This window comes from Ctenopharyngodon idella, chromosome 2 (genome assembly GCF_019924925.1).
Source record: "Ctenopharyngodon idella isolate HZGC_01 chromosome 2, HZGC01, whole genome shotgun sequence".
NCBI lineage: Eukaryota > Metazoa > Chordata > Actinopteri > Cypriniformes > Xenocyprididae > Ctenopharyngodon > Ctenopharyngodon idella.
This window is the reverse complement of record NC_067221.1, coordinates 33,458,801-33,530,889: the sequence shown is the minus strand read 5'-3', so window position 1 is coordinate 33,530,889 and position 72,089 is coordinate 33,458,801. Positions and strand designations below refer to the sequence as shown.

General features: G+C 37.8%; 3 protein-coding genes across 8 annotated transcripts in view; 1 reads left to right on the top strand and 2 right to left on the bottom strand.

The window, feature by feature from the left end:
• Positions 1 to 17,998, top strand: part of adcy8 (adenylate cyclase 8 (brain)) — a 61,437-nt gene extending 43,439 nt beyond the window's left edge. Inside the window, exons 13-19 of one of the 5 annotated variants that reach the window (XM_051861984.1) lie at positions 310 to 391; positions 8,837 to 8,995; positions 11,649 to 11,693; positions 11,882 to 12,028; positions 14,414 to 14,506; positions 14,662 to 14,776; positions 16,342 to 17,998. In XM_051861984.1, coding sequence (XP_051717944.1) covers positions 310 to 391; positions 8,837 to 8,995; positions 11,649 to 11,693; positions 11,882 to 12,028; positions 14,414 to 14,506; positions 14,662 to 14,776; positions 16,342 to 16,829 — 1,129 coding nt within the window. In that variant the 3' untranslated portion in view covers positions 16,830 to 17,998. The remainder of the gene's footprint in view (positions 1 to 309; positions 392 to 8,836; positions 8,996 to 11,648; positions 11,694 to 11,881; positions 12,029 to 14,413; positions 14,507 to 14,661; positions 14,777 to 16,341) is intronic. The other 4 variants (XM_051862001.1, XM_051861993.1, XM_051862009.1 and 1 more) reach the window with 4 other exon arrangements.
• A 15,519-nt stretch (positions 17,999 to 33,517) lies between these two features.
• basp1 (brain abundant, membrane attached signal protein 1) lies at positions 33,518 to 54,333 on the bottom strand. Its single transcript, XM_051861971.1, has 2 exons — positions 54,159 to 54,333; positions 33,518 to 35,831 (listed from the first exon to the last, which is right to left on the bottom strand). The coding sequence occupies exon 2, from the start codon at positions 35,817 to 35,819 to the stop codon at positions 35,217 to 35,219; it is 603 nt and encodes a 200-aa protein (XP_051717931.1). The 5' UTR covers positions 35,820 to 35,831; positions 54,159 to 54,333; the 3' UTR covers positions 33,518 to 35,216.
• Positions 54,334 to 66,661: 12,328 nt separating this feature from the next.
• Positions 66,662 to 70,874, bottom strand: LOC127495183 (tripartite motif-containing protein 16-like). Of its 2 annotated transcripts, none has more exons than XM_051861863.1 (6): positions 70,382 to 70,620; positions 69,892 to 69,987; positions 69,474 to 69,707; positions 69,199 to 69,358; positions 69,035 to 69,094; positions 66,662 to 67,539 (listed from the first exon to the last, which is right to left on the bottom strand). In XM_051861863.1, exons 1-6 carry the CDS (start codon positions 70,397 to 70,399, stop codon positions 66,983 to 66,985), a joined length of 1,125 nt encoding a protein of 374 aa, XP_051717823.1. In that variant the 5' UTR covers positions 70,400 to 70,620; the 3' UTR covers positions 66,662 to 66,982. The 2 variants fall into 2 exon arrangements, with proteins under 2 accessions (XP_051717823.1, XP_051717814.1); XM_051861854.1 differs by having other exon boundaries at positions 66,663 to 67,539; positions 70,200 to 70,874.
• Between the last annotated feature and the right edge of the window lie 1,215 nt (positions 70,875 to 72,089).

Here is a 72,089-nt window from a genome sequence, read left to right as displayed (position 1 = left end):
TTTAGATAAAACCATCTGCCAAACTACAAATTACCCCTAAACAAGAGCTAAACCTCAAACTTTAAATCAAGTCCTGAAAAATGTTAGTACAACCTCAAGCAGACTTTATATTTCACTTTCTTAAAAATAAACTTTTTTTTTTTCATAACGGATATCATAAGTGTTTAACAAACAGTGAATATTGTTATTATATTATCAAAGCTTTTTATGACATTTATGACAGATGTTTGTCTTAACTAACTGCACTCTGGACATTATAAACGTGCTGCAGAGCTCATGAGACTTTCTGTCTTGTTACCCTGGTTACAGCAAAAGCTTCCTGGGAACCAAGGAAACATCTCTGCTTCTCATGGCGATGTTCCTTTTAGCTGTGTTCTACCACGGCCAACAGGTAACACACACACACACACACACACACACACACACACTAACCTGACAGTGGATCAGGGGCCATTCAGTTCCTATTTTATAATGTCACGTTTCTAAGAAACGGAGGCAAGTTATTGGCTGCTTCATAAGGTTTCACAGTCAATATATAAAAGCCCTGCTCTCTCTGACGCACAGTGTGTGCAAAGCTTTTTAAGTTCACTCTACTGATTGTTGTCTTTGATGCCGTAGATCAGGGAAAAGAGTCGGTACGAGTGGTGATGAGCGAGAGAGAAAGAGAAATGAGCGCTGGGTTTGTGTGTGTGTGTGTGTGTGTGGTGTTGACGCTGCTCTGATTAAGGCGTATGGAGTCTCACATATGACCGAAATGCTTTGTGCTTGTGCCATGTGTTTGTGTCCAGCTATAAACTGCCTGTCCATATTTACCCCCCTCCCCTTGTATCCATGGCAACAGTGTGTCATTTAGGCAGGTGGTGCCACTGGCACTGCTTGGCCTATGGATTGGGACTTGGCTTGTGTTTCTTGGACAGTGATTTGATCATTTCTTATTTATGCTCATCTTGGTGTGTGTGTGTGTGTGTGTGTGTGTGTGTGTGTGTGTGTGTGTGTCGGATGAATGAACAAGCACTCTGTCACTGCAAGTCAGTGTCTATGAGGGATTACTCTTCATACAGAAGTCTGAGGCCACAATGAAAATTTGGGTTTCAAAATCTAATTTTAAACCTTGAAAGTTCAAGTTTTAAAAATATCTAGGAAATTATTAGGATCTATTATAAAATGAGTAAGAAACATTTGAAATTTGAAATATAAAGTTTGTGTTTACATATGTGTGTATACTGTGTATAATTATGTATATATATACATACACCCACATGCATGTATTTACGAAAAATATGTTATATTTATATATAAAATATTTATATATATAATATAAATTATATATATATATATATGCAAATATTTCTTAAATATATACATGTATGTGTGTGTATTTATATATATATAATTATACACAGTATGCACACATATGTACTGTAAACACACTGTATAGACACTGTAAAACCCGATAAGTTCAGAATACTAAATTTTTGTAGACACCGATTACCTTAGAAAATAAAGAAAATAAAGCACCTCAAATTTTTTAAGTAAACAATAATTATAAATAACAATTAAGTGAAACTGAAAAGTTTAAGTTTGCTTTTATTTAATGTTTAAGTGCACTGTACTTAAAACTATTGTTTACCATACATAATGTTTATCATTTTTCAATTATTTTGAGGCAGTGGTTGTAAAACCTGATAAGTTCAGTATACTCAAAACATTTAGTAAACAACTCAAAGCTTATTTTAGTAGAACTTAAAAAAATTATTTTGTACTATACAAACTTGCTAATTACAATTTAATTGAAATATTGAAAAACTAACACCTAATCTTTATGGTTAAGTGTTAGTTAGCAACAGCACACCAGCATGTGCTAATCTAACCATCAAAGAGACTATCACCATTTACTTGAATGAACTGTTAATCAACAGCCTTGAAGTTTCGCAGCCCATTCTCGACCTAACTAAACTCCTCGTTCAGAAAATGTAATTTTTTTAAGTTGCGTCAATGATTTAACAGACTTTAATTGCAGTGTACTCAATCTTTATAAGTTAGTAGTACTGTTCGGATTTACAGTGTACACACACATAAATTATATAAACACAAACTTTTATTTTGGATGCGATCGTTTGATCGTTTGACAGCCCTAATTAAAATATTTTGCTCTCTAGTCTTCTCAGACTTTAAACCCTACTGTATGTTTGTTTATTTGCAGTTGTTCTTTAACATCATGTAATTGTTTAATTGCTTCTACTGCAAATTTTTCTTGATATTTTTAAAACATTCTTAAGAATAAAGAATTGAGTAAGAATAAAAACATTCTTGGTATTTTTATCTTGTTTTCCAGTTAAAATATCTAAAAATGTATAAAACAAGGTAAATTTACTAATAAGTTATTTTTGCATTGTAGGCAGCACTGAGATTAAAAGGAGAACGGATGGCTTTAGTTTTTTGCTTTAGTGTGTCTGTTTAGTTCTTCTAAGGGATTTTATGAGAAACATCTAGGACAAAGTAAATACTTTCTATAAACTGAAAACTCCACTGGGTCTACTGTGCTCTGAAAGGGCAATAAAATGATCCTCTGGGGTAAATTCAGCACATGTTCCCCTTGATTAACCTGTGAATACAGGTACGTGCCTTACTCAAGGGAATAAGGCATGAGGGGATATATAACTGTTGTATTATCTGCTGAGTGAGAGCCTTGAGAACCAGCATGTCACCTCCAAAGAGCTCAGCACATCACTTTATCATGGATAAAACAATACATTCATTTTGGTCTCCATTGAAACAGCTGCCAGACTTCAGCTGTCTAAATTGCTTTTTTGACAGAGATAAAGTCCTGAAACCTCCAGACAGTGCTGAGATTCAAAACCGGGCCTCCCAAGACACCTAAAACTTTGGAAACTCATTTGTATTAAACCCTTTTCATACACTTTGTCAAAAGTAATTTGGTTGATATGCACTGCTGTAATTGTCTCCTGTCTGAGTGTGTGTGTCCGTCTCTACATCTGTGTGCATGTGTTTTAGAGGTTAATGGAGGTCAGTCTTGTTGATGTGTTTTTAATAATCATTCGGACAGTCGTACACCCCTGTCTGCCCCACTTGCATAATTACTCCTCATAAAATCATCTTTCACTCCATATTCAGCCTGAGAGCATACACAAATAAATGCATACACACACATGCGTTTTACACTCATACAGATGCACAAACACTTACATCATGCCCTGACTGTTAGTAAATTAATTTTTCAATCTGGACGCTTTTGTGAAACAGTTTCAATTAAAGCTGGATATTAATGCATGCAGATGAGCGTGTGTTACTGCTTAATTAGGCGGGACCTTGTTGGAGCTCTTCGTTTAGAAGAGAGCTGATGGAAGCAGGGGGAACAGAGATATCAGAAAAGCAGCACGGCTCACTTCCTGTTAAAGTCGAGACGTACCGCAAAGGGTTATGGCAGTGCCAAAGCTTTCAGGGTACTTTCTGAGTGCAGTGTATGAAAGAAATAAAATGGTGATGTTATTATCTACTCATGTAAAGTAGATTTTTTCCCTAGTGGAAGACAAAAGGAGATGTTTAGCTTTTCAGAATATCTAGGCTGCTCTTTTTCATGCAGTAGAAGTAGATGGATGCAAGAAGTGTCTGTGAAGCTTTGTCTGTAAAAAACAAACAAAAAAACAAACAAAAAAAAACACAAAAATAGTTCAAAAATTCCAGATTTTTTTAAAAGAAATTAATACTTTTATTCAACAAGGACACATTCAGTTGATCAAAAGTATCAGTAAATACTTTGTATTTTAAATAAATGATGTTCTTTTGAACTTTCTATTCATCAAGGAATCCTAAAAAGCAAATTATCCTTGTTTCAACAAAAATATCAAGTAGCATAACTGTTTTCAGCATTGATCATAATAAGAAATGTTTCTTTAGCAGCAAATCAGCAAATTAGAATAATTTCTGAAGGAAAAGCTTTGAAATCTGAAAGCTTTGCCATCACAGAAATACATTTTTTTATATTTTATTTATTTTAATTAATTTTAAAATATATTAAAATGAAAAATATTTCACCATATTATTGTTTTTACTGTATTTTGATCAAAAATTTTTTTTAAACAGTAGTGTATTGTCCTTTTTAGAGAGTAAAAGGGGAGAAGTCTTAAACCCTCATTAAACTGTCTGTGACATTTTATTTCAAAGCACTGAAACTTAATTTAATGTGATGTTTTATATTGATCTGATAGTCTCAAATGAAGGATCACAATTCATCTTGTGAAGTTGAAGGACAGCTGTGAATGTAGACTGAGTGTTCCAAGGAAGTTAAATGGAGTAAAGCAAATGCAGATTGCCAAATTGGGCAGAGAGCACAGGGCTCTACCAGGAAATAGAAGTGACCCAGATGCTGGCTGTCCCGCATATGACTGGGCTCAAAATTAACTTTTTTACTTGATAGCACCAGCAAAACTTTAGGAGCACCCACTGAAAATTAAGCATGCATTAGCATGCATCACAACTACAATATATATGTATACATATATATGTATGTGTGTATATATATATATATATATATATATATATATACATATATATTGTAGTTGTGATGCTTAATTCATGCTTAATGATTCTAACCAAATTAGAATAATTTCTGAAGGAAAAGCTTTGAAATCTGAAACAGCATGTGCAACAGCAAAGAGCTTGTTTACATTTTAGACAAGTCAAATTGCGATACTGAACAGGACCACATGGAGATGCCAAAAAAAACTAAAAACCAACCGCCTTGACCTGCATATATACTAAAGTACACAGCAACATACACAGGACAAATCCAAACATTATCCTGAATGTTTGTGAAAACAACGTGAATGTACTGAAATGCGTCTGTGCATAAATACAATGTGTGATCAGTGCGTCGAGAGCGCTCATATTGTTTACACATCAATATAACAGACTCACGCATGCTTAATGTAGGACTCCTGTACGTCACCGCAGTCGTCTGTACTTTGATTGCAATCCTCATCCATCAAAACTTTCATAGCGAGACGCTGGTTTGCTTTATCCAGCCAAGAAACATAGTTTTCAAATCATCTGGTCATACAGTGGTGGGATGTTTCGACGTTCCGTTCAGACAGGAACAGCGCGATGCGGGAGGAGGGCTCGCGCTCTTCAGATACAATGACAGAATATGACAGAGAGTTTGTGTTTTAAAGCGAAACAGACACTAGAATGAATAATTCTCTGTGCCATCTCTGATATAATCAGCATGGACTTTTAAGATCATCTAACTGCGTGACGTAAATTACGTTAATGACGCGATTTCACATGCTTCAGTAATTTTTTTGCGTTAAATGCGTTAAATTATTTTAACGCGTTAAGGATTTTGAATTAATCGCATGTGTTAACGTGTTAACGTTGACAGCCCTAATATATATATATATATATATATATATATATATATATATACAGAGTCCGATCGAAATAAAACTAAAAACTGATTGCAGTTAAAAAACAGACCAGAAATTAAGATTCATTTCAGATGATCTAATCACAAGTGGTCCAAAACACTGTAATCCAATCACTGAAAACACATACTGTACAGAGGTAGTCAGAAGCGCATGTTATTTGTAGTGTAAACACTAATCTGTCCTGATACATCCTAGAGATCCTTTTTGCACTTTGTCAACATGCAGTAACACAAACATAGAGAGTGATGTGTTTATTCATGAAATCAGAGACCCTCCACTGAAATCTGAACACAAGTGGTCACAGGAGACACATTTGAGACACTTGTGCAGATATAAACCACAAAATGTCTTGGCTGACCACTTGTGATCATATCACCTGAGATAAATCTTAATGCCAGGTGTAAATAGGGTCAACTTAAGTGAAGTGACATGACCTGAGGGCCAAGTATGGTAACCCATACTCAGAATTTGTCCTCTGCATTTAACCCATCCAAGTTAGTGCACACATATTAGGAGTAGTGAGTAGTGAACACACAAACACTGCAAACCGTGGACACACACACCCAGAGCAGTGGAGCAATTGGGGGTTAGGTGCCTTGCTCAAGGGCTCCTCAGTCATTTCCTGCTGGTAATAATGCATTCATCCATAAAAAACAATAATCCATACAACTCCGGTGGATTAATGAAGGCCTTCTAGTGATGCATTTTTGTAAGAAAAATATCCATATTCAAAACTTTATAAATTCAAATAACTAGCTTCCGGCGGACGACCGTACACAGAATGCGCAAGTCGATTTGCGGCGAAAGAGTATCCTTTGATCTGACGCACAACGTAATGACGAACACAGAGGTGCAGAGGATAGAGCAAAACAAATCACCGGTCACGGATTATAAGTCTAAAACTACCATTTTTAAAGACAAATTTCGGAGGATTTCGATATAAGAGGAGCTTAAATTTGTTGCACAGCCCTATTTGTTTGAACCGTGAGAGGCATCTAAGCTTACAATACTCCTTCATCCTGAGTCATACATCACGTCAGAGGATTACTCATTGGCGCAAGTCAACTTGCGCATTCTGTGTATGGTCGTTCACCGGAAGCTAGTTATTTGAATTTATGAAGTTGTAAATATGGATATTTTTCTTAAAAAAATGCATTGCATCGCTTCAGAAGGCCTTTATTAACCCCCTGGAGTCGTATGAATTACTCTTTTTTTTTTTATGGATGGATGCATTATTTTTGACTTCAAAACGCAGCCCCACCATTTAATTATTACATTTAATTAAGAATATTTTTGAACCTATATAAGGGTGTTTGCAATCAATGTTTTAAATTATTTCTACATACTTTTCTGATTTCTGATTCTGAAGTTATTTTCCACATTTAAGAAGAACATGCACCTCTCTGCATCTTTCCTGTCGTTGATTGCCTACAGATGCTTTCCTCCTCTAGTTGCTAGGATTTTTGTGTGCCTTTTTTCCAGTGACTGGATTGTGTTTGCTGAGTGTGTATTTGCTATTCATCTGCCTAGTATTGCTGACAGTTATTAGATATACCTACTCTTTTCTCTCTCTCTCTTCTTAGAGACTTAAAGCCTTTTTCCTTTTCTATTTGATAGAAATGAATAGAAATGTTTTATATATATATATATATATATATATATATTTATAAAATGGTTAGTTCCTGTCCTTGATTCTGATTGGTCAATAGCTGTGTTTTATTCACGATAAAACACGGCTATGACCGCTTCACTTAACGGTTCTGTGTATCACTACACAACACCCTTAGCAACCACTCTTAGCAATGTAAACCGTTTGTTCTCAATTGATATTGTCCATTGAAGCTTACTGTATTATGTAGAAGAGTATTGTGAGAAAGAGATCGAGTGAGCGAGTTTATTACCTGCATTCGGATTTAGCATTTTCCTTCAGGTCAGTCCTATGTTCATAATAAAAAATCTGTTTAAATGTCCAATGTATTGTCCTGTCCTTTTAACAGTTAAGGGGTTTTCCCGTGACTGACAGCACTAGTCAAAGCATTTGTCAGTTGCGTCTTGTTCCGTGTTCACAACAATTCAGTCTTTTCAATGTAAAAGTCTTTGCTACTGACTGACACACTCATAAAGACAGTCTTTGCCGCCATCTAATGGTGTAATAATGTAACTTCTGTTGCTGTTCAAGGTCAGGGACTATTTTTTTCCGGTGGAATGAAGGCTTTTAGTAAGAGTTTACTTGATGAAAGCTGCGTTGATACGTATTTCTGGCTTTAATATTTGTATTGTGTGGTAACCGTTTTATAAAAGCAAAAAGGTACTCGAGGCTAGTACTGTATCGTGAATAAGTCACGGCTGAAGGGGTTGCAGGCACTCCACTTCGCGTCATTCCTAAAAACGCCGTTAAGCCGTGACTTATTCACTCATTCCTTATTGTTTATATATATGTGTGTGTGTGTATATATATATATATATATATATATATTTATTTATTAGGGGTGTAATGGTACGCGTATTCGTACTGAACCATTTCGGTACAGGGCTTTCGGTACGGTGCACGTGTGTACCGAATGCATTACGCTCAATCAAGTGTTTCAATGGCGGAAAGATGTAAATAAAACAGCTTGTAAACAGTCATGTATCATTTACCTCAGAAAAGCCAGTGTGCATAGCTTGTTAGTTTGCCAGAGAAATGAACTCTTTCACTTAATATATGCACTGTATTAGCCTATATATTCATTATATTTTATTTAACCTGTTAGTGATGTCTTGATTATTTAATGTATGTTTAAATAAATCTGTCGTGAAAATGAAAGCCACTGTGTGTAAATGATTATATTTCAAAAACGAATTGGAGTAAAAACCTAATTTTATAATTAGATTTAGAAGTTAATGCAAACACTGCCTTATGTACAGGTTACATGTTTGCATACAACTTGTTATTTGAGTGTTTATTATACTAAAAATAAATAGCAACTGAATTTAGGCTAGTTTGGGCTTTGTTGTTAACCTTTAATATAGTAATGTGCAAGTAAGGGCTCCATACATAGTTTAGAGCATTAGCGTACCGAACTGTGAGTTTTGTATACCGTTACACCCCAATATATATATATATATATAGTTTAATTGATCAGAAGTGTTAGTAAAGGCATTTATAGTTTTACAAAAGATTTCCATTTCAATTACATTGATGTTTTTTTAAACTTTCTTTTCATCAAAAAATCCTGAAAATTTGTTGTCCACATAAATATTAAGCAGCACAACTGTTTTCAACATTGATAATAATAAGAGATGTTTCTTGATCAGTCCTGTGTTTTTGCTTGCTTTTGATGATTTAATGTATCTTGTGATACTTTTTATTCTTTGTTGTCTGACTAGCTTCATTCTCTGTCTCTCAGCTGGAGTACACTGCTCGTCTGGACTTCCTATGGCGTGTACAGGCGAAGGAAGAGATAAATGAGATGCGAGAGCTGCGTGAACACAATGAGAACATGCTCCGGAACATTCTCCCCAGCCATGTCGCACGCCACTTCCTGGAGAAAGACAGAGACAATGAGGTAGAGAGACAGAATGGATCTGGGTGTCTCACTTCTTTAGTCTGACAGGAAAAACATGGCAGCACTTTGACAGCAAGAACATGTGAGGAGGGGATGAATCATAGCCACTGTCTTTGTTCTCTATTGTGCTTTATTGGCATGACAATCAACTTTTTGTAAGCATTTGCAGCTGTGGAAGTCAAAACCAATTAAGAAATTGACACAAATCAATAATAAATATAGATGACAGAACTAAGAAAAGTACAAATGAAAAAAATATAGGACAGGTAAAGTCTGTAGCTCTCTTCCAAAACCTAGTAAGCTGCCTAAATAGAAAATAAAGTAAAACTTTTATTCAGCAAGAACGCATTAAATTGATCAAAAGTAACAGTAAAAACATTTATAATCTTACAAAAGATTTATATTTCAAATAAATGCTATATTAGAATGATTTCTGAAGGATCATGTGACACTGAAGACTGTAATGATGCTGAAAAAAATCAGCTTTGCCATGACAGGAATTTACTTTTAAAATGTACATTTAAAAGTAAATGTTTCTCAAAATTACTGTTTTTACTGTATTTTTGATCAGATAATTGCAGCATAAGAGACTTCTTGCAGGAAGTCAATTTTTTTTTTTTAAATTACACAGAACTCGGATTTGTTTTTTCACTGAGCTTGTACAAATACTTTCTGAGATAGCCTTCTCCATGCAGTGTTGCCTTTAGAATTTAGCTAAAATAAGGTATCTTAGTAGGCAGCTTAATTCAATTTGTCTCCCATTTGGAAAAGCTTCTGGTTCTGGTTAATTTTGTTGTGCTTACAACATAGATTGTTTATCTTGTGGCAGCCATGTTTTTATGTGCCTGCATATCTTTTTTTGCTAGTTTCTGTTTTTTCTTATTCCTTTGCCCTTTCCTTTGAGTTTGTAAAGCCAGTCTGTGTGTGTGTGTTTGTGTGCTCTCTTGTCCTGATGTGACTCCTCTGTTTATTTCTGGAATCTTCCGTTGTCAGTCAATCAGACAATAGGGAGGCTAAATAATGGAGCTGTATAACTCACGGATAAAAAATGCATCCATTAAGCCTGTGTGTGTGGGTGAGTGTATTGAGTTGCTTTAATTATCCCATTCATTTATAATCAGGTGGAGTATTGAGGCATGATTTAACTGGTGACGCTAAAAGTGTGTGTGTGTCTGAGTGTGTGAACCATAATTTACGCCACTCTCTGCTATTATTAAGATGAGAAAATGATCCCTCTCCCTCACACATGCACACATACCGCGGTCTTGCTCGCAAAACCTGCCACTCTTGAAGGGCACTGCAGTAATTTGGTTCAGTGACTAACACTTATTAAGTGTATTATTACCTGTTTTCTACACTTGTCTTTAACAGTCACTGACTTTTTACACATATAATCGCTCAGCAGTACTGGCATGCAGTGATGACATCATGCGTCAGCGGGGCGTATCAGTGCGATGCTGAATGTTTAGGGTGTATGGAGAGAGTTTAACCTCATGCCATTGACCACAGCTCCCTCTTTAAACAGCAAAGTAGTTAGACCTGTGGCCTTGAGGTTTGCACACATTAGACGTCAATTAGTACGTAATTAGTCTGAATAACTCTGCACACTTTATTTTAAAAGTGTGGTAGATGTGACATATTATGTAGTGCGTATGAGGTCTGTTCATAACCATGTGTATATGGGAAGTGTGTATAAGCCGTGATTTTTCAGGGCCCTTTAGGCACCATTCACACAGGACCCATTCTGTTTTATAATTATTGTACACATGCAGAGAAACGTTGTTTGTCATTGCAACACTTTTTTGTTTTTAATATAATTAATTCTATATAAAAAAGTATTTATATTATATTATATTATATTATATTATTGCATGCTATAATAAATAACATTAGCCTATAATAATATATTATATGTAAAAAAAAATATATATATAATTTTTTAATTTTGTATTTGTTGTTTTTGAATTCTATATAAAATATCAGCTTGTCAGCGGTGTTATTTTAGTATAATTGAGACTTTTTAATTAATATTTTGAAATAATTTTTTATATTTTCCATTTTTATTTTAATTATAGTAATTTTGTTGTGTGTTTTTGTCATTTTTATGATTTTTTTTGTAAATATGTCTATATAGTTATTATTAATTTTTATTTCAGTTTTAGTTTATTTTAGTACAAGTTAAACTAAATGAAAATGAGAAATGTTGCCTTGGCAACTAGCTGAAATTTACATTTTTTATATTTTATTTTGTCTCAGTTAACTTTTATTTTATTTCAGGTAACAGAAATGTTTTTTATGCTTTTAGTTTTAGTTAAATATAATGACCCTGCTTGTCAGATGCATTATGAACCAAGTGTGTTTGTTATAGTTTTGTACACATGCAGAAAAACATTGTTTGCCATTGCAACCTTTTTTTTTTCGTTGTTGTTGTTGCTACACTTGTTTGTTTTTTAAGGTGATTAATTATATATAAAAATGTATTCATTTATATATTTATTCTTACACATTATTTTGTTATAAATAAAATATAACATTGTTAATATATAATATATTAACATATTGTATTGCATACTATAATTAATAACATTATATTATATATTATATGTAAACCATGTTTTTTGTATGTTGTATGTGTTGTATTGGCATTTATCAGATATCAGCCTTATCAGATGCATCTGTTCTGACTCCCACTTATGAGGTAATCAAGTGTTAGTTATAAAGCAACACTGCCCTCTAGTGGTCAACACATTATGCATATATTGTTGTTCTGAACTTCATTGGACCCACATTTCTGTATGTATTTACATGTGTCATACTGAACCGTAGTTATCTGAAGTTGACTTGAAGCCAGTGAGGAGGTTTCTAATGTGTGGTCTCCATCCATAGGAGCTCTACTCGCAATCATATGACACAGTGGGAGTGATGTTCGCCTCCATTCCGGGCTTTGCAGATTTTTACTCACAGACAGAGATGAATAATCAGGGTGTGGAGTGTTTGCGGCTGCTCAACGAGATCATCGCTGATTTTGATGAGGTCAGAATTCTACCATCACACACACGTGTTTAAAGGCATAGTCCAGCAATAAATGACAATCCTGTCATTATTTACTCACCCTCATGTTGATCCAAACCCATTCTATGACAGTCCATTTTGACCGAAAAACAGCATACAGGTTTGTAATGACATGAGGGTGAGTAAATAATGACAGAATTGTCATTTTGGGGTGAACTATCCTTTTAAAGTGCCTGTATTATGCTTTTTCAGAAATTACCTTTCATGTAATGTATTGTGTAATATAGCTGTTTGTGAATGCGAAAGGTCGCAAAGTTTTAAAGATCAAAGTGCACGATCAATGGGGTTACCGTCTCCCAAAAGAAAAAAGAACTGCCTAAAACAAGTTGCCAGTAATTCCAATCTCACTTCCTGCTTGAACCAATGTAGGTTTGTAACATATTTGCATAATGCCAGTCTATGGTCTTCATTGGATGCCCACGGGCAACGTTTACTTTGACCTGCCCTCAAACACTGTAGTTGTAGCTGAGGCCTGGAAGAGTTTGGTTTGTGCTGTCGAGAAAATGCTGTTTTCTGTGCTGTGAAAGTAAATCCATTTTGCATGCATCCAAAGGATGAGGACTCGGGCTCAAATTAATACAATAAAACCGACATCATTACTGTTTTTATCAAGTGCTAAGAAAGCCTCTAGAGCTGAAATTCGGATAAGGTAATGGGTGAATCGTTTCGGACACGCTCTGTAAGCAGTAGACCAATCACAACAGACTGAGTCATCTGACCAATCAGAGCAGAGTAGGCTCTCAGATACAAGGGGTTTAGAGAGACCGAATGCTTTATCGAATATTTTTTTACCTTTGATGTAGTGATGAGAATTTTGGATCATTTTACTGACTCTTGTTTAGCAAAATGAACGAGTCTTTTTTCAATTCATTTTGTTCATTTCAGCAAAATATAATTGAAATGTTACATAACAGACAATTTCCCCAACACATCAACTTACATAAACATTGATCACAATTAGAATAAGAAAAAATATAATGTAGCCAAGGCCAAATTATGAGAAACAGAAAAGATTAATTCATTGCTTAGCTGGGTCTTCAGGCTATGCAGTCTGTTAGTTCACCTCAACTCCCGATCCGAGTCGTTCATTCTTTCGTCATGTCTCATCCCCATAGGCTGAAGCAATGAAGTTTGTACTGGAAACAGAAATGATTAGTTCACCTCCTCCTGAGTCTTTGGATCTGAGTAGTTTGTTCATCACGAGTTATGGAAAAGAACCATCTTGACAGAAATGTATAAATTGTAAGAAATTTGAGACCAGAAACATATCACATAACTATAAGAGTAAAAAAACTAACTATGCTCTTTTTTATTAACTTATTTCTGTATCCAATGCAGCTGTCATGTCACGTGACAAAAGATTGAACAACTCAGACCCGAAGACTCAAGAAGTGAGCTAATCATTTCTGTTTCGGCAGCGGCTATTTACACTAAGTGAAAATAGCATATTTTCTTAGCGATATGCTATTTACACTAGGTGAAAATAGCGATAGATTCTATTCACACCATGTAAAAGTATCAGTTCTTTTCAATAAGAGTAAATAGTAATTAGATGCTATCTATACTTTATATTGGCAGATTCTATTTGCACCTGTTTTTTTTGTACACTAACAGGATGCAATAATATCATAGAGTGTAAATTATTATATTTCTTAAAATTATTAAATGGATGCTTCCTTATTGGGAGAGTAAAAACCCTCACTACACCTTCCCCTAACCCTACGCCTTCCCCTAACCCTACCCAATAAACACTTTTAATATTATCAAACACTCGTTCGCAGTTTATTTCCACTTTTAGAACATTATTTTCATTTTTATTCAAAAATAAAAGGTGGATTTGAACCTGTGTCGATCGCGTTAAAAGCCAGGTCTGCGGGCCTTACTCGCTACTACTGCCCACTGAAGATGTTGAATTCCATGTGTCTTTTTTAAAACTTGAGTGGTCCAACCAGACACTGGTGGGCGGAGCTAGTGTAAATAGCGTTCGCCAACAAGGCGTTCGCCAACAAGACACTTCAGTCTGTTTTCGGTACAGAACCTATGGGATGTTGCACGTGCATGGTCAACACAAAATGACCGAATCACTCTCTGAGACAACTCGTAGTTCCCGATTCATATTAAAGATTCATTCAAAATGAACGAATCATTTATAATTGACTCATCCCTATTTGAATGCATGTAAACCTATTGTTGGAGACCTCCAAAACAAAATTAAAAACCTTTAAAGGTGCATTTTAATATTGATGATTCATCTAAGATGCACAGATCCATCACACCTGCTCAGAAGCTGGTGATGCAAGTTTAATGTTACATATGTCATAATTGAAAGATTCTCTCTCTCTACAGCTGCTGGGGGAGGAGCGTTTTCAGGACATCGAGAAGATAAAGACCATTGGCAGCACGTACATGGCTGTGTCAGGACTGTCTCCTGAGAAACAAGTATGAAAACACACACACACCTACAGAAGCCTACACACTCACTCATGCTAAAACATATTATCTGATGTCTTCTTATAAGTAGTGTCTGTAGTTTGAAATCTATAAAAGGGTTAGCTTGTGCACTAATCTTTCTATATATGTGTGTGTTACCATAGCAATGTGAGGATAAATGGGGGCATCTGTGTGCGCTGGCAGATTTCGCGATTGCTCTGAATGAAAGCATTCAGGAGATCAACAAACATTCATTTAACAACTTCCAACTCAGAATCGGTAAGAGTCAAATGATTTAAACACAAATATTTTAGAAACACATTTGAAAGTGACAATGGAGCGCAACAGTGACTGCCCACTTTTTTTTAATCAGCCTTGATTGCGAAAGTATTTTACCTGTTTATTTTCTCCATAGGAATTTCAGAACATTTTAATATAGATTTAAAGCCATAAATGAAAGCAACCAGCTCTGAGAAGATTCACAACATTACAAATATAAAATAAATAAATAAATGAATGAAAATTGGAAAAGATATTTTTGTTGAAATATTCATATAAGATGTTTGAGGTTATAAGGATTACAGTTATATCATTTGCAATGTATTGTGGGTGTGGGCAGTCACTATTCCTGTTTCCATGGTTACTGATCATTTCAGGATCATGGGTAATGTAGTTTTTAGTTTTTTTTTTTTTTAAATCACATTGAAAACTTTTAGAATTTCTATCTCAAGTGCACCTAAAAAATCTAAATTTTATCTTTCTATACACAGCCATTCAAAAATGTCATTTTGAAAGAAATTAATATTTTTCTTTAGCAAGCATGCATAAAATTGATCAAAAGTGACAGTGAAGAAATTTATAAATACTGTTCTTTAGATCTATCTATCTATCTATCTATCTATCTATCTATCTATCTACTTTTTAGCTGATTCTACTCTGTTCTTACCCTGAAAATAGCTTAGATGCTGACATGTCATGAAACAGTCAAATAAATCAATTGGAATCAATGACTTGTGGCTTCTTGATAGCTTCAGGACTCATCATAGGTCTGTCATGAAAGATTTATTTATCATCACAAAAAAAAAAAAAATCAGTGTTTTGTGATAAAAAATGAATAGAATTTTTACTTCTGGAACTGGGCTCTTGCACTCTATCAAGGCCCTGTTTACACTAGTGCGTTTTCATTTTAACAAGGCGTTTTAAAATGAAAATGATCCTCGTCTATACTGCCGTTTCCACTGCGTTTCAAAAAAGATCTCCGTCTACACTATTCATGCACACTGGGCCTGCGCGTAGTGTAAACGGCTGCCAAAGCTATAATAATAGCTTGCCTCTTGGGCATTTAGGCAGCTGCAGTATGCAGTAAAAAAATGCAGAGTTTAATTGCACAATGGCTGCTAAAAAGGACAACAAAGTCAGCAAAGCTTGCAGTTCCGTCTCCATGTTATTGTTTACACAGTCGTTGAGGCTGGTCTGTTACAGATCCGATAAGAGAGGTTATTGTCGTGTTGTGGTAGCGTAACGTGGGCAGCCACGCCTTCATTTTCAGAAATCTCTGTTTTGGTCCATTTACACTGAAACGAAACCCAGGAGTTTTCAAACTAAAAATGAGTCTGCAGCGGTTCCAAAAGTCTCCGTTTTCGAGGGTCAAAAACTCCGGAGTAGTGTAGACACCAGGTGTAACCGTAGTAAAAGTTATGCGTTTTAAAATGAAAACGCACTAGTGTAAACAGGGCCTAAAAGGCTGAAATGTAGCTCCATTGCAGCTTGCACCATCATGTCTTTTCAACAAGGTGAACAGTGAGATTTTCTGATGCTAATGCTATGCTCACTCTCTCCCTCAGGTATGGCACATGGCTCTGTGGTGGCTGGAGTGATTGGCGCTAAAAAGCCGCAGTATGATATTTGGGGGAAGACAGTCAATCTGGCAAGTCGTATGGACAGCACAGGAGTCAGCGGCAAGATCCAGCTCCCAGAGGAGACCTACGCCATCCTGAACGAGCGCGGCTTTGCCTTCGAGTACCGAGGCGAGATCTACGTGAAGGGCATCAGCGAACAGGAAGGCAAGATCCGCACACACTTCCTGATGGGCCGCGTGCAGCCCAACCCGCTCATCCTGCAGCCGAGGAAGCTCACGGGCCAGTACTCGCTCGCCGCCGTGGTGCTCGGCCTGGTCCAGTCCCTCAACCGGCAGAAACAGAAACAAATCCTCAATGAAAACAACAACTCAGGCATCATGAAGGGCCACCACTACAACCGCAGAACTCTGCTGGCACCGGGCGGCTCGGACACCAGCCACGCCGAGGTCACGGACAAGAGCGATCTGGCCTAGATCTTGGATGAGGAAAACAAACTACGTACTGAACCAAAAGACTGAGCTGTACTTCAGACTGCTGCCGCTGACTGAGTGTCTCTCTTGCTGTCTGTGTTTCTTTTTGTATTTCTTTTGTATTTGAGAAACAATAAAGGGGTTTAATTTTTTTATAAAGGTCTGAGCTTCCTTTTAATAAAGGTCTGTATGAATGGTTTGAGCTAATGCTGTGTTCACGTCATGTCGGAATTATTGTAACTCTGAGATTCTCCTCAAAATTTTTAACATCCTCAGACTCAGATACATAATTAGTTTCTAAGGCAACGCTCATAACCAAAATGGTTCCATGTGCAGCTTTATTGTTGATGACAGCAAAATATTTAATCACTAGATTGTTTATCAGTTTACCTTATGTTTGAATTCGTCAAGAAACTGAATTTTCAATAATCTTTTCTTCCCTATTGTGCACTCTAAACAATTTTGCATAATTTTTTTTTTTTTTTGAGTTATGACAACTTTGAGTGAATTTACGTTCAACCAACAAGCTATATTCATTTGTAGCATGAACACAATTTTTTAAGTTGATTACGTATAATAATTAAGTCGCTCCAACTACCAGTTGTATCCTTGAAACTAATTATGCTGCCTTCAGAATTTGAGTTTCCTAGGTAAAACTTTACACATGAACGCCCTCTCATGTCGAAACTTGAAGTTGATGTAATGATCAACATTATTATGTCAACAGAACTCTACAAAATAACATTTGCAACTTAAAAGGTTTAATCAAATCAACAAACTAAAATGTTTAACTTGCAACAATGCATTTATTTATGTTGTGGTAACAGGTCCCCTGAATTACTTTTTAGAGCGTGACATATATTTGAGTGAAACAGCTTCTCGAACAAGAAAAAATGTAGGGACTTGATTGGACCGTTGTGGTTTGCTATTGCTGCAAGGGGAAGATATTTTGATTAAAGAATACGAAGGCACATGAATTTTTTTTTTTTTTTTTTTTTAAAGAATGATGTATAAGGATAAATCATTTATAATAAATACTGCAATATTCCATAAAAAAATACGAATTTTCCATTTTGATTTTATGGTGACTTTGAGAGGCAAGAAATCACATTAGACATGAGACATAGCTCTTTTGTTCTGGCTTTTTGTCAGGCATTCAAAAAGTATTCTAACTTGTTGCTAGGGCTTGGCAGGGTGTTCGGACAGGTTGCTGTTCTAGCTGGTTGCTTGGCATTTCTATGGGGTTCTACCTGGTTGCTAAGCTGTTCTGACTGGTTGCTACAAATTGCTGGGTGTTCTAATCTAGAACATATAAGTCAGGGCTGCCAACTCTCACGCATTTCATCGCGAGACTCACGCAATTCACAATTCTTAAGCCACACATCCATTTTCTCACGCAGTGAAAAACATTGTGGAGCACAAACTCAGAGGACACGGACAACGCGGCCGACAGACAAGACAGCAAGATACAAACTGCCAGCTTTAAAATTCTGTCAAATTTATTCAAACAATAAATACAGTTTTGGCGCTCTTTCATGTGCCACATTCAGCTGGTACGCGATCATCTCTTCCTCTTTACTACTAGTCATAGCAGGAAATAAACATGACTGAACATCAGAAGGATGTCTCATGTAATCGCTCGATCAGTGTTTCAACCAAGAAAAGACATCAAAACAGCTTGTAAACAATATGCCAGTAATGTTACATTTACCTCAGGTAAGCCATGACAATAGCATTAGCTAGAAAAAATAACTGGAGGATCATTTTGCTAAATGCCCTATTACATATTCATTCTATTTTTACTCTTGTCATTAAAATATAACATTAGGCTATTATAAAAACCGCATTGTTTAATTAATCGTAGCATAGCTTTACAAATGTTAATATATTATTTTATATTATAATAATATACTCCCAGTGTTGTGCTAAATTTACACTACCAGTGTTTGCCAGTGTTTACTATATAATCCTGTGTGGATTATATAAATACTGGCAGTGTTAATTTAACACTTGGGGTTTTGCTGTGTATAGTTTTAATATCATAACATTAATATTTAATATTAATAATGTAATATTAACATTATAGTAATAGCCTATTTATAATAATGTACTTTAATATTAATGTACCAGCTGACAGGGTTCCCTTAGTTTACAGAATTAGGCTACTTGAGAGAGATTTTTTTTTGTCCTTGAGAAAAATTAACATGCTGTAGGCCTACCTGATATTTATCCAAATGAATCTAGCCTATATTGAATATATATTCAATTCTCACTCCAAGCTGAACTCAAAAGTTGGCAGCCCTGTCACAAGCATACACATAAATGTAGAGGTAACTGACTACCTTTAACTGTTTAGGCTGCTGACATTTTTGTTATTTTTTGACATGACGGTCAATCAGAATTGTTTATGTTAAATTTTTTCTTATATGTCGAAAACTCTTAAACAAGAGAACCCCGACATAACGTGAACGTTTCATAAATGTACTCCATAATGCTTTGTTATTGTTTTGATATAGTTTTGCAATTTAGCATGAGGAAACCGATGTCGAAGTAGGGTGAGTATGATATAACACATTCCTATCTTATGTTTTAGACACACTGAAACAAGCATAAACATCTGGATTTCTATTACAGATATATTTTATTACAGATAGGCCTACAGAAAGTTTTACAGATAAAAAACGAAGTTGTACTGAGAGAAAAAATATTATGGCTCAAGACGAACAATATACAAATGGAGAACGACAAAGATTGTCAAGGATTTTCCGACTAAGACCTGTTTTAATCAAAGCTGGCAGATGTTTTAGCTTCTTATTTAAAAACCATTTGGGTTTTGGCTTAGTGAAGTTATAGCCTAGCCTACTGAAAACTAATGTTTTTATTTTTCAGCGATTTTACTAGGTTATATGTGAATCACCTGTCTGAATCAGCTTTGATAAATAATTATTTAGGTCTGATTCAGACAGGTGTAAGTGCAGGTCTGTCCTGTAGAGGGCGATGTTGACTGAATATTAAGTTAGGGTCAGATCAAACGATTGAAGAAATACAGTGAGTGAATATGTGTGCATGTCTACTGTAGTACTACTTTATCTCTTAATATTAGTAAATAATTAATAGTAGTTCATATATTTTTAATCAAATAGGCCTAGTAAGATAGAATTTGTTAGATATTTACAGTTTTAATTATTCACATAATGTTTCAACAGGGATTTATTTTTCTTCTTCCCACTCTCACGTAGGTGGAAACAGATCATCATCTTGTCAGTCGGACATGCTTCTTCCGACTGTATTTCTGACGGGTGGGCGGGGCTAATAATCACATCACTACTGTCGCAATCTAGGATGTTGTTATTCTCGGCTCTGTTTTTTAAACTGACGAATAAAATTGAATGGAGGCAGTTGCCATGGTGAACAGTGCAAAGCTTTGATGTTGAGAGTGACAAAGTGGAATATGTGAGAGAGGGGAAATAAAAAGATAGGAGAAGAGAGAGAGTAGGGGGTATGAAATGATTGTTCAAAGATCAAAGAGTTAAAATGCCTGAAAACTGGCACAAATACGACCTCAGCTGTGGCACTGTAGGGTGTGTGTGTGTGTGTGTGTGTGGAATGATGATGTGTTTGTTACTTGACAAGCCATCTGTGAACAGTTTGCAGATTTTTTCCTCAGCGTTGGATGCTCACACACGGGTAGTTGACACATAACAAGTCCAGATTTTTTTGTTTTGTTTATCAACATCAATATTTCAAAATTATATGAATGTATAAGGGAAGTTGAGAGGGGATAGTTGTCACAGTTTTACTTCCAGTAAATTTTTCGCAGGAAAGGGTTATTTATTTATTAATTTTTTTTAAAGTCAATTTCGGTCTAGACGAATACAGTAACATATTGGTTAAAAATAAATAAATAATTATAAAATAATGTTTCACATTATATGGGGTAAGTTGTCACAACCTACAATTCACTTGTTACCTGACAACTAAAGCACAAACACAATTTAATAAACACAATTTCACACAGAAATAGCCATTTTATGTTTAACTCTTTTTCTCTCTCTCATTGCTCCCATACAGTCACAATTCTGAGAATGGTGTATCTGCTGTTGCTTGGCAACAACAGTGAGACCCCCTCCCCCACCATTGTGCAGATGTTTTGGATGTGTGTGTGTGTGTGTGTGTGTGTATTCCAGCAGATGGCAGTCCATATTGATCATTCTTTATAGCATTCTTAATCATAAATTCAGAATCCATTATCATGTTTCCTGTGATAGGAGGGAGGAGCTGAGTTTCCATCAGCCTCTCAGCAGACTGGATCACCACTAAGGTACTGTATTATGTATGAAGGCTTATGAATATTTAAATACTGTTAGAATGTGCCGCTGACAGGATATGTTTAATGTAAAAAAGGTGTTCATCATAACTGTCCTGCTGATTTTTCACGAGGCGATCATTATATTTTAAGGCCACCTGCAACCAGCTTGCAAGGTCTGCGAGGGACTCTTTTTTCGTCCCGCTCCCGCTAGGTTCTATTCCTGCTTAAAATTCACTCTGTGTTCACCCACTATCCACATGATTTTCTTCCTGACCCAACAGATCTCGCTAAATTTAGATTTTGTTTCCAGAATCTCACATTTAAATTTCCCCTAAGAGAGTGATTGGAGATAACAAATATAAAATGTTGGCTATACAAGAATTTTGTTTGTTATTAGTCTTATCATGATAACACTGTAAAAAATGTCACAGAGAAAAGGCTAAATTAAATACGATATCTGTCAGTCAAAATTATAAGCCAAAAATATGAATAAATGAAAACTGTTGGCTTACTAGCTATACTGCAAAATTAAATCTTTTTTTTTAACATCCACGCAAGAATGAATGTCGCTGACTGACGACAGTTTCAGTACCGAACGCCTCTTCTCCAAAATCCGAGCACAAAAGCTGAATGTTCTCTCCGAAGGAGATCATTTCAACATTCAAAGCTGAATGTTCTTTTGCATCGTGGCCGGGATGCAAAAGAACATATCTTGCCAGGTTGCTCAGGGCAGGGAACTGGGAACTGTGTGAACGCCACCACTGCAGAAAGTTTTGTTCACTTCAAGTTCAAGCGCGGATACGCTGTTGTCAAAGAAAGTCGGGAGCGGCTAGACTTTTCTCAGACTGCTCGCTCCCGTCCAAAGTACACCAGAGTTACCGACCGCTTTCATTCACAAAAAATCGGATTAGGTCCCGTGGTTTCCGCAGACATCTACTAGCAAGTTGACAATTATGGTTAACAACTGTGACGTCCTGCTCAAACTTCCTGTTTCAATAGTAGGCCTAAGTGCGTCATCACAGGACAGAAAACTGTCAAATTAATTTCATAGGGCCTTTAAAGGAATAACACCATCATTTAGGTACTCAACATCATGTCGTTCCTCTGTATGACTTTCTTTCTACACAAACTGTCAATTTTGTTTTTTATACAATGAATTCAAGGGTTAGTTCACCCAAAATTCTGTCATTAATTACTCACCCTCATGTCATTCCAAAAACGTAAGACTTTCGTTCATCTTCGGAGCACAAATGAAGATCTTTTTAATGAAATCTGAGATCTTTCTGTCCCTCCATTGAAAGCCTACGCAACTACCACTTTCAAGCCCCAGGAAGGTAAAGACATCATTACAGTAATCCATGTGACTCCAGTCATAGGCGCCGAATGGTCGAGCACCCACGGAAAAATACGAGACATTCTCCATGGATTTAACCAATGAAAATTCGATTGCAGCTTTCAGACAATATTGTCTTCACCTTTTTGTAGTTTATTTGAGGTCATTTCTATTGCATTATTTTAAAGAAAAATGTCGAGAGCGCATCCAAGTAATGAGCGAGCACAAATCTTTCAGCTCGCAGGCAGATTTCCTTCACTCTCGCACTCAACTGGACGCATGCTCAAACTCAAACTTTCTTCTTGCTGTTTCTCTAGAATGGTCTTCTTATTGTAAGTGCTTATTGTAAATTGGTATTTATTGAATTATTTTATTTAGTGAGCCGCTACTGATCGTCAGATATCAGTGAAAGCGTGACTCGCAACAACACTCATGGAAGGAATGCGCTTTTGTTTGGTTAGGTAACATAGGAGTAATTTGCGGTTGGGACATGTCCCCACCACTTTTTTTAAAACATTTTGCTGCATGGATAGCCTACGTTAATTTGTGTTAAATAAGAAGTGATCTGGCACTGGAATGTGCTTTTTTTTTTTAAATCATGCTGCTGTTATCAGTGGCAGAATGTTCTCTTGTGGCTCGTGCACAGTCTTCACACAGATGAGCGAGTCAGTCTATCACTTATGGTGTTGCTGCAACTCTCTATTCTTTCCAGCGAAATCATTAGCAAAATGCACACAAACGTGTCCCTGCTTTTTTATATACAATCATTAATGAACATCTTTGGTCTTATTGATAAAAAAAAAAAAAACCAAACGAGGACGGATTAGAACCACTGGTGATTAGAACCCAGAACGTCTGACTCGCATAGCAAAAGTTCTACCACTAGACCACATGGGAATATGAATATTTAGCACAGATCTTTCTATATACGGCAGAAACATAAATCGCCGCCTATGACTCCAGTGGTTTGACCTCAATTTTATGAAGCGACACAACACGCATATTGGAGATTAATATTTTTTGTAAATAAAGTGATAAATTATGTTGTTTTGCACGAACAGCGCACCCGCGTCGCTTAATAAAATTGAGGTTAAACCACTGGAGTCACATGGATTATTTAAATGATGCCTTTACTACATTAATTTCTGGGGCTTGAAAGTGGTAGTTGCATGGACCGTCAGTGGAGGGACAGAAAGATCTCAGATTTCATTAAAAAGATCTTCATTTGTGTTCTGAAGATGAACGAAAGTCTTACGGGTTTGGAACAACATTAGGGACAGAATTAATGACAGAATTTTCATTTTTAGGTGAACTAACCCTTTCATATAATAAGCTTCAGAGCACCACAAAGTAGTACAGATTAATACAGCACACATAACCAAGACATGCTGCTGGTTTGCAGTTTGAATATGTGAAAGATCAAATGATATTTGAGAGCATAGATCTGTAGAAAAAAAATCTATAGATAGACAAAACATATGTATACATAATGTTCATTTAAATAATAAATAAAATGGTGATAAAATAATGTTAATAATAGTAAATAAGTAAGTTTTTAAAAGCAAGAGGAGATCACAAATCTATTGAGGTTTGGGATTCTTCCACTTTAACATTCTTTCTGATATTTTTAGAAATCATTTCTACACCCCTGGCCATAGCAACCTGTGACTTTGACCTGCCTCATTTGAACACACAAGATGACTTCCATCTTCCTCAGATGTCTTATATTAGTTATACATCAGGCAGTTCTCTACTGGTACTCACTCCAGGCGTAGATGTGTCAAACTGTCATCTTTGATTTGTTTATTTTGGGCTAAAACTTTAAGAAATGACATTAAGTCTAACTGCTATTCCAGCATTAAGAAAAGCAAAATGGCATTGCAGCTGTCTATCAATAACAAATTCTGTAATGTGATAACATTTTGTCATCATTTACTCTCTCTATTGTTGTTCCAAACATGCTTTACTTTCTTTCTTCTGTGGAACATAACAGAACATATTTTGAGAAATGTCTGTTTATATTAGAAACATATTAGAATTTTTGTTTTGCAGAGGAGAGAAAGTCATACAAGTTTGGAATGACATGAGGATTGGTAAATAATCACAGATTTTTTACATTTTTATTAACTATCCATTTAAACTCAATCTCTGTCACACTGGGTTTCAGGAAGGCAGACACAGACGAAGAGAATAAATCCAAGTTTAATCCAAAAGGTAGGCAAGCAGGAAGCAACACAACATTACAAGACGGTGATCAGACAAGGAACTGAAAACAAACAGGAACTTATATACACAAAGGAAGATTAACTAATGGCGTGCAGCTGTGAGGATAATTAGTGTCCATAGTAACAAATGAATGTGCGCAGGTAAGGAGCAGGAGCGATGCTGGGAAATGGAGTGCTAGTGCTGGTGACTGACAATCAGCAGTATTTGTATTTGTTTTTTTGTTTTTTTTTTAAATACAAAAAGCAAAAATCAGGTTTACAATGAGGCACTAACAGTGGAAGTGAATGGGTCCCCTTTTTGGAGGCTTTAAAGACAGAGGTGTAGGTTGTAATTTTATAAAAGCGCTTACATTAATTCTCATTTTAAAGTGCCCCTATTATGATATTTTAAAGGTTCATAATTTTGTTTTGGAGATCTCCTACAATAGCTTTACATGCATCCAAGGTCAAAAATCACTTTCATTTTCTCATAATATAAAATGAACATCACCTCTCTTCTCAGAATCTAAAACAATTCATTCAAAGATCCAGTCTCTCCCCTCCTTTCTGAGAGCCTACCCTGCTCTGATTGGTCAGACGGACCAGTCTAGTCTGTTGTGATTGGTCTACTGCTTACAGTGCGTGCTGGAAATGAAATGCATATTACCATATCTGAATTTCAGCTCTGGATGCTTCCTCAGCACTTGTACACAGTTATACAAACAGTAACGATGACGTTGGTTTTTCCGTATCAATTCCAGCACAAGTCCTAATCCTTTTGAAGTGCATGCAAAGTGGATTCGCAGCACTGAAAACAGCATCTTGTCATCAACACAAACCAAACTCTTCCAGGCCTCAGCTACAGCAGTGTTTGAGGGCAGGTCAAAGTAGACATTGTTCGCGGGCAGCCAGTAGCCGCGTGGCCAAAAGCGGACGTGCTAGTGCGTGCCAGGGCCAGTCGTGTTTCCGCTGTCACTTCCGAGGCTTGATCGGGCCTTGTTGAGGCTTCCCCAGGGCCAACGGCCAGGGTTTTTTGGCCCTCCAAATACCTTGGTCCAAAGCGGGCCAGCTCAGGCTTGAGGGAGTGGTTACGAACAAAGGTGGAGTTTATGAGGATGATTTCATATACCAGCTAACATCAACACTTTATTTCCGTGACTAATGTGCAATCTTGACACAAATTAATTCATTATGATCAATGTATCACTTATTATTGTAAAACTGTGGTAAAACATCGATGGTTGGGTTTTAAATCTTTAGGTAAACAACAAAAATGCCAACAAACGGCCACTTTTATCATGTTTGTTTTGCGATTTCTCAAGTTTCCAGTGATTTCTTTCTGATTAGTTTTCTGATAAAACTTCCATTTGTTGGTGAAATGATGGTTGTTGCAGAGAGACGTTACAGGTGGGTTTTAGTGAAGCGCTGTGGAGTTTCTGGCCCGACGGTGGAAACGCAGCATGGTTTTAAGCTCTGTGCTACAGGTCCAACGCTATCGGCCCAGCCCGGACCGTTGAAAGCCCTGGCTCGCACTGGCCCAACAGTGGAAGCAGCTAATGAAGACCATAGGCTCCCATTTTGCAAATTTGTTACATTGTTATGTAGCTATGTAACAGGAAGTGAGACTGGAATTGCTGACAACTTGTTTCAGGCAGTTCAGAATTGATTCTTTCTTTTGGGAGACGATAACTCCATTGATAATGCACTTTGATCTTTAAAACTTTGCAGATGTTTTACATTCACAAACAGCTATATTACACACTGCATAAGTAATATTCGAAAAAGCATAATAGGGGCAGTTTAAAAATGTGTGTATTGTTTGAGATGTAAAGAATGAAACACAGTACAGTCAGTTTAACAACATAAAGTTAAAGAGATGAAACCTTATCAATGAACTGAAATACGCATGTATTACTTAAACACTTACCTTATGTTCTTCCTCCGTCCATGCCTTAAAGGGAAAGTTCACCCAAAAATGAAAATTTTCCCATGATTTACTCACCCTCAAGCCATATGACTTCTTTTTGAAGTTTCACAATTGGAGATATATTTATATATTTATATCCTTGCTCCTCCAAGGTTTATAATGGTTGTGCCGTACACATCGATTTTATGGCGCATAATACAATGACGAATGCAGAGGCGCAGAGGATTGAGCAAAACAGAACCTGAATTAGAAGTCTAAAGCGAGAAATTTTAAAGAGAAATGTCGGAGGATTTTGATAAAAGAGAAGAGGAGCTTGAGTTTGTTGCCCAGCCCTATTTGTTTGAACCGTGAGATGCGTCTAAGCTTACGATACTCCTAAATCCTGCATCATACATCATGTCAGGGGTTACTTATTTAGCACAAGTCGACATACGCAGTATGCGTATGGTCGTCCACCGGAAGCTAGTTATTTGAATTTATAAAGTTTTAAATACAGATATTTTTCTTACAAAAACGCATAGCTTCACTTCAGAAGGCCTTAATTAACCCCCCTGAGCCGTATGGATTATTTTTATTATGGATGGATAATTTATTTTTTTTTTGCTTCAAAATGTGGCCCCCCCATTCACAACCATTATAAATCTTGGAGGAGCAAAGACATTTTTAAATATATCTCCGATTGCGTTTGTCCAAAAGAAGATAGTCATATATGTCTAAGACGGCTTAAGGTTGAGTAAATCATGGGGATAATTTTCATTTTTGGGTGAACTATCCCTTTAAATGCACACCTTTGAAAGAGCACAGTTTTCTAATGTATTTACTTTAACTTCTCAGGTAATGTCAGGTAATGACCCATTTCAGATGTGGCCAAAATTACAACAACAGTGGTTAAACATAAATATATTTGAATTATTTGATCAAAATTATTGCTAGGGACAATTCCGTACTTGCTGAATATTGGTAATCCCTTGTTTAGCCTAACTAAAACACACCTGCACAGGTGACTGGAGTGAACTCTCATCTCAGTTTGCAGATCTGACAGCATTATTGGCTGGAATGAGATTTACACACACTGTGATTCTCTGTCACATACACCACCACAGCTGCAGCTGCGTCACCATGGAGATGCAGTCAGCCAATGACAGGCGGCAATTTTCCCTCCAGGGACCCTGCTGATTCGGGCTGGGGGGAGGATGGGGGCGTAAACAGGAAGAAAAAACAAGAGGTGGGTGGATAGTGACAAATGAGAGACTGTGTGTGTGAGCATGTGCAGGTATGTGTGTGTGTGAGAATGTGCAGGTATGTGTGTTCTTTCAGCTTCCTTTAAGTAGGCGGGGTTTACAACGTATGCATTTGAGCCTGTTGCTAGGCAAGACCAGTATCCATGGTTACCTCCATATCCAATCAGGTGTTAATGTTGATGTTGGCGCCTGTTTCATTCATGTATGTGTGTGTGTGTGCGTGTGTGGTTATCGCTATCTGTCTACATTTTTTGTGATAGTGGCCCACTGGAATAATCTGGTCTTATAAACGGAGCTGCGGTTTAGATTTACGTTTGGATTTGCAGAACTCTTTATTCTTCAAATCTAAGGGAACAGATAGAGAACTGTGTAGGCCATAGTCAGCAATGATATCCGTCAGAATTGTAGGAGTGTTACATTTGGTTTGATATGTGTGTTAAAGTGTGTGTGTGTCCTCTCCTTCTGCCTTACAAAACTAAGTGACCGGTTGCTATGGGATCAGAGGCTTGGCGACCGTTACTACGGCCCAAAGGCAGTCATACATGAACCCAGTCAACCCAGAGAGAAGAGAAAGTACAGAGAGAGAGCGAGAGGGAGATAAGGGAGATAAAAGGAGAAGAAGACCTGAAATATTTAAACAAACAACCTCATATTTATATTCAGATTCAGTTCTGAATCCTCTAAAAATGTGGCTTATTAAACTAATTATTGATTTTTGGAAATCAAAACCAACCAAGACGGTGCATGGATAAAAAAAATGTAGCAAACTAATAACGTATGTATAAACTAATAACATAGGCCATAGAGTTTATAATAACAGTGTCCATCAGGAGAATTCATTACTATTAAAGTGCCATAAAACACAAACATTACCTTTGGCATTGTATGAAGTAAAATAATTTTCATTCTACACAAAAGATAACATAGCACAAAAGTCTATAGTACAAAAATAAACAGCAACAGCATGATCGTCTATTAATTGTTGTTACTCAGAGAGCTATTATTCCTGTGTTTTTGAAGATACCAATGGCTTTCATGGGGGCACCTGAAGGCCCGTTCCACACCAAGAACGATAACTATAAAGATAACGATAAATATATGCTTCTAAAAATTGTTCCAAATGACCCTTCAGCGGGAGTTTGATTGACAGGCAATCTAACCAATCATAACGCTGAATCCGCCATTTTGTCCGACAAAGCAGTCAGGGGAGTTAGTAGATTAACGTTGGTGGACTTGAACTTGAAAAATTATGCATACTGACATCTTTCTGTGGTTGAAATGTGGTTCATTCATGTTTATTTGATGATATAAATTAAGAGATGATCGGTTCATGAGCCGCTTGATCTGAGGCACTACAGCGATCTGTCACGACACAATAAAGAGCCACAAAACGGTATTTATTGTTTTGTTTTGAAATTTGAGACTTTGTTTCATATCAAAAGTAACCTGCTCTGCCTTGTCTGTCGACGTGTTGTCTGCTTCCTCTTTGCTCCGCATTGTATTTTTCACTGCGTGAGAACGTGTGGCATGAGAGCGCCATGGTTTGTCGGACATAGCAACAGTAACTAAAGGGGGCAGGTGTTTGCAAACGGTCAATTATAAAAGAATAGCAGTGTCCACACCACAGCTATAATGATAACGATATAGAGAAAAGTTGAACCTGCTGTTGAATGATAAAACACTGACAGCCAATAAGAATCCATTGTAATGTAAGGGCTTGTGCATTTAAAATGGCAGACAACATTGCGGTGAAGTTAATCACCGAGGTCCAGAAAAAGCCACCACTAAGTCAAACCCCCTTTTCAAAAATACTTTAAAAAAGGGATATATGGGAAACAATCAGTCATACCCTCGGAATAAATGGTGAGAAGTATTAACGATGAGATTATTATGCCAGTCTAGCAAACAGTGTAACATAAAAATGACCTCAGGTATCCAGAGCTAGTTTCGACAACATTGTCTTGCTTCCTTTGAAGTTGCAGAGAAAGAGGCTATGCGTTGTTTTTTTTACACACTTTTAAACCGCAGCGTATGAGTTTAGAACAAACAGACCATTATCGTTCGTTGGTGTGGACGCTAATATAGTTATCATTATAGTTATCTTTATAGTTATCGTTCTTGGTATGAACGGGCCTTAACTCTTATTGTAAGCCATTAACTGTAGTGTAATCCTATCCCTCAAATCTAATTGGTTGATTGTAATATTGTGCAGGATCAACAAGGATGTTGATCCCGGAACATGTTCTACTTGGTGAAATCACATTCAGCTCAGATGGCTTCTGGCACAGTTAGCTGTCTTATAGATTTTAATAAATGGTTCTATTCATACATTTCTGATGTGTAAGTAAATATATAAGTAGGCCTAAGTGTCAGTAACTGTTTTGTATGTGATCATGTTGTTGCTATGGTTATTGTGGTGAATGTCTATTTAGCGCAGTCTAGTTAGCTTGACACATTAATTAAATTTTGTGGGTAAAAAAGGTCCATTGTGTAGCGGTGAATGAAGCACAGCTCACACAGAAGTCACTTTCAAACAGATTTCTGTTGGTCAACATGGAGAATCTGGGGATCCAACTTAAACCTGTTACGAAATCTGCATAGGGAAATCTTTCACCCTTATGCCCTTTCACCTTGTGATTCTGAATTGTGTGGATTCCTATTGAAATGATAAATATGAACTTAACATTTGTGGTTACTGAAACACTGTTTACATTTTGAGACACATCAGTGATCCTGTTTACACCTGATATTAAAGCAAAGACTATAGAATAACACAAGACGCGTCACTCGTATTGTTTTGAATGGGAGAAAGTGCAACACGCAATATGGCGGAATAAGTCCCGCCTTCTAAATAAGAGCCATTCGCCGATTGGTAAAGTCATCGCCTCACTGCAGCGGCCGTTAGAAGCTCCGGTTCCTATAGAAACAGTCTGACGCGTGCCTCTGAAATGAGACACAAGAGACGTGCATTTAGGACTGCGCATGTGCATTAGCTTGATCCAGCCTGAAAAATACAGTTTTTTGTCATGATTCGAGCGTTTAGTTGACAGTTGTTGTCAGATTTCATTGGTGATTTCAAATATGAAATTTAGTCGAAAGCTTAGCAAACATCTTTGGAGAATTTGATGTTTCCCCATTCAAAGAGATAAGAGCTGCACTTGCATACCCGAGGGGCGTTTCAAAGATGGCTGCCTGATGTATATCCAAGTAAAATACACATCATGAAGAGATGTCGTTTGGAGGGTGGGGGGGGCTAACGTTTTTAATTAAAGATTACAAGTGCACATGGATTTAAAAAAAAAAAGATGTGCATGGATAATTAATTTATAATAAACACTGCAACATTCATAAGATTTGTGAATTTTTATTTCATGGTGACTTTGAGATGCATTTGCAGTTATCCGATCACAGGTATGTCAAGCATTTTATGCCACAAAGTGCATTTACTGTATGCTAACTGTTTAATGCTCTTTAATTTTTAAATGCATTCACATAGAAATAATGATTTTACATATGATGTTGTGAAATTCATGTTTAAAATATGACATTATCAATATATAAACTTTAATCATTTTTTATTTAAAAGTTTTCTTTATTATTTTATATAAAATTGTCAAATCTAAACTTTCCCAGTAGCTTGCAAAAGGGGAGCTTTATGCTGGCTTCATGTGCTATTGAAATTATCGTAAATACGAGTTCCCTAGTTAAAAGCTGGACATGAACACTCTCCCACTGGGAAGCTCGAGGATCATTTTTGTCCAATTTCTGACAACAAAGCACTTGGATGCAGCAAGCTCATAATCAAGACTTCAAGGGTTAGTTCACCCAAAAATGAAATTTCTGTCATTTATTACTCACCCTCATGTCGTTTCACACCCTTAAGACCTTCATTCATCTTCGGAACACAAATTAAGATATTTTTCATAAAATCCGATGGCTCAGTGAGACCTGCATTGACAGCAAGTTAATTTCCACTTTCAGTGCCCAGAAAGACATATTTAAAACAGTTCATGTGACTACAGTGGTTCAACCTTAATGTTATAAAGTGACTAGAATACTTTTTGTGCGCCAAAAAAACCAAAATAACGACTTTATTCAACAATTTCAAGTGATAGGCGATTTCAAAACACTGCTTCATGAAGCTTCAAAGCTTTACAAATCTTTCGTTTTGAATCAGTGGTTTGAAGCGTGTATCAAACAGCCAGAGTCACATGATTTCAGTAAACGAGGCTTCGTTACATCACAAGTGTTTCGAAACATTTTGAATTTTCAATGGTTCACCACTGGGGGGTGATGATCTCTGTAAACTAGTGATGGGCAGAGCGAGTCTTCATGAAACAGTTGAAGCAAGTGAGTCGAAACAATCCTACACCCGTCTCCACCGTGACACTGGTCACTTGTCACATGATCTGAAGTAACCTTGACAACGATTCAGACAAGCGTTGACGAAATATAACGTACATGTTGTTTGTGCCAAACAAGGAAGTGTGTTTGAGGAGTGGATAGTGTTCTCGACTGGGTTCAAATCCTGGTCAGAACAGTGTTTTCTATAAAAACTCATGCAAATAAACACCTTTTACAAACCCATTGCAAATGTTTTATTGAAAGTAAAATCTATAAATCATATAATAAGAATGAATGTGTGTATGTATAAAATGCCTTCTTTTATCAATTTTCAGGGCTTGTTTTGTTTGTTCCATGGATGGCTCAGCTAAACAGGCCAATAGGAGACTATTAATTACTATTATTATTTTTAATTATAGGCCTACTAATGTCTAATTAAAACATCTACAAATGTATAAAAATGATTAGAGATCAGGTAAAACTATAGACTTGATTCATGGGTTCACAGAGATCATCACCCCCCAGTAGTGAACCACTGAAATTTCGAAACGTTTTGAAACATATGTAACGTAGCCTCGTTTACTGAAATCACGTGACTTTGGCAGTTCGATACACGCTTCAAAGCTTCATGAAGCAGTGTTTCGAAATCGCCCATCACTAGAAATTATTGAATAAAGTTGTTATTTTGGTTTTTTGGCGCACAAAAAGTATTCTCGTCGCTTCATAACATTAAGGTTGAACCACTGTAGTCACATGAACTGTTTTAAATATGTCTTTAGTACCTTTCTGGCCATTGAAAATGGAAATTATCTTGCTGTCAATGGAGGCCTCACTGAGCCATCGGATTTCATCAAAAATATCTTAATTTGTGTTCCAAAGATGAACGAAGGTCTTACTGATGTGGAATGACATGAGGGTGAGTAATAAATGACAGAATTTTAATTTTTGGGTAAACGAGAAGGCAGCATTAGTGTAGTTGAACTAATTTAAATTAGTAGCTTGTACAGTTTCACAGTTAGTGATTGGCTGTACACGAAATTCAACATTTCTATTTTTTGTTGCTTCCCACGATTGTGATTCCCGTGTAAATATATTTATTGTTCCCCCTGTAAAGTGTGTAAACTCACGGTTTTTGGTATATGTGCTACTTGTGTCTTTTGTGCCTCTATTGCAGTGACAGCTTGGATTTGTTGCAGATAAATTTAGACTAGTTTTTTTTTTCAGGATACGAGTTTAGTTTTGATTTGTTTGAACTGTCTTGAGCATTAAAAATAGATTAAAATGTGTGGGAGAAACATTAAAACTGAATTCAAGAAAATCAAGACGTGTGAGCTGATTTTCAATCTGTTTCTTTCACTTTATTAATGTTGCTCCATGTATACAAGTACATATATCTCAGTTCTTCCATTTTATTTTATTTTTTTATTTAACCAGGGAATTTCGGAAAGAAAAGGAATGATAGAGAAAGACAGAGAGAGAGAGAGAGAGTGTTAATTCAAATGAAATATCACCTGTAGCAACATTATCTCCACAGCAACCAAAAATACACAACAATAGGGCCAACCACTGACATGCAAAACACACACACAGCCTCACACATACAGAAACACACAACGCTCACATTGTTCTGTCAGTATATTGAGAGATCGGTGTGTGAAGTGTGTCTGTTTGGTGAGTTTGGAGGTCTGGCTCTCTCTCTCTGTCTCTCTGACATCATGACAACTGCTGCTTTCAAAGTACAGAAAGACCAGAACTCCATTAACACACACACACACACACACACACATGCAGAAAATGCATGCTCATACCATGCATAACTCCAAACATACACCCACTTTATACCTCCAGATCCTTCCACACACACATACACACTTTAATTGAACCTTCAAACATCCAATTAAAGGAATAGTTCACCTTAAAAAGAAAATTCTGACATCATTTACTCATCCTCATGTTATTCAAAACCTACATGACTTTCTTTCTTCTTTGTAACCCAAAAGTAACCATTTTGAAGAATGTGCATGCTGCTCTTTTCTATACAGTAAAAGTGGATGGGGACTAAAGACTGTCGAGCTCCAAAAAGGACAAAATAGCACCATAAAAGCATCACAAAAGTAGTCCATACTGCTCATGGTAACTTTCAAGTCTTTGAAAGTTAAATCGTTCTTTTTGTAATCTTGCATTGAAAATCTTGCTTGACAGATGTAGTCGCCATTCACAGTTATGCAGAAAATAGCAGCTCTTTCAGCTAAATTCCTTCTTTCGCATTCTGCGGAAGACAAAACGTCATACAGGTTTATAAAGACATGGTCGAATTGGCATTTTTGGGTGAACTGTTCCTTTAAAAAACATTAATACTGCTAACATTCAATACTGTGCGTGTGTGTGTATGTGTGTGTTTGATGCATTGTGCTGTACACTGATTTTGCTTTCACTGATATGTGAGAAAAAGAGAGAGAGAGAAACAAAAAAGTAGGAAAGTCAGGGGATAAGCAAAGACACAATGCCAATCACTAACTAGAAAGCAGCAAACAGTAAATATGAAGTATGCATCAGGGAGGCTGGACTACTACTACCACTCACGCTCACACACACACACATACACACACACACACACACATATATATATAATAACCCCTCCCACTGCCATCACATCACACTCAAATGGAGGGAAGTGAGAATTGGAGGGTGGCAATGAATAGATTCCATGTTTTTATTCCACCCCTCATTGAATGGAGGTAGAAAGAAAGAGAAAGAGAGAGGAAGTTTGGGGGCTGGTGGTTTGTATCAAAGTTCAATTGGATATTAAAGATAATATCATCATAACTGCCAGTCTTATTCACCATGATCATGTCCATCACCAACACAATGATCAAAGTCCAGCCTGTTAAAATCATTACTGTTATTGTTACTATTATCATTATTCATATTATAATTACTTATATAATTTAAAATGGGCGGGCTAGTTTTATTATTTAGATTTGATCTCGTTTTTCATTTGTCATTAATCTTGTCGTTCACTGTTCCTTCTGTTAATCCTGCACAGCAACTGCTTGCTCCTTATTGGGGGTGGGGCTGGTCTCCGTGGTGACCGGCTCTGCGGGGGTGGATTCCTTTGCGGGCGGAGCCTCAGTCTTTTTAGACTCAGCGTCGGGCTTGCTCTCCGCCGCTGTGGCTACAGGAGGGGCGGGATCTTTAGCGGTGGGGGCAGGCTCTTTTGCAGCCTCTTTCTCATTCGCCGGAGCTGCAGAAGGGGTGGATTTTTCTTCCACTTTGGCAGGAGGGGCATCTGGACTCTTGGCGGGTTCTGCTTTAGCAGCCTCGCTGGTCTTGCCGTCAGAGGCTTTAGGAGCATTAGCATTAGCGTTCGCCGCAGGCTCCTCCTTCTTTGCAGGGGCAGCGCTTTTCTCTTCCTCCTTGGCCGCGGTGGAATTGCTATCGGCGCCTGGTGCTGCTTCTTTGGCGGCTGCCGCCGTGTCATTGGTTGTCTCAGTGGCGGCAGGAGCATCCTCCTTGTTCTCCTTAGGAGCTTCGCTCTCCTCCGCCGACGCTCCCTCAGTCTTTGCGTCCTTCTCTTTTGCCTTCTCGTCGTTCACATTGTATCCCTTCTTCTTTTTGCTCAGCTTCCCTCCCATTTTACCTCTGACCTATGAAAGAGAGAAACAGAACAATCAACACTGGCTGCAATGAGCAGAGTGACTTGTGCGATCCAAAATGAGGTATTTAAACTGCAGAAGGATTTATTCATGCACTTTCATCTTCATCAAGTTGAATCATTAACACTAAGGCCATGTTTACACCTGGTATTAAGATGCATTTTGGTCGATCAGATCACAAGTAGACGAGGGAGACACATTCCCATTTACACCTAGTGTTTTAATCCGTCTCTTTTGACCACTTCTGTCCTGATTTCTTTAATGGGAGGGTCTATGTGTAACCCCTCACCCAGGTCCTACTCGCCCCACTCTGCGCGGGCCTCAAACCCAGGTCTCCGGCACGGAAGTCGGACACTCTAACAAGGAGGCTAAAGGCTGCAACCTCTAGCATCGGTTGCTAGAGCATCTCTTGAGATCAGAGGAGTGAGATTTACTCGCACAGCGACTACTAACTGGCCTCTGTTACACTCACCCCCCTAAACCTCACTCCCATCAGGGTCACAGCACCAATAGGGGCTCGTCTGGGATAACCCCTCTACTCAGGTCCTACTCGCCCCGCTCTGCGCGGGCCTCGAACCTGGGTCTCCAGCGCGAGAGTTGGATGCTCTAATAAGGAGGCTAAAGGCTGTAACCTCTAGCGTCAGTTGCTAGAGCATCTCTTGAGATCAGAGGAGTGTGGGTAAATGTATGGGTTTTTTTCAGATCTTTCGATCTAATGGACGAAATAAGCTTGCACAATTTACATATGAATGGCAATAGGATACACTGGAAAAACATACAGCTGTTGTTTCTGCTAGCCGGAAGACCACGCCGAACACTGTGAGTGTGTGTTAGAAATCAGGAAATAGTGAGAGAACATTGTGCTTGGTACATTTTTTTGTCTTCAAACCAAACTTAGATCTTCAGCTGACAAAGTTTAAATCCCTTCTGTCTAGCGCGCTTCCCATACTGCGTTGCGTCAGTAGGCAGTCTTTTGCGCTGTTCGAACGCATTCAACCACATGAGCGTCTACACTACGAAAGCAATCCGGTCAAATGCGTTTTCGACTACCTCTGGAAGTGGTCGAAAGTGGACAAGCTCAAAGCGTTTTAGATCATGTTTACACCTGTATTTAGCATTGCCCACTTGTGGTCGGATTGACGAAAACGCTTCTTAATACCAGGTGTAAACAAGGCCTAAATTTCATATAATCCAATGAAATCTTTTGGCTACCTCTGTTGTTTGTCTTAAACAGAAGTGGGATAAAAGGTTTTTCAAGAAATGGACCCTAGTAAACTCTTACGTCTCCTCTAGAGTTTCAGATCTCAACAACATCTCAGACTGTGTTCAGATTTGCTAATATGATATTGATATTGCAGATATTGCTTTTCCAATGTCGGGCCGAACGGTTCTTAGAATGGTAAGGAACGGTTCCAGTTGTGTTTCCACTTGAGCCTGGTACAAACTGTTCTCGGCCCGGAAGTCTAACCATGTCGAATCGTGCTGGTAGAATCCGTGAAGTGACGTCGCCACTCAGGATTGGTCACTTGTCTGTTGCCTGTCTACCAGTTTCTCTCTAGCTGGCTAAGCGCTCTATTTGAGCAACATAAACAAATGAATAATAAAATTAAAAGAAATATCTGATCATTCTCCATAACGCGGTCGTTATTTACATCTCATATTATCAGTAAACTGTTGCATTACCAAGGCAATGGCTGATGCTTTTGTATTACATTCCAAAGAGCGGCCGTTATCAGCCCCCCAGTGGAAAATGAAACCATAACCGTACCAGCTGGCCCGGATCGGCACGGATTAGAACAGTTACGCAATGAGAACTGTTCGGCCCGATGGTGGAAAAGCGGCTAAAGTCTGCAAGAAGTCTTATTGAAGAATGTTTTTTCATTAATATTTTCCATCCAATTCTTTAAAATCCTAAAATTTGAAAAGTATTTATGTAGTTTCTTGTATAAAGTTCCAATTTATACTGTGAAAAAAGAATATTATTAATATGTCTAAAATATTGTTTACAAAATATTAATATATTTAATAATATTAAATAGTTTATATTATTACATTGTTTTTCTGCTTACTGTACGTGATTTATTTAGTTACTATTTAGTTAATCTGTTATTTATTTTTATCTCATTTTTATTCACTTATTATAATCTATGTATTATTTATTGATTTATTTTAATCTTTATTATTTATTTATTTTTACATTTTTTACACAGTTTTTCTCACACTTTTCCACAGACCCCGTAGCACTCCCTTTTGGACCCCAGTTTGAAAACCTTGAGTTATATGTTATACTATACTGTACTATACTACAAATTATACTATACTATATGAAATGCTATAATATACTATCTTTATTTTAGAAAAAACATCAAATACAAAGATGTAAAAAAAAGAAAGAAAGGTAACTATTGCTTTCCAAGCCGTGAAAGAGCAACCACTGAGTTATAAAATTTCTCTCTGGGATTATTGGTGGATGTTCAAGTGTAGCATGTCAAACACTACATCTTGCATAATCAGAATGACATACTGGAAAGAAAAATGTAATTCGTGCTTTTAATAGGTACTAAAAAAATCATCTGCAAATAGGTCTCTCTGCAAGGTGTCATAATGAGAGAAAGCAGAAAAATAGAACGAATATACCTTGTATGTTCTGCTCTGGGTTTATTTTAGTACATGCGCTTCAGTCTTGATACAGAGAGCTAATAAAAGCTCAGCAGGCTAAACTCACATTTCTGAGACTGTCTGTCAAGATTCTATCATATCAAGCATTAAAACTAGATCATTAATCAGTAATCAGACTCCAGCGCTGATAGTTATCTGGATATATGGAGGGGGTTTTAGAGGACAGCATCTCTGAGCCATACTACCTGCAATTCAGAACCGCAGTTACCAAGGCAACCGGGTGGTCATGTGACCCATTCCGAATAAGGAGCCGAGCGAAACACATTCTCACTCTCTCTCTCTTTCACTCCAATCTCCCTGTTGGCTGCTTTAGCGTTCCTGAGCTCAACAACCATCTGTGTAATGACACACTTGCACACACACATACAGTTATTCTCCAGACAGAAGGAGAACAGTAATCATGTGAAGCCAACATGTGAGTTGAATGTTCCACACACACACATATGACAATGGAAACATGGAAAGTCTTTCATTTCAGTGTGTAAGAGAACAATAGACACTATCTGTCCCGTCTCCACTGAGTCAAGCAGACAGCAGCACGCTGTTTCAGCGTTAAACAATACGCTGCAGTGTGTTTGCGTCTGTGAGCTGTCTCATCTGTACAGGGGGCTTGAAATTCACTTACTGTGTGAAACCTGCTGATTGATAGTAAATACGATCCTGGTGTGGCTTGTAAACTGTCAGTGCATAAAGTGTCAGTGTGTACATATAGTATTCAAAAGCCCCGTCGCAAACTTCAAAATTAAAGGAGCGGATGAATAGCACTTTTGGCTCCTGCTCCAATACAGAGAGAGAGAGTTCAGTTGAACAAAAGACAAGCATTAGAGACTGAATACTGAGACACAATGCATCAGTAAGATTAAACATTCAGATGAAGCTGTATCATTGAGGCTAGGCCCTATGACAGAGCTCTACTGTGGAGGCTAGGCCCCATGACAGAGCTCCATCATAGAGGCTAGGGCCCAGGACAGAGCTGCACAGTGAAGAGAGTAGGTGACAGCAAGAGTTTACTGGTCACTAGGGCTGCAACAACTAATTGATGAAACTAATTTCATTATTGAAATCAAACTATGTGCAACAAAGAAATGTTACATTAATTTTAGGTTTTTAAATTAATCACAATTAATTTGTTCCTATATATAAAGTGAGTAATGAGTTAATAATATGAACAATGACTTCTCAGTAACATGATTACAAAAAATAAGTAATACCTTACTTTGTGTTTTAGTTTTTATTTGAATACATCAATACTAAAATTATTTAAAATGCGCTACTGCTTAGAATTTTTTAATTGTTTTCAGAAACACTGCTTTCAGTTTTTTTTTTTTTTTTTTTTTTTTTTTGCATATTGTATTGCACTTTATATTATGTATTTTAAACATTGCACAGACATTAATTTGCACAGTTTGAATTTTTGAAAGCACTGAGCAAGATCTGTGATGAAAAAAATATATTGATAGAATAATATATATTGACACAACAGTTCTTTCTGGTTCTTGAATCTGATTGGCTGAGAGGTCTTTCCAACCATGCGATATTCTACCAATATTGCCACAGGAATCGTTTCACCGTTTGAATCACTCTACTGTCAGCATTCTCACAGCGAGTGTCATGGCGGATGAGCAAACCCACCATATTTTTATAGATACTACTGTTATTTTGTAACAGAATGTAGTTTTAAAGGGTTAGTTCACCCAAAAATGAAAATTATGTCATTTATTACTCACCCTCATGTCGTTCCATACCCGTAAGACCTTCGTTCATCTTCAGAACACTAATGAAGATATTTTTCATAAAATCCGAAGGCTCAGTGAGGCCTCCATTGCCAGCAAGATAATTAACACAACAGATGCCCAGAAAGCTACTAAAAACATATTTAAAACAGTTCATGTGACTACAGTGGTTCAACCTTAATATTATAAAGCGACGAGAATACTTTCTGTGCGCCAAAAAAAAACAAAATAACGACTTTTCAACAATATCTAGTAATGGCCATTTTCAAAACACTGCTTCGAAGCTTTACAAATCTTTTGTTTCGAATCAGTGGTTCGGATCGCATATCAAACTGACAAAGTCACGTGAACTATTGAAATTTTGAAACACTTATGATGTAATGAAGCATCGTTTACTGAAATCACGTGACTTTGGCGCTCCGAACCACTGATTCGAAACAAAAGATTCGTAAAGCTTCGAAGCAGTGTTTTGAAATCAACCATCACTAGATATTGTTGAAAAGTCATTATTTTGTTTTTTTTGGCACACAAAAAGTATTCTCGTCGCTTTATAATATTAAGGTTGAACCACTGTACTCACATGAACTGTTTTAAATATGTCTTTAGTAGCTTTCTGGGCATCTGAAAGAGTTAATTATCTTGCTGTCAATGCAGGCCTCACTGAGCCTTCGGATTTCATCAAAAACATCTTAATTTGTGTTCCGAAGATGAATGAAGGTCTTGAGGGTGTGGAACGACATGAGGGTGAGTAGTTAATGACATAATTTTCATTTTTGGGTGAACTAACCCTTTAAGAGTTTTTTAGGCGAGAATATAGTTCTCCTGTACTAACTAGAGCACTGCTTTTGTACGTTTTAACTGAACTGTTTGCTTGTGTTTATTTACTATTTTACTTCTTATACTGTTTTAATGGCTATTGTTGTTAATTTAAATATTGTTCAATAAGTAATATTTTATATAAATAACATGCCTTATTTTTTGCTATTGAGAAAGAGTCCATTAGTGATTTCGACTTACAAGTTACATTAATACGACATGAGATGGCGGCAAAGACTGTCTTTATGAGTGAGTGAGTCAGTCAGTTGCAAAGACTTTTATATTGAAATGGACTGAAACAAGGAAACAAGGATGTTTTTACTTTAAACACCTTACAGGACACAACTGACAAATGCATTGACTGGCACTGTCAAGGGAATGTCTTAAATGTTAAAAGGCCAATGATATCGCTTTCCTCAGCGGACATTCAAACTGATTTTGTGATTATGAATATAAGATTTACCTGAAGAATATCAGCTAGATGCAGGTAATACACTCACTCAGGCGATCTCTCTCTCATAATACTCTACATATTACAGTGAGTTTCAATGAAGCGACTCAACGTTCCTTCATTATTAGTTCTAAAGTGACGTTTTAGAATTAGTAACGGAGGCTTGGGCACAACTGTTAAACTGTCAACTTGAGATTTGAATCCATCGCGGAAGGAAGTAGTTTCTCACAAAAGAGGGTTTTTAAAGACACTCCGTTGTTTTTCTTATTTATTTACACACTTGTGCCGTCAAACTGTTGTATAAACACAATATCACATGGCTGTATATCAACACGCTGTGATTGCCTACGGCACTCAGAATCACAGCCGTGCTGATATACAGCCATGCCGCACAGCTACTCATGTGATATTGCTCATATATATATTCAATAATTCATATTATATTTTAAAATTGAATTTATTCCTGTGATGGCAAAGCTGAATTTTCAGCATCATTACTCTTCATGACCCTTCAGAAATCATCCTAATATGCTGATTTGGTGCTCAAGAAACATTTCTAATTATTATCAATGTTGAGACAGTAGTGCTGCTTAATATTTTTGTGGAAACCATGATTTTTTCAGAATTTTTTGATGAATAATAAAAAGAACAGCATTTATTTGAAATAGAAATTTGTTAACATTAACAATGTAAACATCTTTATGGTCACTTTTGATCAATCTAATGCATCCTTGCTGAATAAAAGAATTAATTTCTTACTGATATCAAACTTTTGAATGGTAGTATAGATGTATGTGTGTATTGCCATATAAACGAGTAGCTCTGAATCCCAAATTGCTTATGTAACTCCAAAACTCCAACACACACACACTGGGCTCGAGGCAGGGGAGGGGGGGAGTGGAGAACTGGAGCAGAAAATCTGACCCAATCACTGTGCTGTAACAGCAGCAATGCATTCTGGGAGCAAGCCCACGTTTATAGCATTTCATATTCAAATACAATAAACTACATTATATATGGACAAAACATGCATATTACCATATTAAGATATTACATATTCACTCACATATAAAGTTTTTTTTTTAGTATTAGATGCCTCTCAGTCAGTATTGGAATAATTTTGCTGACTTGTGTTCTAGCCGAACACCTGTTTGTATGCAAACAACCTTCTCTAGTTAATCTAAATATAATGGACTCTAAAGTATATGTGTGTAGGATAAAATATGTGATGTGTAGGATAAAATATGTGATGTGTAGGATAAAGTGTATAGGAAAAAATATGTGTGTAGGATAAAATAAACGCGAAAGAGCAGAAGATAAGTTACTAATATATATCCTCATTCAACCATTTTCCTCATTCAACCATTTTTATCCTTCTGTCTCTTGCAAACACACTCTTATGTGCATGTGTGTGTTTGTATGTTGAATACAGATGCAGTTGTTTTACCTCCAGGTCAACAGGGGGCAATGTAGGGCCACATCCCTGAGATGTTTTAGTGAAGACCGGACTTGAGTGGAGGGACAGAAAGGGCGAGGAGAATGTGACAGCTCAAAGTGTATGACACACACACACACTAATAACTTTAGATCTGTCCTCCAAGCTCAAATACACACATACACAGACAAGCTCATAACCCTAGAGATGTACTCAAACAAACCACACACACTAGCACATTGTTGGCTAGGGCCCGGGCCTCTACGTAAACATGAGCTCAGGCTAATGAATAACTCCAGAACAGAACAGACAGCGAAACTGGAAGCTCTTGTTCTTTGTTTGATTGGTCGAGATGATTTGACAAGTAAATATGCAATGATGAGTCATATGATGATTATTGTGATTATTTGTTTTATTGATTATTCTTGTTCACACAGATCATGATTTAAGCACCAAATGGTGGATGTGCTTTCAGGATGACTGAAAGTGTGACTGTTGACATAAAGAGTCAGAAATATTTCATTCCAGGTAACTATTGTTCTGTTTAATTCCTAAACTTCCTCCACCAGATAGTAACCTACGTGTTTTTTAAGGCCAGAACTATGTGTTCCAAATGATCACTACTTCCTTCCTGATTCCTTCTGATCAGTGCACACAGTTTAGACTCTTATTAACCATCTGAGAACCAGAGTTTAAGTGACACACTACCTATGGAACTAAAATCGAAGCAAGAAACTCACAAAACAAGAATTGCGGCTGCTAAAAACAGCTTATTTGAGTTCTTTCAGTGCACAATTCAGTAAAGGAATTATGCAAATTTGGTAACAGCATGAATGCACCCACAAAATTGGTGATGAACACAATTTGTAGGCTGTAATTCCCCACCTTACAGGCCGCTTCTAAATGCTAGGTTGTGGAGGATAAGGCAGACTACTACAATCTGTCATACTTTATCCAAACACCTTAATTGTCTCTTTCAAATGCAGAAAGTGTGTTTGACCACATCACAGTCTGGGTGTCTTTTAAAGTGCTCTTCTCTTGTCAGAGCCGATAGCCTAATGGGCAGCCCATAGTGCAACTGCGCTTCCAGCAACCCGAGTTTGATTCCTGTCTCAAGGTCCTTTGTCGATCCCATTCCTCCACCCTGTGCTTTCCTGTCTGATCTCTACAATGTCCTATCCAATAAAGCCATATAAAAAGGCCAAAAATATAACAAAAAAGTGTTCTTCTCCATCATTTGATGAATTACTGCTGCCATTATCGGTAGAAAATGTAGACAAAAATCACCTTTAAATAAAAATATTTTTAATAGTGATGCTTAATAGCTGTGCCAGGAAAACAGTGCTGAGCTCTCTATAATGATCCTAATTTACCTGGAAAGTTCGAAGCCGTGTAAATAAAAGTGATTTACACATTCTCCTAGTACACTACTGTTCAAAAGTTTAGGGTTAGTAAGATTTTTTTGAAAAAATAATACCTTTTTTTCAGTAAGGACGCATTACACTGATCAAAAGTGAGAGTAAAGACATTGTTACAAAAAAATTCTGAAGGATCATGTGACGCTGAAGACTGGAGTAATGATGCTGAAAAATCAGCTTTGCCATCACAGGAATAAACTACATTTTAAAATATATTAAAATAGAAAACAGTTATTTTGAATTGTAGTAAAATGTGACAATATTATTGTTTTTACTGTATTTTTGATCAAATAAAATTAACTATATTACTGTGTGAGAAAACTATTTATAAAGATTATCATTATTAATACATTTAAATTTATTAAACACTAATGTATTGTCATATTGCTGCCCTTTTAAAAAGGCAATAAGACACTGCTTTACATTGTACTTAACAATACCCCTTCGTAACTGTGGTAAAGCACTGTAATGTACAACATTTCATGGCTTATTCCTTTATTCAGCAGACTGAAGACTAAAATTAATTGAACTTTACAGTAAAATGTATATCTCGGGTAAATGTGCTGCCATTTTAAAATTTAAAAGAAACCAGCTGTTGATGATGATGCAATTGAGTTGAGTTTAATTCATATAGCACTTTTACCAAGCTTGAAGCACTTTACAAGCAATAATACATCTGTTCAAACCCCCAGTAACCGCAGCAAATGGTAAACTTCACATTTATTGAGTCTAAAATAGGAGATAAACCTAGTATGACAAGAATGTGCCTTGACTATTCATATTGTATTTTTTTTTTTTTTTTTTTTTTTTGCAAGGTCATTATTTTAGGGTTATTTTGTTGAATGTGAAGAAAATATCAGGGCCTTGAGTGTGTGTGTGTGTGTGTGTGTGTGTGTGTGTGTGTGCGTCAAGGCAATAACCATGTCTTGAACATTGGGGGGGGACCTTTTTTTTATTTTAATGAAGCATAAAGAAACAAAACAGTGAACGAAATTGCTGCTAATACAATGCTATATCAGATATGTACAATAACAATTGTAGAAAAAAAAATAACATTACGATGTCCAGAATTCAATTTCAATAGTATATTGAGAACTCATGTTTAATGTGATAGTTTCATAATACAATATATTGTTAGTTCCGAGATTCTTCAATTTAGTGAATAAATATATAGATCCGCAATAAACATTTAAATTCACTAGTGTTCCAGTGGTAGAATTTTTGTTAACAATATCAAAGGTTGCATGTTCTAATCTGCCCCTTTTTTTTGTTTTTTTTTCCTCATTAAAATCAAAGATGTCCATCACTGGTTGTATATCAAGAGCAGGGACATGTTTGTGTGCATTTGTTTTGTGATTTTACCAGAAAAATAGAACCTCCGCAACGGCGTTAAGTGATTGATAGACGCGCTCATCTGTGCTGTGAAGACTGTGTGCACGAGCAAAAAGAGAACGTAAACTCCGCCTACTTTTTAATTTGATTGGCCATCTCAATCATTTTGACATTGATGAGCGTTCTTAGACCGCTGAGTCAGACCAGACTAAAAACGCAACTTTTAAACCTTTTTGTCATCCTAACATGCAGAGTGCTGTAATGAAGTGCAGCAGAGCAGTGCAAGAATTTCAAATATTGGGGGGGACGATTTGGCCATTTCTAATTACTTGGGGGGACTTGTCCCCCTCAATGCCTATGGTGGTTACGGCCCTGGTGTGTGTGTGTGTTTGTGTTTGTACTTAACCATATTTTGGGGACAAAATTGTAGCAGAAGTGAGCTAAATGTGACATAATTTCCTAAAACCAACTTTTGGGGACATCCTCATTTGTAAAAATGGCATGAAAATTAAGTAAATAATTGACATTTTTAAACTTAAAAAAAAAAAAAAAACATTTCTTGTTAGGGTTACATTGTAGTTTTTATAATATCTGTAAATAAAAACAATAGAAGTCTATGTAATGTCATTATTTTTGCTAAGTAAAAATAATGCGTGTAAGTGTGTGTGTGTGTGTGTGTGTGTGCGTGCATTTTTGTGATTTATAAGGACACAAATTTGTATAATGACATGGGTATTACACTGGTATTATGACGTAAACATGAAATATGAGTCCTCATATTTAAAATAGCTTAAAAAACATACTAAACAAAGTTTTATTAAAAATGTAAAAATGCTGGGTAGGTTTAGGGGTAGGAGTAGTGTAGGGGGAGAGAATGTACAGTTTGTACAGTATAAAAACCATTACGCCTATGGAATGTCCTCACTTTGCTTTGATAGCAAAACAAACCTGTGTGTGTGTGTGTCTCAATCCATATAATTTTGACTAAAAACATCTACTACTCCAGAAACACAAACAATGGTGTGAGGGAAGGTTTTAAATGAACACTAATGCAATAAAACATAGTCCCACAACCAGTACTAAGATAAATAGTGTTAAAATGGAAAGAGCAAAAAAGAAAGCAAGAAAGACAGATGTAAAATCCTTGATTGTGTTTCCACAAGCATATTTGGAAGTGCTGAGGTGGTTTACCAATTCATTTGGACAGTGTCTTGAGAACTGTGAAGATTTTGACCTGGTAAAATTCTTCATCCTACACACACAGAGCCATCTCTCAGGATGGAAATTGCTCTAATGAAAACAACGGCGAGGGAACATAAACACCACTGGCAGACAAAAACACGCTCGCACACACGAAGACCTTGAGATTCTTTCTTCAGTATAGTGACTCCACATTATCCTGATGACTGTTTAGCGGCTCACTGATGGTAAAATGCACTGTGACTTTGAGTGTGTGTTTATTTAAGACTGTCATGGTTCCTAACAACACCCTCACTGGAGCCAGTCTGAGATAGTAACACACACACAATCCCTGAGCCTCACCCTGAGTTGCAGCCTTGCTATGTGTGTTTCGTGATAGTGAGTGAGATTTGATCGTGTCATGTCCTTTAAGTACAAACATCCATAAATCGTGTTACTGACAGATGCTTGATAAAATGAAATGTGAGATCCCTCACCTGAACACACACTTGGGTAAATATACTGCACACTAATGGCTGTTTCTTCAACTATGTCCACTTTTAATTTGTCAACTTGCAATGTCAATATACATGCATTACAGGAGAATTCTATTATTTTTAGGAACAAACAAATGTCATTTCCACCACATCTCAAATTCTGTGTTGTGTTTGATAATAATATGCTGTTGTTGTGGAAATTACATTTTGAACATTTTTGGAATAAAATGGCAGACTTATTTGACTTCCTACAGCTTATTTCATTATTTACAGCATTTATGTAACTTAAAATAATATTTTTATATAATTATATTTAATATTTGTGTAATTTTACAAAATTACAGATTGACTGGATAAATTATATTTATGTTGATTTTCCTTCATATATCTCATCATATATGGGTCATTGACGAATAAGGTTTTTAAAAGTGTAAAAAAAAACATAATGGAGATATATTAATTTTTAAGTTTTATTAAGTGTTAACAATGAGATTATGTGGTTTTTATAATGAATGAACACTGCTTTTGTCATTTTTTACAAGTTGGACAAAATTTGTCACCAAATAAGTCATTCGGTTTAACCAAAATTTTGGTTTTACCGAATGACTCTTGGTTATACCAAATGACGATATTTTCAAACAATGCTAACAGGCTGATATCTAGCTAGATAGCTAGTTAGCTTGCTAGCTAGCAAAAGGACAATCAAACAATTTATATTTAGTACATATTTTTAAAATATTACAACATTTTCCATGTTTTGTAGCGGTTGTACCAAATGACCTGATGTTTCGGGACATGTGTTTGAGCAAGTGAAAACATGAATTCTTCAAATAAGAGACAGTTAGTTATTTTGCTTCACAACCATCTGGTCTTTTGCAGGTGTCGGACTGATGTCACATCCTGTCACATGATATTGACCGCATGATTTGATCCAAAATGGTCCCTCTATATTGGTTACTCCGAATGACATCAATGAAATTCATTTTTCCGGACATTCTTTCTCATAACAAAGCAATGACTTCTACACATAATTTTAATACCATTTTGCTCTATGTTGATATATGATGTTATAAAATCATGCCAGAATAAAAAATATATACATTTATTACATTTTAAGATATTTTAATCACAAATGGAATGGCTGTATTGGCCTTTGGACGGTTAAACCGAATTACCTTTTGACACTTCAAAATCTTTAAAATACCTTTATATGTAGCAAAATATAATTAAAACCTTTTGGAATCAATAAAAGAGATCTAGTTGTACTACCTTACATACTTTGGATGTCATATCTTTGTTTTTTATTATTATAAAGGCCTTTGGACAAAAAAAAAAAAAAAAAAGACCCATCACCCATCATTGACCCATATGGCATAGTCAACATAATTTCTACACAATAAATTCAATTCTTTGTTTAGATTATCATAGTTTTTGTAGTAGTTGTAGTAGTTTTGTAGTAATTTGTTATAATATTGTATAATTGATTTTAATATTTTAAGATTGAACGGGGTCTGGGATAAGGGTTAAAAAAATCTATATATAGAAGAAATTTGAAAAGTAGCAAAAAACTGAATGATAAAGGCATGGTAAAATATTTCCTAGACTTTCCCATAAGCAAATTTTTATTTGTGTTTTAATAAAAATCAACCTCTGGGACATAAATAGTTAAAGAAACACCCACATAATTTTTACTAGGGGTTTTAAGTGCACATTTATCAAGTGGTTTAACATATTAGAAGGACTTAAGGTTTCATATCTGACTCTTTAAAGATTCATACAGTTGCAAAAGATGTGCTATGTTGACTTAAATATCTGAGATTTAGGTTTAGTCTAAACATAATCCACATACCACCAGAAAAAAAAATGGACACATACAAATCTACAGTGTTTAATGTTTTCATTCTTGTGGGAAACTTGCTGTCCAAACAAGAGGCGACTGCATTGTTCATCAGGCCTTGACTACACAGTCAGTGTTCTGGACACAACAGAAAGTGTTTATTAAAGGGATAGTTCACCCAAAAATGGAAATTCTGTCATCATTTACTCACCCTCAAGCTGTTCCAAACCTGTATATAAATTTCTTTCTTCTGCTAAACACAAAAGAAGGTATTTTGAAAAATGTTGGTAACCAAACAGTTGATGGACCCCATTGTCTTCCATAGTATTTTTTTCCCCCATACTATGGAAGTCAGTGGGGCACATCAATTGTTAGGTTACCGACATTTTTCAAAATACCTTCTTTTGTGTTCAGCAGAAGAAAGAAATTCATATACAGGTTTGGAACAACTTGAGGGTGAGCAAATGATGACACAATTTCCATTTTTGGGTGAACTATCCCTTTAAATACGCCATCACTCCTGTCTGTCCTTTCACAACGTTCTATACAGTAAATATATAATGATACATTTATTGTTCTAGGATGATTTTTGTGAGTCTAACAGCAGACATATATTATTACTTGTCATTCTGTACATTTATGTTTGTGTCTTTGTCATATTTCTCCTGTCTGATGTTCTCATGCAGCGCTAATACTGTGTTTTGTGTGTATCTTTCTCCAAGGGACTGTAACAGACAGGTGGGGTCAGTGGGGGTCTGGCCTTTGATTGGCTGTTGCCGTAGGAACCATAGGAGAGCTGCCATTCTGGCTCATTCTTACAGTTCCTTCAGGTCATTGCCATGGCAACCCAGAGAGAGATTCCATGATGACACACACATCAACAGAATCAAGGAATCTGAGCTGCTAGGTAACAGTTGATAATTAACACATGATCATATAAATAAATAATTAATCACATGAAGTTACCCTCATCTTGTGGGTTGATAACTGTTAAAGGGATAGTTCAACCAAAAATGGAAATTCTGTCATCATTTACTCATGCTTGTGTTCTTCCTTCCTTTATTTTTTCTATGGAACACAAAGATATTTTGAAGGATATTTCAACAGTTTTTGTCAGTACAATGAAAGACAATGGGGTCTAAAACAATACTGGACCCCACTGACGACTTCTTTTGTGTTCGACAGAAGAATTTTCACACAGATTTTTCATTTTTGGATGAACTATCACTTTAGTTCTTCAGAATTAGCTGCTGTATATTGTGAGAAAAATGTGGAAAAAACAGAAAACAACCTGCAAAAGCACTGCAACTCCACTAATAAATCATTTTAAACGCCAAATAATTATTCAGAAAGCTTAAAATATGGCTTTGTGCAAATGTGAATGTGAAACAATAGCCGGCTCAGTGGCTCAGTTCTGCAGCTCCTCTCACAGAGCACATAAAGCCACCAATCACTTTCCACACAGTGCACACAGACCGCAAAGGATGATGGGACAGAACCTGACTAGTGACTGACACTAAAACTTATCAAGTTTTGCCGACACAACTAAGGCTGCCTGAGGAAAACATCAAATAATAAAAGAATGCTCCACTAATCAGAAGTAGTTAACAACGGTGTGACAGAATGGGTACGTAGACTTTGAAATGGCTTTTTTTTAAGTGACTAGTCCAAAAATAACTGTGATTTTGAATGCATCTCTAATTTGGGACCGTCTCAGATGTGCTTGAGTTATCTGTCCCTTTCAATGATCTTCCTCAAACAAACACACACACACTCAAAGCTCTGCTTGGCTGAGCTGCCTCTGTCTCTGTCAGTGCCATCCTGTCTCACTGCCTCCTTCCTGTCTCTCTCTTGCTTTCATGTCTATCCCGCTTTTCTTCTGACAAACACTGAAAACTGTGATCGCAAACACCTAAATATTCATCTGACAGCACCTGGCGCACCAAATTCAGTATAAGATTTCAGAAAAAGTGTTCACTATGAATCTTTCAACGATTTTCATGCCTATTTTTTTTTATTTGTGACGCACTTGAGGTAGAGCGCACGATCACATGGTTGCTAGGGTGTTGCTAGGGAGTTTTGCCTTGTTGCTAAGGTGTTGTGAGCTACTGGACCACAGGGATTCAGGTTCAAATCTAGCCTGGGTTGCCCTCTCTCTCTTCCACTTGCCTCAGGGAAGTGATTTTTCTGTATTAACAATTTCTGTATTTTCCAACCTGAAGTATGACCCAAGTGAATTTCGTAAATCTGAAGGGAAAAAATGCTGCGTTTCAATTTACATTTACATCATTCATTTCAGCCAGGGTCCAAAATTAAACTAAACCGTGATACTCGTCAGCTGGCCGATAACTGCGGCTACGTGCGGCCGATAGTGCAGCTCATGATCTGGTGTTTTCAGTGTCCCGGAGCGGCTTGGTTTGCAGTAAATGCTGCTCCACACGAACTTCATCTCGGAAAGCGCTGTGAGCTGTCTTCAAAAGAGAGGCTTTAGTGGTTTTCCACCAAAATAAATGCAGCTCTACAGCCATAAATATTAGTCTTGTAATTTTACTGTAAAATAAAATTATTATTATTATTATTATTAAATACTATTTTTGATTTTACAGTAAAGTATAGTATAATTGCAGTAATAATTTTTAAATTTAAATAATAAAATAAAAATATTGTTTTGAGTAATAATATTTTTTTTATTATGATTGAATAGATAGATAAAAAATAAATGTAAATGAATGTAAATAAAAAGCCCAAAATTTAAAAATCCATTCTTTCTCAACTCTCCGACTGAAACTAGACAAATATGCCGTGATTCAGACTGTAAATTTCCTCTTACACGCGTCTGCAGTCATGATCTATCAGACAATACAGGTCTTTCTCACTCTCACCGAGTCCTGCTCTCCTCTGCTATTGCAACACTAAACTCCAGCTGGGCTTAAAACCGGACGTCTCACACGGACATGAATCACCTGACTGCTCTTCTTGTTTCCGTGGGTGCCCTAGTACAGGAATCTTACCATCTAGAATATATAAATTACCAGGATTAGTGCTAATTCATCTCACAAACATGCAGAACCAATGTGCAGATCTGTAAATGTTAGCACTTGCTCATGCTGGGTTAATAATGTTTTTGGTTGGTGAGGGGCTCCTGTGTGAGTTACCTTCAGGCTCTTCTGCATTATATACAAACTCATTGGACAAATAAATGAGACCTTAACTGATGTAGATATTCATTTATCTCTATCACTCTCTCTCTCTCTCTCTACGTCTTGCACACACAGAGGGAGAGAGAGCGGGAGATGCTATTTCCAAAGTGTACCAACCATTATAACAACGTTTTATGTCATCAATACTGTTTACGGAAGATCAATCAATACCCAATACATAATTTTTCCACATTGTTTTTACACTGGACATTTTTTCTGGACTATTCTGTTACTGTTTTGTGTTTTTACATTTTAAATGACAAATTATGGCAAACGGTTACCTAAAAAAATTAAGCAAAATCTGCGCTCAGTTCTCATGTTTCCAGGTTGAAACGCGTGACTCATTCAAGCGGCGGTTTATTGGTCCGCGTGAACGTGAAGATTATGAAGCCTCGCGCTCATCACACCGCCCGCTCCTTCTCTCAAACTCACCTCCGTCTCATAATTTCAATTCTTATACTGGAAAAAACACCATAGACGGAATTATTGGGCGGAGACGTTTTACACGGTCTTATTTCAACATGCGGGGTCTGAGTGCTCTTTTTTTTTCCTCAAGGGAGGCGAGCGCGAGCGCACGGTCACTCGGTTCATTGTCTGCCGCATCGCCGTGAAACGTAAAATGCATTCTTCTACAAACAAATATTCATAAACACAGTTGCAGAAAAATAATATTCAAGTCATAAATACAGTTGTGCATTGTAATACAGTACATTAGAAGCCAATGTGAGAGATATACAGGGTAAAATCATCAGTTGTCCATCCACACCCCACGCGCAATGCGCATGTGCTTTGCAGAGACAAAGGATCAGGCAATTACGGTTGTAGCTTGAAATGATAAGTAAACTAAAAAAATAATTATTATTATCATAAAAGGCGCGTTGATACATTAAGAAAAAAGACTGAATCATATTCACTTTACATTAGTGAGTGACAGAGTAAAGAAATTGACTATTTGGGATTGTGTAGCATCATAAAGTGTAAAACAAATGTGTACAAACAGTATTAATTAATAATAAGGATTCATCGTGTGTGTATATTATTTATAAGCTTCAGATCAGTAATATCTGTGTATGTGTGCGCGTGTGGGTGGGTGAGTGAGTGTGCGCGCACGCGTGTGCACCAGTTAGACAGCGCTGCAAAATGTGTGCCAGCTCTGACAAAAGAGGACGGTGAACATAAATCCGCGTCTGTGTAAACAGTAAAACGCAGCATTTTTAATGTAATCATAACCAAAACCATTGTTATCCCATATAAAATGATTATACTTCTCTGAAAATCCTATAATTTATCAATTTGCGCTTCAGAAAACACGCTTTACCAATAGGCTTTATCTTAACATTCCTTAAGTCATCTCAAAGCAATTTTCTTTCAATATTTGTATTAAAATAATAATAAACAGAGCGAGAGAGACGGCATGCACGCGCAGAGACAGCGCTGGTGTGTTCAGAACACGCCCCTCTCCACTCAGTTCAGTCGCGTGAATTCCAAGGCTGATTTCTTTATGATAATCTTTATGTGCATCTCAGAAATCAAATAAGCTCAGGTACATTATTACTCCATTCGCCGGCTGAATGACGTACTGAAATTTGCACTTGATTTAGATATTTCCTTGGTTCACTACCGAGCGCTCTGTCTCCCCAAATGGGAGCCGCTTTTATTTATCAGAGACGCTCCAACTAGACAAATTCTTAATGTAACTGAGGCAGTGTTCATTTAATCTAAAAGAGTGAAAGAATCTTACCGTCGGCGGTGGACTTTCCTGTGACTCCTTTCTCAAGCGTCTGCTGTTTTTTTCCCAATGTCTTTTTTCCCGTGCGCGTGGATTCGGCGGGGTTTATCGGGGCTGTTCGGTGTGTGTCTCGCGCTGCATTTCTCGCGCGCACTCTCGTATTCGGTTTGGGGGGGCGGGGGCGCGCGACGTGCTGCGAGCCACTGAGAACGAGACACGGAAGTGCGCCGCACCGTGATCAAGTCCGGCAAAAATAGTTGTTTTATGACTTTATTACAGAAGAAATGTGAATAAGCTACAAACACAAGTTGTTGGTCTTCTGTTTTAATTTGTGGTTTAATAAGATATTTAAAGCAGTGGATTTTTTGTCTGGTAGTTGTAACCTAATGCTGGTCAATATGTCATGAATTCAAAATGTTTAATTCTTAAACGGGCTGTTATAGAGATTTAACAAAAACACGATGACGTTCGTGCGCATAGGAGAGTAAATGCTCAATTTTTTTTTGTCTTGGCGCGCCCTCTGGCGGCATCAGTTGATGCTGCAGAGAAAATGTGTGTAAGGCGAGTACAGAGATGTAATAAATACTAACAATATATTATTTAAAATAATAATTAAAATTCTTTAAAACACTTCATAGCAAATAGAAATGGAAAAGGTAACATATAAGTAAAAAAATTATTGTTTTGTTCAGATACTGTAATTAATAAATTGTATAAAATTACAATGTTGGGAAGGGCATTTCAAGTTGAGTAATTTTTTAAAAAACAAAAAAACGTGTAATCAGTTACATGAAAAAAAAAACGGACATCTGAATCTTGTTTAATTCTGAAACGTTTCAAAAATTGCAAATTTTAAAAAATTTCAGTTGAAAAAATTAAATATAATGTTTAACAGAATAAACAATTTGCATTTTAAATAAATAACATTTTTCTATGCATATTGTTGGGAAGTTTTGTGTCCCTAAGCTGCACCCTCAAAGCAAGTGCCACACCCCTCTTAGCCTGTAGACCCAAGCTCCACCCACCCAATCTCAAGTCAATCAGGACTCTCCCACAGGCTTTATTAGCTGCACCTGTGCCCACAGCTTTCCCTTTTGTTGTTGCATGTGGCTGTACCGTGCAGAGGACAGTTTATTATTAAAGGGATAGTTCACCCAAAAATGAAAATTATCCCATGATTTACTCACCCTCAAGCCATCCTTGGTGTATATGACATTCTTCTTTCAGAGAAATATAATCAGAGTTATATTAAATAATGTCCAGGCTAACCTATGGTTTATAATAGGAATGGATGGTGGCCCAAATTCTAAAGACAGAAAAAATGCAGCCATCCATTATAAAAGAAGTCCACATGGCTCCGGGGGGTTAATAAAGGTCTTCTGAAGCAAAGCGATGCATTTGTGTAAGAAAAATATCCATATTTAAAACTTTATAACCTGTAATCTCTAGCTTCCACTAACTGTCATAGCGTTCACGAGAGAGTGGTGTCCCAGTTTATGACGTAAAACGCAGACGCAGCGTGAGCTTCGGTGAGAATATGCTAGTCTCGCGAGAACCAAGTTGTGTATAGCAAAGGAAATCCATGCATTGAATCCATGAATTGTTTGACCTATACTCTACATTTTATTAGAGTTAAAATGGTGATTTCTTGTGAATATCCAGGTTGCTTCAACAAAGCTAGTCTTGTGATTACGTACGCCGACATCAAAGGGAGATGCAAAAAAATACTTACTCCACAGACAGTGTACCACCAGGTCCTTCAGGCCTTGGTCGATGCCTCCAGTTTATACAAGGTAAGGAGAATACTACTTCAAATACATTTTAGCTCCACAAAGGCAGAAAGCCTTCATATTGTGTTACACAGCAGCGCTCAGTCCTCTCACCGGCAGCATCAAAAACTTCTAAAGCCTTGTTTACACTGCACACGTGTGCGGCGCGTTACAGCTGCGACGTGGCTACCGGAGCTGATACGCGGCCACTCTAGTCAATGCTTGTGTTTACACCAGCCGCACCGCTTTGCTAAAGATAGGTGCCTCGCCTATTTTTGATGGACGCCGCGTCCAAGACGCGCAGCTCAAATACAAAATAAATTCAAAATAATCACCCTGTGTAAACTCCTGCTCATATTTCACATCACTAGTAGGCCAGACACTGACATCAAGAGATTCAAAGTTGAAAAACTTAAAATTTTTTTGTTCTTGTTGTCCATAACGGGACTTTTAACTTCGTTTGTAGGCTACAGCAAAATAAAGTATGGCATAGCAATAAACACTCAATCAAAACATAAACAAACGCACTCCGTCCGAGGTGCAAGTCAAGAAAGATAAATCTAAATGTACATGAAAGATATGACTGCACACTCAATTGCAGAAAGTTTTATTTACCAACGTTTCGGCATAAAGCCTTTGTCAAGGTATAATTTCGCTCGGAGTAAAAGGAGCATAAATATACAATCATTAACAGGTGCATACAATTAATCCCATTTAAATATACAATCAATCAATCATTCTAAAAAAAAAAAAAAAAACCTTGTCAAATAGAACATGACAAGAATAAATGTACAACAACATTATCCAATATTTATCAATAGAAACATCACCAACATCAAAAGAAGAAACATTTATAGAAAACAGCTTAGATCAAAGTCAACATTCAGACCATAAGGAGCAAGAGTTCTTAATTTATGTATCCAGTGTATAAAATCCCTGTTGAACTCTTATTTTGAATTAGTTAGTGACATCACATGTGGGCGGAGTCAGGGACAAGCATAAACAAGTTCAGTTCAAAGACTGTTCTGCCGCTGCAACGAGACAGATCATAGTTTGTTTTGATGTGTGTGCGTTCTTGACAACGTAAGTTTACATTAATATACCTTGCCATGTGAATGTGTGTGTATATATATAGCCCTTTATATATATATATATATATAGACGTTTGTATATATATATTCAATGCTATATTGTTGTTTTGCCGTGATATTGATGCACGTGCTAAGAAGAGAGTTTCGATTAACAAATGGACAAATATGTGATAAAGTTCGGTGTTTACTGCAAAAACATATATTAATGATTCTGAAATGGATCGCTGGAATATATGTGCTGTTATTATATTAATATTACAGTTTGATTGTGTTGTTTACGCGATGTTAAACGAGTAGGCCTATTTGATTGTGTTCAGCACGACATCATGTCGCAGCGATTGTTCTATTACTGGAGCAAGAGCTCCGCCTAGTGGGCATTAGTGTAATTTCAGTCTGTATGCCTCAATTCTCATTTTAGTATTGCTTTATATATTGTGATATATTCGCAAGCATTTTATTTAATTTTTGAGAAGTTTAATTTATTCATTGTTCTTTTATTTTAGAAACTACACACACAAAACTGTATCAAAACCAAACTGCTGGATTATTGGAATAAATCAGTGCTTGAGAACAGAAGCTGTCTTGAACTTTTACCTTTAAACCTTCTGATCGAGGTTGAGGATTAGATGTTGGCAAGCCAGTGCATCCACGCACATACATCTTTAACAAAGTGGTCCTTCGAGCCAGATCCAACATCTCATCCTCATGGCAGCATCACGGGTTTACACTGAAGAACAACAGAGTCTCCGTCCTAGCAGGATCCAACGAATTCCTGGACATCTGGAGGACTTTGTACTTCCTTCCCAACCACGGCAGCTCGTTCCACCCTCTTTGCAAGAGGATTTACAGCATATGCATATTAGTGAGACTGTCTCTGCTCCGGATGTGGACTATAGAACTTCTACTCTTGATAGACGTTGGACTGAGCAGTACGCTGAGACTACAAGGTTACGTAGAGTGGAGGAGTGTGTTTGGAATGTTCAAGAGCAAATCAGGGAACTACAAAGCACATTACAAATGTCTCTCGAGCAAGGCAAAGGTTCACCACGCATGCATCAGACTACTACCATGCCGCAGGTGCTGGACATCAAAAGTCAGTCCCTCACTTAGGCAGTCAACAGCAGTTCATCCAGCAACGTAGTGCCAGCTTGCCTCTTCTCTATGCAGACACAAGACCAGGTTCACAAAGCCCTGATAACATTGTAGTAAAGTAGTAAAGTACTCTTCTCAAATGATACCTGCACACTCATCAACCACAGCATTACCTCAGCTACAGAGTCAGCCTCCAGTCCAGCTGCCGCCAGGGTTATTACCTCAAGCTCAACAGCCCTTGTCTCGTCCAGCATCTGTCCCTGTTACAGAGCGTCATGTAGCACGACATGAGCCACGTCCAGAGTCTGCTCCAGCAGGCATGATACATCAGCCATTTGTTTATCAACAGACTAGTGATCGTCAGCAGACATTTCAGCCACAAGTCCCATCCTTTGCATAACAACGTGTACCTCCAATGACATCATCTACGTCTACGGTGTACCGAACTGTACCTAGCAAACCGCCAGTTTATGCACCTCCGATGACACCTGTGCAGAGCCACACTGTGAATCCCAATTACGTACAACCACAGTTCACACAGTCATTACCAGCATTTGCTCCAGCACAGCCTCTGATGTTCCAGTACTCAGAACCTCCCCCACTGCAATCTGTAAGTTATTCAGATCCATACCAACAGGGCTATAGACCTACCAGACTCCTAGACGCAGTACCTCAGCCACAGTCATATTCTGCACCATCCCCTTCCACTGTACAGCCAGTTCAAGTTCCAAGCATTGTGGAGATGGCTATCGTTTCCTCTTATGGAATACCTAAGCCTAAGCTCATTCATTTCACCACGGGGAAGGAGAGTGATTTTGCTCTGTTAAAAAAGGGACTTGATGGCATCCTGGGCCCACATCTCCATTTGACGGAGGACTAAATTCCAAGTGTTACTTGATCATCTCAAATTACCAGCTGCCTTTCAAATAGCTAAGAGATACATGTATGACCCCATGCCTTATACAACCCAGGTGAAAAAAAAAAAGTACATTTAATAATGTTCTTAAAGTGCTCTATTTTCACGTGCTAATTTTGTACTTAAGAAGTACTAAAGAAGAATTTTTAGTATATTAAGATAATCTTAAGAACATCTAAGTGTACTCAACTGTGCTATTTTGAGACACCATGAAATATGAACTAAAATGTGCTTTTAATATTATCTCTGTATTTAAAAAATATATTTAGTTACCACTTGTAGTACACTATGGGTTCAAATGTACTATAAGTAGTATCTAAATACATTTTTTAAAAACAGAGTTAGTATATTAAAAGCACATTTAAGTTCATATTTCATTGTGTCTCAAAATAGCACAGTTGAGTACACTTAGATGTTCTTAAGATTATCTTAAGAAGTACTAAAGAAGAATCTTTAGTATATTAAGTACAAAATTAGTGCACAAAAATAGAGCACTTTAAGTACATTTTAGAAATGTACTTTTTTTTCACCTGGGAAGAGCCATGCAAGCTTTGCAACAGCGCTATGGACAGCCCCGACAACTGGTACAGGGAGAAATTGGCAATATTCTCCGCACACCTCCACTGAAAGCAGGGGATGCAAGGTTTTGAGGACTTTGCATTATCAGTTAGTACTCTTGTTGGCCTCCTTAATACATTGGAGGGGTCTTCCAAGACGGAGCTTATGTGTGGTTCCCATGTCGACAGGTTGCTCACTAAGCTTCCGTCCTCTCGTAGAGATAGCTTTGTTGAATACTGTATGACCAAGGGCATTATCCAGAATGGGACTGATAGAACCTACACTCTTCCTGAGTTTGCAGAGTGGCTCGAGAGAAAAATCACAAGCGCTTCAGGTATCAAGGAGAGCAGCTGATCTCTACAGTTCAGATAGACCTCGCTCTGAGAATAAAGAACAGAAGACCCTGAAGCCACCAAAGATACAGTCCACAATCTACTATGGCATAGATCATGCGACAGAAAAGCCCTCCGCCTCATCTACCTCGTCTTTCCAGACAAAGAAAGAGCAGACAAAAGCCAAGAAACAGGAAAGCTTTAAGCCGTACTGCCCCTTCTGCAAATGCCAACAGCATTACCTCAATTCTTGTCCTGAATTTGGTAAACTAAACATTGCACAAATAACAGCATGGATAAAGGACAACAACAGATGCTGGAGATGTGGTAGAGGTCATGAGCCTGCAAACTGCACCCTGAAAAGGCCATGTCCCAATTGTGGTGAACACCACTTGTCAATTCTTCATGAAACCGCATCCAACATCAACAAGAGCATCCTTACTGTGAATACAGTACCTGTGAATACAGTACAGTCCTGTTGCAGTTAGCACAAGTTTGGGCTGGGCCATCCAGGGTCCAACTATATTCCTTGACCAGCCATTGGAAACTACTTGTCTGAACATCTCACTGTTCCGCTCTCCCACACAAGATCTGTCTCATCATGTTGAAAAGTTATGGCAAGTAGACATACTTTCCTTTCAGCCTGTGAAAGACATGACACGATCCAAGCAGGACAGAGATGCTCTTCAAATGCTGGAAGCAAAAACGAAGAGAGTAGAAGTGGATGGAGTCCCTCGCTATGCAGTTCCTCTTCTTTGCAAAGGGAATGCAAAGGTCTTGCATGCAGGTCCAGAATCAGTCATGGCTCTTCTAAGAGCCACTGAGTGCCGTTTGAATTGAAATTCAGAGCTTGCAGAAGTCTACAAGAAAGAAATATACAAACTGGAGCAGGCAGGGTATGCAACAAAACTCACTCCTGAAGAGGCTAAGGATACAGATGAGTCATGGTTTATTCCCCACCACCTTGTGCATCACAACAACAAAGCCAGGGTTGTGTTCAGCTGTTCTTATAAGTTCCACCAAGCTTCACTGAATGATCAGTTACTCCTAGGACCTACATTGGGTCCATCATTGCTGGAAGTTCTTCTCAGATTCAGACAATATCCTGTGGCCATCAATGGGGACATTTGTTCAATATTTCACCAAGTGCGCCTCCTTTCGGAAGATCAGCCTTTGTTGCGCTTCTTGTGGGGAGATCTGGAAAGGGAGAGAAGTCCTGACATCTATGAGTGGCGTGTTCTTCCATTTGGGACCACATGCAGTCCATGCTGTGCCATCTACGCCCTCCAGTGTCATGTCATGGACTATCGCGAAGGCAATGAAGAGATAGTAGATTCTGTATTGAAATCCTTCTATGTGGATAACTGTTTGGCCTCATCGGTTGTGGGAAGGGACTGCAAACAGCTCATAGACAAGATGAGAGCTTTACTATCTGCTGGGGGGTTTGAAATAAGACAATGGACCAGTAACTACCCAGAGGTAATTGCTCATCTACCAACTGAAGCAAGGTCGGAAAGCTGTGAGCTACTGTAAACAAAACAGACCCACAAGAGTCTATACTTGGGCTCTCTTGGCACTGCCCTTCCGACAAGCTTGGCTATCGAAATCGCCCACTATCCACAGAGGAGCCCACCATGCGCAATATTTATAGAGTGCTAGCCTCTCAATATGACCCTCTTGGTTATATTTTGCCTTATACCACCCGGGTTAAAATCCTTGTTCAAGCTCTGTGGATAAACGAAAGAGGCTGGGATAACTGCATTGGAAAGGAGATGCTCGACAAATGGCAAGAGTGGACCAATGAACTGCAGTATCTTTCCATGGTAGGCATGCAAAGGTGCTGTTTTCCAGTCTGTCCAGAACCTGACAATGACAAGATCGAGTTGCATGTATTCTGTGATGCCTCTGAGAGGGCTTACGGTTCAGTGGCATATCTGCGTCTACAAGACAAAGAGGGTAGGATTCATACCTCATTTGTTATGGCCAGATCCCGTGTTGCACCCAAAAAGCAACTATCAATGCCCCGACTGGAACTGTGTGGTGCCCTTACTGGAGCACAACTGGCTAAACTCCTCTTAACTGAAATTAGCCTACCCATCCATAACACTATTTTCTGGACAGACTCCACCACAGTTCTCACTTGGATCAAATCTGAATCCTGTCACTACAAGGTGTTTGTTGGCACACGGATTGCCGAAATACAGGAGTTGACCAGTGCAGCGAACTGGAGATATGTGGAATCAGATCTAAACCCTGCTGATGATATTACAAGAGGGAAATTTCTTTATGAACTCTCTAAGGTATGTCAGTGGAATCAGGGCCCTTACTTCCTCCAGCAGTCACCAGAAAACTGGCCCACACCACCTACCTTATCCTCAACTGATGAGAATGAGCTAGGAAAGTCATTTTTCTGTGCTCATGTTGCTGTTCTTCACTCCTCCCTACCAGATCCAGAGCAGCACCCAACATGGTCAGACTTGGTTCAAGCTACGTACCAGTCTGTACATGGGGCCTTAGCACCCTCAATGTCAGCTTCACAACGCATTGATACTGAACTGCTTCTTCTCAGACAAGGTCAGCAGGATAGTTTCCCTGATGAAGTCCATGCACTTCAGAATGGCAAGGTCATATGTGCTAGCAGTAGGTTAAGTACTTTGTCACCTAAATATGATCAAACCTTGGGAGTAATTTGGGTAGGAGGTCGCCTTCGCAAAGCTGAGAAACTTGATGTTGATACCTTACATTCCATTGTATTAGCACCTGATCACCCCATCACTAAACATCATCCAAGACTACGACAACAGGCTACTTCATCCAGGTCCTGAGCGTGTCTTCACAGAGTTGCGAAGAGCTTACTGGATTATCCGAGGCAGACAAGCCATAAAGAAATATCAACACCAGTGCAGAGAATGCAGGAAATGGTGCAGTAATCCAGTCAACGCTAAAATGGCTGATCTCCCCGCTGCTCGTCTTCGCGTATACCAGCCACCTTTCTGGTCAGCTGGAGTCGATTGCTTCGGACCATTTACAGTAAAGATAGGCAGAAGACATGAAAAATGATGGGGAATCATTTTCAAGTGTCTCACCACAAGGTGTATCCACTTAGACATCCTGCATAATATGGATACTGACTCCTTTCTCATGGCTTTACGTCGCTTCGTTGCTCAACGAGGCAAACCCTTCGAGTTAATATCCGACCAGGGTACACATTTTTCCAAGAAACTTTCTCTGCACTTGAGCCAGAAATCAAAGAAAAACTGAGTGAACAGAGTATTTCCTTTAAATTTTAATCCTCCACATGCACCTCATTTCGGTGGAGCCTGGGAGCTTGAAATACGCTCTATTAAATCCTGTCTTCAAGTAGTACTTAAGGATCAATGGGTATGTATCATCAGAAATATCTGACATAGACCCAGTTACTCCAAATCTCTTGCTGATGGGGCGGCAGGATGCCTCTCTCCCTCAAGTGGTTTATAGCACAAGAGAATTGCTTGGAAAGAGTAAATGGCGACATAGTCAAGTCATAGCTGACCAATTCTGGAAACAGTTCATTCAGAACTACTTGCCAAGTCTACAACCCCGTGCTAAATGGCAAAAATCTACACCAAATCTATCAGTGGGACAAGTAGTTATGGTTGTGGACTCTAAACTGCCATGAGCCCTCTGGCCCATAGGCAGAGTAAACCAAGTTGTTCTGGGAACAAGCAGCGACGGAATAGGGATAGGTTTCCTTATACTTACCGGTGTACCTCATTTATACATCCGCACACTGGGAAACCTTTCCCTATTAAAGGAATAATAAGCTGTAAAACTAAAGCAGTCATTTACCTTATAACATGCCCTTGTGGGAAATCATATGTCGGTAAAACAACACGTGAGTTGAAAACGCGCATTGCTGAGCATCGTAGCACAATTCGATGTAGAAACATGAACTATCCACTGTCTGCACATTTTGTTGAGTCTAACCATCCCATTTCCTCTCTACGTTATGTAGGTATTGAGAGAGTTCCTTTACGGAGGAGAGGTGGGGATCTTGATCGTATTTTACTCAAACGTGAAGCTTACTGGATACATAAATTAAGAACTCTTGCTCCTTACGGTCTGAATGTTGACTTTGATCTAAGCTGTTTTCTATAAATGTTTTTTCTTTTGATGTTGGTGATGTTTCTATTGATAAATATTGGATAATGTTGTTGTACATTTATTCTTGTCATGTTCTATTTGACAGTTTTTTTTTTTTTTTTTTTTAGAATGATTAATTGATTGATTGTATATTTAAATGAGATTAATTGTATGCACCTGTTAATGATTGTCTATTTATGCTCTTTTTACTCTGAGCGAAATTATACCTTGACAAAAGCTTTATGCCTATGTGAATAAAACTTTCTGCAAGTGAGTGTGCAATCTTTCATATAGCAATAAACACAATCAAACCGGACAAAATATAACCATTTAGCCACAAAAAACACGAAAAAAAAAATCAAGGAAAAAAACGTCAGACAGGCAAATCTCGTGGTCTCGCGAATCCAGCCGCTTTGCTTCTGAAATGCTTCTGGTGTGAGTTGACACCGCTCAGAGGACGGAACAAAACCTTGCAGGAGCTGTAACGCGCCACAGATGCGTGCAGTGTAAACGAGGCTTAAAGGTGGCATTCCAATCGCCCATTCATGGCAGCAAACTCTCTCAACCTCTGTTGGTATAGCTTCGCATATCCCGCATGAGCACCACCACGGCGGCGCGTTACGGCTGCGACGCGGCTACCGGAGCTGATCTGCGGCCACTCTAGTCAATGCTTGTGTTTACACCAGCCGCACTGCGGCACGTTTCAGAAGTGGCTCGCCGCGCCGCTTCGCTAAAGATAGGCGGCAAGTCTATTTTTGACAGTGCAGTGTAAATAAGGGGTCATCATGAGCTCTCCGTCTCCTCAGTTCTGTTGTTTGAGCCGCTGCTGCAGCCTCCTCTATCTCCCGGAGTTCCTCGTTGGTATTCCGGCTCAAACAAATATGGCTGAGCAAAAAACTCAGTGTCCTCTTTGCTTATATCGAAATCCTTGAACATTTTTCTTTACAAATCCTAGTTTTGTACTTTTAATTCGTGACCGGTATTTTGTTTTGCTCTCTCCTCTGCGCTTCCGTGTTCGTCACCGGAGCTTACGCTGCGCAGGCGTCCTACGTCATAAGCTGGGATGCCACTCTTTCATGAACGCGCGTATGATGGTTAGCGGAATCTAGAGATTGCAGTTTATAAAGTTTTAAATATGGATATTTTTCTGACACAAACGCATTGCTTCACTTCAGAAGGCCTTTATTAACCCCCTGGAGCCGTGTGGACTTCTTTTATAATGGATGGGTGCAATTTTTTGGACTTCAAATTTTGGGGCACCATCCACTCCCATTATAAAGCATGGATTATCCAGGACATTATTTAATATAACTCCGAATGTATTCGTCTGAAAGAAGAATGTCATATACACCTAGGATGGTTTGAGGGTGAGTAAATCATGGGGGAATTTTCATTTTTGGGACTATCCTTTTAAGGAGTTTTACTCCTTTCATTCTGTTTTCTCCTGTGTGCGTGTAATTGACCATGTAAATGCATTTGTTTGATATTTAAAGATTATTTTGTATGACTTAAGTTTGGCCTAAATGTGTTTATTTTCATCCTTGTTATATTTCCTTTTTAGGCATGTGCTTTAGTTATTTAAATGTGCATTTGATGGCCTAATGTTTTGTTTAGATTACCTTATTGCCTTTGAATTCAATGTAACATTTTGTAGTTGCCTTTAAAGTTGTAGTTCGGCCAGGTGCAGGTGGCCAGCCAGACAGGCTTGAAGACTCCGCGGTGGAGCAGACGACCCCCAGGGCAGATCTAGCAACACTGGAATCCACCATGGCTCATCAGTTGAAACTGAAACAGGAAGCACAGAGAGGTTAGTGTTGGCCGGTCATGTCGAGGCAGACAGGGAACTCAGGGACAACCACCGTGGTTGTATTAGGGCAGACAGGGAACTCAGGGGCAACCTCCGTGGTCGTATCAATACAGACAGGAAGTTCATAGGTCACAAGGCTGGGCTCTGGGACAGAAGCAAACTCTGGAGTGGACTCATGGACTGAGGTGGACTCTGGAGTGAATTCTTGGGTTGAGGCGGGCTCTAGAGTGGACTCATAGGCTGGAGTGGTCTCTGGAGCTGACTAATGGGCTGGAGAGCAGTGTGCGGCCCAAACACACAAAATGGCCATAGCTGTAACGGGTAGTACCAAGGAAAAGGGAATTACCTCTGGGACGGACAGTGCAGGCACTGGCAGGCTTGAGAGTGCTGAGGCCGGTGGGCTAGATGGTGCTGGTCTAGGGATGCTGGCTTCATGTATCAACATCAATGGCGTGTCCTCCAGACTTGAAGCCAGTCTCAAAAGTTTAGGGAAAGCCTTAATATCTTCATGTGCAGTGCTCAGGACAACTGGGAACACAGATGTGGCGTCCATGACAGCTGAAGACTCTGGTGAGGCACCCGTGAAGGCTGGAGACTCTGGCATAGCGGACATGACGACTGGAGGCTTGGGTGTGGCAGCCATCTTGTCCGAAGACACAGGCGACAGGAGCGGCCAGATAACAAGGGGATGCGGTCCAATAAATGTCCATGGCAGGGATTGTGACAACAGGATAGAGGCTCAGTGAGTGGATATAGTGTGTTCTTTATGATCAGGATAATAAATAGTCATTTGTTTATTCAAGAAATTTGCTGGAAGAGAGAGAATGAGATCATGACAATTACAGATGGATGTTTTCTATTTAAATTTCATTGGTTCATTGAATGTGACCTGTAAACTGCATGTACATACACTGTCAGTGCTAAATAACGAAAAAAAAAACCCACATTGAATGGGGTGAAGAAAACAGATTTAATTTCTTTTTAAAAGACAATGTCAGACATAACAAATAAGCATCATTGCAGCTTATGGATAAAATCACTTGATTACAATTGTGTTGTTAAAGTTTAGAGTAAACATCACAAAAAAAATGTCAAAAACATGACAATTATATTTTAAGAATATTTGTCACAGTATTGTATCTGTACCATCTATATTGTTAGATCACAGAATGTCACTTTTGAACAAGGCCACCCCAGTTGTGCTGAATAACATTCATTAAGCCAAAACCCAGGATAGAGAGGTTGAGTGAATGTGGTGTGGACTCTGTGAATGAGGGTCATTTTGTCAGAGACCCTGTAGAAGGACAGAGTTCCTGCACTGTGATCCACATACACTCCTATTCTAGAGGAGCTGGAGACTACAGGGAGTTTAGTCTGTGTGTTATTATGCCAGAATGAGCAACTGGATTTAGAACAGAACAAACTCCATGACTGATCATTATATCCAAATCTACACTTACCTCCCCACCCCTTCCTGCTGATGCTCTTACATGACACTGATATAGCCACTTTACCATTCCACTCAACCTCCCAGTAACAGCGTCCACACACACTCTCTCTACACAACACCTGAGGATGACAATCAAATCTGTCTGGATGATCAGGATACGGCTGTTCTTTACGAGTGTATTTAATCACTCTGTTCCCTTCAGACAGTTCCAGGTTTTCATTCACTGTGTTTAAATCCAAAGTGAGTTGACGGGAATCTGATTAAGATAAAACACATAATCTGCATCTATCAAGTAATACATAACTTTCAGTCATAAAAATAAAACACCAGGGATTAATTACATTTAGGATTTTATATACATGAAGAGTAACAGTAATGTTAGATACTTTAGGGAAAAAGATTCACAACATCTGCCTCACTGTTATCAACATCATAACATCATTGAGTTGGTGTGTCTGGAGCTGACCAGCAGAAATTATAGTTGGTTAAAATTTCAGAACTGAAAAGTCAAATCACATTTTCTATTTATTTTTAGTCTTGTTCAAATGTTTTAAAATAACTTTTCAGTAGCTGTACAGTTGAGCTAAAGGTCAATTTTAATGTTTCTCTGTCAAAACAGAACCTAGAAGTGAGTAATGAACATAAGTGACCAGACCAGGGGCCGGTTGCACCAGCTGGACGAAAATAAAGTGAAAATAAAGATAAATAAAAAAGTTGAGACAATGGCGTGTCTGGTATACAGGCTACACGATCAGTGGGCTTTCCGGTGTGAAAGAGTAATGAGAGACCGCACCAATCCTAGATGCTAGATATATATGGAGACAAAGAATTTATTGAAAGGTTTCGTTTCAGCAGGTTGCATATACTTACTGAATAACGTTAGCTCAATAATTTTTCTTGTTTCACAATCCGAGTAATTTAATTTTCTTTTTTTCGGCTCATCAGTCATTTTTCATCTATTCATTGGAGCCAATAAATTCAAATTTGTAACCAGCGAACGGCGTCTCAACTTACAGTGCTGTAGAACATGCCAGTGTGTACGCGCATAGTCTACATAGGCGCATAGGTACCTGTGCCTAGTCGTAGTTTTAGATGGTGCAACAGGTGTAAATATTCATCGGAAAGCTGGATGTAACTAAGTCCAGTGTAGAGCTTACACCCAACTTTTTTACATCCAGCTGGTGCAACCGGCCCCAGGACTTTCCACTAACCCAGTAAGATAAAACTAAATATCATGTGATTAATCCTGATGGTTTTTTTTCTCCATTCTGTCACCTAATGGAGTTTCGGTTCCTTGCCACTGTCACCTCTGGTTTGCTTAGTTGGGGACACTTAATATTCAACAGTAATATTGATTTGACTGCACTGACACTATTGGATGAGAACTGAACTGAGCTGGATGACATCACAGTTTTTTGCAGAACTGCTTTATATGATGATCTTAACAATGGAACCACTGATCTATATAAATGTCATTTATATAGATCAGTGGTTCCGTTGAACTGACATCAGCCGAACAATGACACTATTTTCGTTTAGTGCTGCTGTACAGCCGAAATGAACTGTTTTCTATATAACTAAAGCACTATATAAATAAAGGTGACTTGACTACAGTTTATTGTACTTTGAATATTAACAGAGTAAATGTATCTAGTGAAAATCAAGAGTGTTGTATGCTGTTCAACACAGTTTAGTTGATGTAAGAATTAAAGTCTATCTCTTTATGTACATGTATGATCATAGAGACTTACATTGGAGGAACTCCTCATGGGTCTTGGATTCAGGGGTGGGAATGATGTTACTGTTTCTCACTATGGAAACCAACAGACTTTTTATAGTAAACATTGTATTGTATGCATTGTCTTTCCACATGACATCATATGATACAGTATATGTCAGGAAATGTAAAACTTACCTCTACCAGATATCATTTTTATCTCCTCTCTGCAGAAATGCTCCAGTTTCTCTCTCAGATGAGACACAGACTTACCAACATCATCAAAAGAGAGACGAGAACTGACAGTGATGCTGGATGAGTCTGTAGATCCAGGAGGGACAGAGAGAGACTGGAAACTCTACACAGACACAAATACACAATAAAAACAACAGCTAAAGACAGAAACATTTGATAGAAAATACAATCTCTTCCCTTTCTAAAGACCAGTGTCCTGTTTGTCAGATTTCTGTTACCTGGAGGAAATGGATGTGATGGTCTGTGTGTGAAAGCTGCTCCAGCTCATTGTCTCTCCTCCTCAGATCATCAATCTCCTGCTCCAGTCGCTCCAGTCGTCCTTCAGCTCGACTCACTGCAGTCTTTTCCTGGTCTCTGATCAGCTGTGTCACCTCAGAGCGGCTTCTCTCAATGGAGCGGATCAGCTCAGTAAAGATCCTCTCACTGTCCTCCACTGCTGCCTGTGCAGAGCGCTGTTAGGACACAGAGAGAGATGCATTAGCCTGTTCCCCACACAGCCTGTTCCCCACAGTGGGCTTCAATGGGACTGGAAAGAGCTCCAGCACTGGCTCCTCAATGATTGCTTGAGGAGAGTCCTAACTGAGTCTGAAACAGCTCTTCCAGCAGCCAGCAGTTGTTCTTCTGCTCAAAACTCACCTTGTGAGACTCCACAACCTCTCTCAGATCCTCAAGCTGCTTCAGTTTCTCCTGGATTCTCTGATGGAATTTTCTCTGGGTTTCCTCCAGCTGTCTCTATAGGATTTGAATATACAGTCAATATACAGCTCATTACATGTGCCACTTGGAGGGAATGTCACAAAAAACAGTTTTAAAGATGAGCAAATATGTGTAGAAATTACATTATCTGTCTTATTTAAGAACTGTTTGAAAAATGATCTTCGAATATATATTATTTAATTATGAAAAAACATTTATTATTCAACATAACTACTCATAGTTCACACCTGTTTCTCAGTCCTCTCTGCTGCAGCTAATACAGTGTCATGGTTTTTGTGTTCATCCACCATACACAGATAACATATACACTGTTGATCAGTACGACAGTAAATCTCCAGTAGTTTCTCATGTTGAGGGCAGATCATCTCCTGCAGTCGTCTAGTGGCGTCCATTAGATTGTGTCTCTTACCTTTGAAGAAACTCTCATGTTGTTCCAGATGATTTTGACAGTAAGAGTTCAGACACACCAGACAGGACTTGATGGCTTTGTTTTTGTCCCCAGTACAGATGTCACACTCCACATCTCCAGATCCAGTGTAACATTGAGCAGGACGAGCAGCTTGTCGTTTTGTCTTCTTGAGTTTCTCCACCACTTCAGCCAGCATGGTGTTTTTACCTAAAACAGGTCTTGGAGTGAAGGTCTGTCTGCACTGAGGACAGCTGTAGACTCCCTTCTGATCATCCTGATCCCAGAACCCTGTAATACAGCTCATACAGTAACTGTGTCCACAGTGAATGGTCACTGGATTCTTCAGTAGATCCAGACAGATTGAACAGCTGAACTGATCCTGAGCCAAAAAAACACTGGATTCTGCCATTTTATTTCACACTCACAGACAGGGAGACATCCACGACATCTTAGTTTCGATTTCTCTGAACTGAAACAATTCCTGGTTTTAAAGCGTGTGCAATTGTGCCAGTCATATAATATACACGACCGCTAGATGGCAGTCTTATGCAGAAACTCACTAGAACAGTTTATAACAGTGGTCTTAAACTCAATTCCTGGAGGGTCACAGCTCTGCAGATTTTAGCTCCAACCAGCTTCAGCTCACACCTGATGGAAGTTTCTAGTAATCCTGAAGACCTTGATTAGCTGGATCAGGTGTGTTTGATTAGGGTTGGAGCAAAACTGTACAGAGCTGTGGCCCTCCAGGAATTGAGTTTGAGACCACTGGTTTATGAGATTACTAGATACATACTGTTGTGTAATATGCATAAGAATACAATTACCCTGCCTCATTGTTTGATGTATTTACCTAATATATTATGTCTAATGCTTTATTATTTTATTTCCTGGAAAAGAAAAAAATTGCCTTATATGGGCAATTGTGTAACTGTTACATGGGTTTTGTATTTATAATACAATGAATATAACATTTAAATGATGTCTTACAGTCTTCAGCCAATAGTACTGTGAGTGCTGGAGAGCGTTGCAGTTATGTGTGTGCAGAAGATTTTGTTTTGTAGTTAAATTCGAGGTCAAAGAAATAAGGATGAGACAGCTTTGTTGTTTAAGTATTTTAATAAGAATATGTTTTGTTAAGAAAAAGAAAACACTTTGTTGTTTTAAATATTTTATTAAGAATGTGTTCATTTAGAAAAGACCACACATTGTTGTATTGTTTTTATTAAGAATGTTTTATTAAGAAAATTAAGACCTCACTTTGCTTGTATTAATGATTTTATGAAGAATGTGGTTAAGAAAATATTGTATTTGTTTTATTAAGAATATGTTTATTAAGAGAAAAAAGAGAAAGAAAAAACATGTATTAGAAAGAGCACTGATAAGAGAAAAAAAAAGAAAAGAGAATACATTACCAGGAGATGATGGGCAGGTTGCAAGACGAGACACAGAAGGCAGCAGTCCCAGTCTGAATGACCTCATTTTGGTGGAGGTCATTAATTTAAATATCTGAGACGACGACAGTGACACTCATAGGCTGCTTCGTGACCACCTGAAGAGCTTCTCCGGCACCAGAACCATTGCTGATATCACCTTGATTGAAAAACTTTATCATATTTGTACTTTAATTAATGTTTGTACAGAATATTTGTAGAATACTTGCACTGCTAGAGATACTAATTGTAATAAATACTCCTGAGGCATTAAGTCG

Coding starts and splice junctions, on each gene's coding strand:
- basp1 (XM_051861971.1), bottom strand. CDS start 35,819: ATGGGAGGGAAGCTGAGCAAAAAGAAGAAGGGATACAATGTGAACGAC.
- LOC127495183 (XM_051861854.1), bottom strand. CDS start 70,790: ATGGCAGAATCCAGTGTTTTTTTGGCTCAGGATCAGTTCAGCTGTTCA. Junction 69,359..69,473: donor ATCACATCCATTTCCTCCAG/GTAACAGAAATC, acceptor GTGTCTGTGTAG/AGTTTCCAGTCTCTCTCTGT. Junction 69,095..69,198: donor AAAAATGATATCTGGTAGAG/GTAAGTTTTACA, acceptor TGGTTTCCATAG/TGAGAAACAGTAACATCATT.